The sequence below is a fragment of the Phocoena sinus genome, chromosome 12 (genome assembly GCF_008692025.1).
Source record: "Phocoena sinus isolate mPhoSin1 chromosome 12, mPhoSin1.pri, whole genome shotgun sequence".
NCBI classification, from domain to species: Eukaryota; Metazoa; Chordata; class Mammalia; order Artiodactyla; family Phocoenidae; genus Phocoena; species Phocoena sinus.
The window spans coordinates 26541212-26613300 of NC_045774.1; the positions used below are offsets into that span (position 1 = coordinate 26541212).

At 41.2% G+C, this 72089-nt stretch overlaps 1 protein-coding gene across 4 annotated transcripts; it reads left to right on the forward strand.

Annotated features, from left to right (window-relative positions):
- The first annotated feature begins 4420 nt into the window (after window positions 1–4420).
- On the forward strand, window positions 4421–39656 carry IL20RA (interleukin 20 receptor subunit alpha). 4 transcript variants are annotated; one of them, XM_032651839.1, is made up of 7 exons: window positions 4421–4694; window positions 23406–23541; window positions 29080–29261; window positions 30916–31091; window positions 31664–31808; window positions 35186–35325; window positions 38460–39656. In XM_032651839.1, the coding sequence occupies exons 1-7, from the start codon at window positions 4583–4585 to the stop codon at window positions 39249–39251; spliced, it is 1683 nt and encodes a 560-aa protein (XP_032507730.1). In that variant the 5' UTR covers window positions 4421–4582; the 3' UTR covers window positions 39252–39656. The 4 variants fall into 4 exon arrangements, with proteins under 4 accessions (XP_032507730.1, XP_032507732.1, XP_032507729.1 ...); XM_032651841.1 differs by having other exon boundaries at window positions 29083–29261; XM_032651837.1 differs by lacking the exon at window positions 4421–4694 and adding an exon at window positions 10276–10294.
- Window positions 39657–72089: the final 32433 nt, after the last annotated feature.

Below are 72089 nucleotides of genomic sequence, written 5' to 3' on the forward strand. Positions count from 1 at the left end.
GGAGACTGAGCCATGGCTGTCGCAAGCCATGTGGTACCCTGGATTGGATCCTGGAACAAAAATGGAAAAAGCAGAGAAATCCAAATAAAGTCTGGAGTTTACTCAAAGGTAACATGCCAATGTAGCTTTCTTAGTTTTGAAAATTTACCATGGTAATGTAATGGGATGAGGAGTATGCTGAAATTCTCTGTACTACCTTTGCAAATTTTCTGTACAGAAGTACATAAATAAAAACTAGGGCTTCCCTGGTGGCGCAGTGGTTGAGAGTCCACCTGCCGATGCAGGGGACACGGGTTCGTGCCCCGGTCCGGGAAGATCCCACGTGCCGTGGAGCGGCTGGGTCCGTGAGCCATGGCCGCTGAGCCTGTGCGTCCGGAGCCTGTGCTCCGCAACGGGAGAGGCCACAGCAGTGAGAGGCCCGCGTACCGCAAAAAAAAATAAATAAAATAAAAACTTTATCATGGAACATCCTAACAATAAAAAAGATTAAAACTACTAATACATGTTATAACATAAATGAGCCTCAAAGACATTATGTGGAACAAAAGAAGCCAGATGCAAAAGAATACATGCTATCTGGTTCCATTAGTAGGAAGGGCAAGAAGATTAAAAAGTAATCAAATGGTAATGGAAGTCACAATAGTGATTGCCTGTGTGGGAGGGATATTGATTGGAGCATGTGGAAATTTTGCAGAGTCCTGGAAATATTCTATATTTTGTTCTGTAGTTGGTAACATGGTTGTGTATACATGAAAGATTTAAGATTAGTGGACTTTATGCACCTTATTTTATGTATGACAATAAAAAGCATTTTTTTAAAAAGTCTCAGCCAAGTTGTTTTTTGGGAATTTGCAAGTGATTCTAAAATTTATATGGAAATGCAAAGGGAAAAAAATAGCCAAGATACTCGAATAAGAACAAAGTAGAAGGACTTGTTTGCCAGCAAAAAGATGATTAAAATAGTGTGGTATTAGCATAGGAATAGACAAATAGATCAACAGAACAGAGAATGGTTATAAACAGACCCCTTCATGAAAGACAGTTTATGAAGAGCTGTAAGGAAAGGATAACTTTTCAGTAAATAGTGCTGGGTCAGTTGGACTCACATAAAAAATAAAACTTTAACCCTTACTTTACATCATATATAAAATCAATTCCAGGTGGATCATAATTTGAAATGTGAAAAATAAAACAATAAAGCTTTCAGGAGATAACTTAGAAGAATATCTTCATGACCTTAGGCTAGGATAACATTTTTTAAACAGAACACAAAAAAGCAATGACCATAAAAGAAGTAATTGGTAAATTAGACTTGATTACATTTAAGAACTTCTTTTATTACTGTCTGAAGAGACTGGAAAGACAAGCCACAACAAGAAGGAAAATATTTGCAACATATATAACTGGGAAAGGCCTCATATTCAGAAGATGTAACAAATTCCTTCAAACCAATTAAAAATAAAATTAAAAGACACGATCGTATAGGAAAAAATAGGCAAGAACTTGAGCAGATCCATGATACAAGAACTAATTATGTGTTATCCAAAAGGCTGATACATTATCCATTATCCAAATGGCTAATAACTTACGAAAAAGTTCTTAACATCATTAATCATCAGAAAAATGCAAATGAAAACCACAATGAGATAATTCTACATATCTTCTAAAATGGCTACAATTATAAAGCCTGAAAATACCAAATATTAGCAAGAATGTGGAAAAAGAACTCTCATTACAGCTGATAGGGGTGTAGATTGTTACAAGTACTTCAGAAATCAGGCTTGGCATTATTTAAGTTACTGAGGTTGAAATTAGGTATGTCTTATGATCCAGCAATTACACTTCTGGGTGTGTATCTGGCAGGAATATGTGCACATAAGCAAGAGACACGTACGAGAATGTTCACAGCAGCACTTTTAATAGCTTCAAACCAGAAACAATTTAAATGTCATAAAAAACAGAATGAATAAATAAATTGTGGCATAGTCAGCCAATGAATAACTTCACAGCATGGTACAACAGCTACAGGCAACAACATGGATAACTCTCATAGCCTAATGTTGAGTGAGACAAGCCAAATACAGTAGAATACACCCTGAGTGATTTGGGGGAGAAGAGAAAGAGTAGGAGAGGTGACTCTGTCAGGTTAGAATTGTCCTATTTCTTGACTTGAGTGATGCTTACCAATGCTTTCACTCCGTGATAGCTCGTTGCGTTGTAACAACTACCTGTGTGCATTTTTCTGTATACATATTAGGCTTCACAATTACAAAATTTTTTTAAATGTATGAACCACTTTTCTCAAAACAAAAACTGAAGAGTTGGAGGAAGATTTGATGAGATAGGATGCCATAGGATTTTAGATATTGGATATAATTTGATTTAAGCAGACAGCATGACAAAAATTGCTAGTGGCCTCAAATAGCCACAGAGAATGGCAGAGTAGACGAAAAGGCTCATAGAAATCCTCTAAGTACCAGATGCTAATTATTTCCCCAGAACTCTCCTTTTCTCGAATTTGTCTCCACCCCCAATCCTTTTCAGAGAACTTTATCTTGTCAGCTCTCTCCCTCTAACTGCCACCTGTCCTCTAATCTTCAGGTTTACTTCTGGAGCAATCACCTTAGTACTTTCTGAGCCTGCCCTGTCCACAGCTGAGTATCCAAGAATGGACATCTCTTCTCCCTTACAGAGTAACTTACGCTAAGGAAATCACACCCATGCTGCATTTTCATAAATTAATAAGTATACATCTTAATATATGTGTTATTTTACAGTTCACCCCTCAAATGTATTGGCTTCATTTTCTTTTTTTTTTTTGCTGGGGGGAGGGAAACTGTCCTTTACCACATATGGTTTTATTTTATTTAACATCTTTATTGGAGTATAATTGTTTTACAATGGTGTGTTAGTTTCTGCTCTATAAAAAAGTGAATCAGCTATACATATACATATATCCCCATATCTCCTCCCTCTTGCGTCTGCCTCCCACCCTCCCTCCCTATCCCACCCTTTTAGGTGCACCGAGCTGCTCTCCCTGTGCTATGCGGCTGCTTCCCACTAGCTAACTGTTTTACATTTGGTAGTGTATATATGTCCATGTCTCTCTCCCACTTCGTCCCAACTTACCCTTCCCCCTCCCCGTGTCCTCAAGTCCACTCTCTACATCTGCGTCTTTATTCCTATCCTGCCCCTAGGTTCTTCAGAACATTTTTTTTTTTTAGATTCCATGTATATGTGTTAGCATACAGTACATGTTTTTCTCTTTCTGACTTACTTCAGTCTGTATGACAGACTCTAGGTCCATCCACCTAACTACAAATAACTCAATTTCATTTCTTTTTATGGCTGAGTAATATTCCATTGTATATATGTGCCACATCTTCTTTATCCATTCATCTGTTGATGGACATTTAGGTTGCTTCCATGTGCGGGCCTCTCACTGTTGTGGCCTCTCCCGTTGCGGAGCACAGGCTCCGGACGCTCAGGCTCAGCGGCCATGGCTCATGGGTCCAGCCGCTCCGCGGCATGTGGGATCCTCCCGGACCGGGGCACGAACCCGTCCCCAGCATCGGCAGGCGGACTCTCAACCACTACGCCACCAGGGAAGCCCTCAATACATTTTTTTTAAACTGAAGTCAGAGTTGATTTACATTGTTGTGTTAGTTTCTGGTGTACAACAAAGTGATTCAGATAGACAGATAGATATAGAGAGATATAATATAGGTTATTACAAGATATTGAATATAGTTCCCTGTGCTATACAGTAGGACCTTGTTGTTTATCTATTTTATATACAGTAGTTTGTATCTGCTAATCCCAAACTCCTAATTTATCCTTCCTCTACTCCCTTTCCCCTTTGCGAATCATAAATTTGTTTTCTATACCTGTGACTCTTCAGCACATTTCTTAATTTCAGCCCCGCCCTCCCATTATGAAGAGCATGGGACCTAGAATCAAGCCTGTGTGGAAATCCGGGCGTCACTGCTCACAGGCTTGTGGGACTTCAGGCCGACGCCCCAACTTTCTGAGTGTCCCTTTCCTCATCTGTAAAATGGGACAATGCCTAATTGCAGATGAAGAGGATTAAATGGAATCAATGGAATCAAATACAATGGATGGCAGAGTGACAGTGTGTGGAGAAATAAATATCCATTCTTCCTCTGGCACTGAACTCAAAAGTTTTCAAAACATTTCAAAAGTTTTACAGAGATGACCATCAGGCCCGAAGACCAGAATCACTCTTCAGTGTGCGTGGCTCACGCTCCCTTTACTGGAGGGAGGTTTTTCCTGCAGTAGTAATCTCCTTGGTCGCGGCGGTGGAGAGTCTCAGATTGTCAGAGCTGCGAGCCTGAGGAGCTAGGACTAGAAGTCGCGGTCCCTCCCCTCTCCCTGGCGTCCGGCCCGGGCTGCGGCGGGAGGCGACTCCGCCTCCCCGGCCGCCCCGCCGACCCGAGCGCGGCGCGCAGTGGGAGCTGGGGCCTGGGGCGCCGAGGGGAGGCCGCGCTCCCACCGCCCTCGGCCCGAGGGGGCGTCGGACACTACCGGCCGCCCGCGGAGATGTGACCCGGCCCCGCCGCCCATGTGCGCCCCCCGACCCCCAGCGAAGACGGCTTCCATAGGGGCCCCGGCACCCGGCCTCCCGGCCCTGCCGCTGCTGCTGCTGCTGGTGGCCGCGCCGACGGGACGGGCAGGTAGGAGGGTAGCGCCGGGGCCGCGACGACCGCCCAGTTCCGGCTGGTTTAGGCCCTCCAGCCCCCGGGTTTCGCTTTCAAGCGCGCAGAGCGGGAGGAGCGCGGGTCAGCGCCGGGAGCCCTGGAGTCCCAGGGAGAAACTCGCCGCTGCCTCGCGTGGGCCGGCTTCAGGGTCAAGTTCGCGCGCTCCGCGTTTCACACTTTTCGTTGCGGGCGAGGTAGAGGAAGGTTGACGGTGGTCGCTCCGAGCGGTCCCCACAGCTGGTAACTTACGGTCGGTGACAGTGACCCTTCGCATTGCACTCGCCGGCACGTCGCAGGTTCCCGCCACCCAAGCTGTGGCCGCACCGACATGTAGCCTTTCAACAGAGCACCCCAGGGAAGGAGGCGATGTCTGCGCTTTAAAAATCAAACTTCCTGAAAGAGTGGGCTTTGAGGGAACCGGAGCTAGAAAGTGCAGCGTTTTTAAAGTAAGATCTTTCTGGGCACGTCATTTTTTTTCCTTTGCAGTTTTGATCTTGTACATATATGTGCTCTTTGATTTTTTTGCAAGTAACAAAACTTTGAACTGATCCATGATATAGGTAACTCAAGGCTTTTTGGTTTTAAGTTTTAACTCTCTACCATCTGGAATCCAGTAAACCAGAATGATTCATTAACCTGATTTCTTTTTTTTTTTTTCCTTCTGCATTTCTGGTGTATGAGAGAAAGAAATTTTATAAAAGCAAGATATCTAGGACCCTCCTTTTTAAAAAAAAAAAAAAAAAAAGTTAAAGCAACACAACTTCCCAGAATACTGTGCTTTGTACAGATTTGATCCAGGCTTCCATGTTTTTAACCCAGAGCTGAACAATGACAGTGAATGCAGGAAGAAAGTTGTTCATGACACTGCGGTGTCCTTAGTAGTCAAAGAAAAAGTTACTAAAGTTCAATATAGTTACAAAGGTAAGAATTGTGTGCATATAGATCTTGGAGAGATTTTTGGACAATAGACATTATACACAAAAAGTTTCTGTTCTAAATCCTGAAGTTACCAGAAATTGGAGTTCTTTTGTCTTGTGATAAATATTCTTAGGTAAGCTGAATGGGAAGATCTGCTCCTGACCTATCCAGATACTGAACCTCAACTAACAGATATGAATTTAGTTGTTTCTATTTCTAATCAAAGAAATAAAGCTTGCTCCTTAATTGGGTTGGGAGGCTGACATTAGAAGGTAATAATATTCTTGGCTTCAAAGCAAAATTGGGGAAAAAACAAAACAGAAGAAACTCTTTTCGGACCCACGAGACTCAGGTACTTTCTTAGCTCTTCTTAAAGAGTTCCTGTCCTTTTCTGGGCCTCCAGGCACCCTGAGGACTGCTGGGAAAACCAGGTGAGAAGGCATATGTGGTTACATGGTATGTGGTTACATACCTGGCTCTTAAGAGAGAGCTATTCTATCTTGATGGATCCGCCACCATATCTGCTGAGCAGTATGAACCTTCTAATAGTTATATGACGTTACCATTCCCCAGTAGGCGAATTCTTTAATTTTTCGAACCTTCAGCACAAAAGTTCGAAGTCACACAACTCTGTGATTGGATCAGGCTGTACCATACCAAACATCCAAAGAGAAAGAGAAAAAATGCAATGGGGCATCAACATTTTAGGAAAGTTCTTTGTAGTTCATTTCAGGTAAACTTTTAAAGGAATCCAGAACGTCTGTGCCACTCCCTCAAGGCAGGAGGGATACACATCTGTACCTTCACTCTCTTATGTCTCCAGGGACAGAAGTTTCACTAGGAAGTTTATCACTGTGGTTTATCAAACTCTGCCCTGTTGGCCCAATCCCATGTCTTATTCCTCAGGGAAGATAAAGAACCATGGTCAGCATAATATAAACAAGCATTTAAAGCCAGTAAGAGAGTGGAAGGAGATGACTTTCCAAGGTCATGTATCTCCTCTCCTCAAGCCCTTCAGAGGCTTCCATCTGAATTCTCCTACGTGGTCTTATACGGCTCACTCCTGCCTGTGTCTCCAGCCTTACCTCACATCACTTAATTCCTGCTATCCTGGCCTTTTTCCAGTTCCTAGAGCAAACCAAACCATCTTCCCTCTCAGGACTTCATACTTGCAGATCCTTGTGCTGGAATGTTCCTGTCCACTCTGTCCCCGGCTAACTCCTGTTCAGACTTGGCATCTCACCTCCAATGTGCGTCCTTCAAGGAGAGCTTCCCAAAATCCCCAGAGAGGGAAAAAATATTGTTTATTATGCCTATGAACAAATGAGCCAAACTCTAGGTTTGGAGCTTTTGAATGCAGTCTATTACAGCATCTCCGCTTATTAGAACTAATATACTATAATTAACAGAATGAGGGTATTTGTTGAAGTGTGTCTTCTTTGATATGAACACAACAGCATCAGGTATTTTATTTCACTGAGAAATTATTTCAGGATATTTTTCAAACACACACAAATTATTCCAGTGAACTAATTAAATTTTCTTCATTATTTTATTCTTTTTAGCTTTTAATTTTGAACTATTCTGAGACTTACAGAAAAGCTATAGAAATAATAGAGCTCTCATAAACCCCTCACCCGGTTTCTCTTAATTTTAACATGTTACGTAACTGTGGTACAGTGTTCAGAATGAGGAAATTAACATTGGTATAGTATTGACACTATTCACTAAACTATAGGCTTTGTTCCAATTTCACCCTTTTCCCCACTAATTCCCCTTTTCTGTTCCAGGATCAATGCAGGATCCTTATTACACTTAGTTGCTGTGTCTCCTTCCTCTCTTCCAATCTATGACAGTTCCTCAGCCTCTCTGCTTTCATGTCTTTGACATTTTTGAAGAGTTCTTATCACCTCCTCCTCAGGCTGCCCCTCAATGTGGGTTCATTTGAAGTTTCCTCTTGATTAGAGTGAGGTTATTCCTTTTGGGCAATAATACCACAGAGATTATGTTGTCTTTCCCAGCGCATCATATCAAAGGGTTTATGATGTCAATGTGTCTTCTTCCTGGCGATGTTAACCTTGATCATTTGGTTTAGGTGGTGTCTGCAGGGTTTTTCACTGTATAGTTACTATTTTCACTTTCTGATTAATAAATACATTGTGGGAAGATACTTTGAGATCATGCAAATATCCTGTTTCTCCTCAAACTTACACCCTCTAATTTTAGTATTCATCAGTGGATACTGAATGTAACAACTATGATGCCTAATGGTGATTTTTTTTAATTTCATTTTTTCCTTCTCTATTTATTAAATTGGAATTCTAATGCAAAGAAGAGCATTTACCTCTCCCCCATTTATTTATTTATTCAATTGCTTAAATATATCAATATGGACTCATAAATACTTACTTTATTCTTTGAGTTATAATCCAATACTATTATTATTAATTTTGCTGCTCAAATTGTTCCAGCTTTGGCCATTAAAAGCTCTTTTAGCTTGGCTCCCATGTCCTTTCAACAAGCCCCATTCTTTTTAAGCATTTCATTGCTTTCTAGCAACATAAAATGTTTCAGGTTCATCTTGTATTTTCCCTTCCCCAGGGCTGAATCAGCTACTTCCCCAAGGAGCTCTAGCTCCTTCTACTGGAGAATAGGATCTAGAAACCAAAATCTAGTTGCCAGGCATACTCATTGCTACTGGAATGTTGTTTCTAGGCTCTCTCAGCGGACAGAGCTGGAAGTTATAAATATGTACACTAACCCAGGCATCCACACACATCTGTATTTCTGTATCTATATGTATGTGTCTATGTATACAAAAGACAGTAAGCTTACACTGATACCTCTGATTCCAAGAGCACAGAGTTCATTGTCTTTCTTTATTTGTAGCTTCTTTCTCCAACAGTGAGAAACCTGATATCATTATCTATAATAGATTTACTTATTTCTTCATTTCTAGTTTAGAGTTTCAGAAGTATTAACCCATGCTTCTATGAGAAGGACATTTACTAACTAGATTATAGCATCTATATACAGTTCTTTTGTCTTTAGCTTTATAATACCCAGTCAAGATACTGTTGACCAAAGTTACTTAGATTAGACCGGTTTTCTTTCACCTTCTTTACTTTATTGTCTATTTGTAATAAGGTTAGGTTCATTTGTTACTGTTTGTATTTCAGTTGGGGTTTCCCACATGCTAGGTGGTTTTGTTTCTTGATTTGGGAGTATTTGAAGGGTATGTGAGACATTACTGTAGTTTAAGAACCAGAGAGAGATGCACCAAATGGTACACTTGGAGAGGGGTTGCCCCCTCATCATCCTTACAATCTGGTTCCTATTCTCATTCCATATCACCCCCATAGGTAACCAGTCTCCTTAGTTACTGGTTTATCTTTCCTGTATTTCTTTTGCCCCAGTGAACAGATATGTGTGTATTTTCTCATATTCCCCTTCTTTCTCACATGAAACCTAGCATACTACAGGTTCTCTTTTCCACTTAGCATTTTTTCACTTAACAGTATATGCCTTTTCTGCTTCACAAATCTGTAATCCTCAAAGGTAGGCCCTGACTATACCGGCCAAATTCATATCAAGGCTAAATCATTTCCAAATCTTGCTTCAACTTCGCAGGAAAGCACCTGGTTTTAAACATATTGTATGCTAAAAGTCAAGAACTTGGTCTACATCTGGGTGCTCTATTGCAGCTAAAGCAGGATTTGTCTTCTCAAATGTTCTTTCCATCAAACAAGCTCGTCCTCTTTTCCAGCTTCTCTCCCATTCCCTTTGGAGCAGACATGAGGGATTTCTTGTACATTTGCATGTACATTTATCATTTATTGGCTATTATATAGCTCCTCATTGATCAGCTCGAAGCCCATCCTCAGCATGTCTGGAGAGCATCATATACCTGAGATCTAAGCGTGTGGCTATAGGTATCACCAGCCTCCCCTTTCAGAAGATGTGCTCCTACTGCCTGTAGCTATTTATCCAGCTTCCTATAGAACAAATCCAGGAAAGGCAGAATTGCTCCCAGAGAACAATAAAGGAGATCTGTTACCCACAGGAGGTGGCATGGTGTACGACCAAGGCGGTAGGGCTGAGGAGGAGCGTCAGTTCCCTGAGTGCACCATTCCATACAGCTCTGACTCAGAGCCATAGGTAGGATGCAGATTTTGCATTTAAGCCTAAACTTTAGACAAAGACAATAAGCAGTAACATATATTTTTAATTTTTAATATTAATGCTATAAAACTAATACTTTAGTATAAGCATCTCATAAAACATTAACTATTTTTAAGTGCTTGGCATAGTGCTTTTCACAAATGTCACTCAGTAAATTTGCCTTTTTGGTTAAAAGGCATCTTTCATTATATGCATGATTTATTTATTTATTTTTTTTTTTTTGCTGTACGCGGGCCTCTCACTGTTGTGGCCTCTCCCATTGCAGAGCACAGGCTCCGGACGCGCAGGCTCAGCGGCCATGGCTCACGGGCCCAGCCGCTCCGCAGCATGTGGGATCTTCCCGGACCGGGGCACAAACCCGTGTCCCCTGCATCGGCAGGCGGACTCCCAACCACTGCGCCACCAGGGAAGCCCTGCATGATACTTTTAAAATGACTCTCTACTTGCATCTTTTTCTTCATGTACAATTTTACCAGGTATCTTTGACATGTTTACTTCCATGATGATAAAAAAAAAGACTGACAAGTATTAACGGCAGCTTAAGGTAGTATATATTTTAAGAAGTGAAATCATTTTATTCATCTTATTTATAACATTACCTTTATGCTATGATTGTGATGTTCTGACAGCATTTTTACTTGCTCCACATTTATGATTATTTGACTCAAAAGGTGATACTAGAAAAATGAATTAAATCTCTATAATCTGTCTCAAGATGTGTCAATTCCATATAAAACTGGAGAACAAGAGAACTTTTTAAAAAAAGAATGCTGGCTGAAGACAATACAATTAAATACTTCCTCTGCTTTATTTTCAGAATTCCTTTTGATATAGAAAACTAGGCTTGAAAGGGCCTTAAAATCCCGTCCAACTGCTTCCCTTGTGAATGTTCCCTGCAACATAACTTCAGAGTCATTACCTATCTGCTGTTGGAGCACCTCTCATCACAAGAAACTTGATACCTGACACCCAAGACAGGATGTCCTGTCGTTGTAGACTTCCAGCTACTAGAATGTTCTTCCCATGAACGAGCTGAGGTCTTGATCTCTCATCTTGTCACATTGTTGGTCCTCACTCTAAGCTGATGCAGTCATGCAAAACAAGCTGCTCAGCTCATTGACTGCAACCATCACATTTCCTCTGTCTTCATTCGTCTCAGCTAAGCACCTCCCCAGTTGTGTCATGCCAGGCATCTCTCTCTCCTGGTCTTTTCTGTATGTGTGTGTTCCAGATTGTCTGTAAGTTCTCAGGCGTACTCACTGTAGATCATGATGACATGGCTGGTCTGCCGGATTTTAATCACTGCCCCTGGCATGTTGGTCCTTAAGTGATTCAGCATCAGTTTCCTGGCGAACAAAGGGTTCCTGATGCCTAAAAGTTACCCTCCCTTTTTACCTTTGCTGTCTTTTCCTATAAGACACAGACCTTGACCCCTCATTTAAACTCAGCATTTCATATTAATATAATTTCAGTTTGTGGAGGCAATTTTCTTTCTCTTTACTTCTCAGAATACAGAGAATGAAAGTATGGCATGATGTTTTATCTAGAGCACATGATGTCCGTCACGGTGGACTTTAACGCAATTAAGGAGACTCTTCTGGAAAGGAAATTTTTATTGATTACAAATATTATCTATTCAAAATCAGTTCTGTTTTTCAAGCGTGGTGGTCACCACAGTGCACGTTGAGACGCCAAAATGGCTTCCACTCAGCTTCTCCAATCACTTTATGCACCGCACCATCAAACACCAGCTCCACCTCCCGGCACAGAGAATGGGCAAACCTTGTCCTGTACAGATTTGTCAGGAAGTTTTCCTTATACTTCTTGAGTCTCAACATGTATGCCTTTAATCCAGCCCCCTGAAATTTTCCATCCCATACCGTTAACATTTGTATTTTGGTGATATGAGACATTTTGGCAAGTGTATCCTCTTACTTGAAGCTTTTGTTTACATTACTTCCGCCATTTGAATTTCCTCTTTTTCAACTTTGCAGACATTTTTCTTTCTCCTACTTCAATCCCTCCCTCCTTACTTCCAGGTTACTTGGCAGCCCTTAAACCATTCATTCTTCTGTTAAATAAACATTGTGTTCATTTTTGAGGAAAGATACAAGGAACAGACACCTACTATGTTACTTTCCTGAGGCTGCCATAACAAAGTACCACAAACTGGGTAGCTTAAAATAACATAAATGTATTATCTCACAGTTCTGGAAGCTAGAAGTCTGAAATCAAGATGTTGGCAGGGTTGCTTCCTTCTGAAGCCTGTAGGGGAGCATCTGTTCCACGCCTCTCTCCTGGCATCTGGTGGTTGCTGGCAATCCTTGGCATTCCTCGGCCTGTTGAGCATCATTCCAATCCTCTGCCTTCACACACTGTTCTCTGTCTCTTCACATAATCTTCCCTCTGTGCATGTCTCTCTTTGCGTCCAAATTTTGCGTTTGTATAAGGATACGAGTCATGTTGGATTGAAGCCCACCCTAATGACCTCTTTTTAACTTGATTACCTCTATAAAGACATTATATCTAATTAAGGTTACTTTATGAGGTACTGGAGACTAGGATTTCAGCATATTTCTTTGCGGGGCCACGGTTGAATTTATAACACCTACCACACCCTCAACGGCTTGTAGGGCAGTGAGCAGGACTTGAGCTTGGCTTCTAAAGTGGAGAAAAGCTCCCTTTTCTTTTTTTTTTTTTTTTCCGGTACGCGGGCCTCTCACCATTGTGGCCTCTCCCGTTGCGGAGCACAGGCTCCGGACGCACAGGGTCAGCGGCCATGGCTCAGGGGCCCAGCCGCTCTGAGGCATGTGGGATCTTCCCGGACCGGGGCACGAACCCGTGTCCCCTGCATCGGCAGGCGGACTCTCAACCACTGCGCCACCAGGGAAGCCCGAAAAGCTACCTTTTCAACCCCATGCAGTTTTCCTCCTCAACGTGTTTATTAGTCTTTGTCCACTGCCAAAAGGAAACCTTTGCAGAAGTCTCACGCCTGAAAGGCTCTCCTGAGAATGTAAAGGGCAGAGATGAGTCGTCTCCTGTACTTTCCATAACATGAACATAAAAGATAGCCACCATTTTGCAATACGTACAAACATGGAGTCATTATGTTGTACACCTTAAACTAATACGTTATATGTTCATTATACCTGTTTTTTAAAAAGGAGAGAAAAGTCAATGGGTATGTAATAAAGATGGTGGAGTTTAAATTTCTTCAGCAGAGGGGTTCACTCTCGTCAGACCTCCATCTCTGTTGCTCTACGTGGCACGTTCATTGCAAAATCTTCACCCCTGCTCCGGCATGGACCATTTTCATACTTAAGGCTAACTATCCATGTGACTCCAAGTCAGCCCTCCTCCGCCATTTTAGATGAAAGTATAAAAGAAGTAAAAGGTCCTCTGAATTATCCTACTGAATGCTTTACGTTGTTATTTTTTAAATTTGCTGACAGTTTTTAGGTGCAAAATAGAATATCACGTGTTCCTTAGGAGCAAATAACTTAGGGGAATGATGTATTTGAGGTGGTCAGATTTAATGAAAAAGAATTAACCTTCACACCCCACACATTCATTTTGAGTTTTCATAAGTTAAAATACAACTTGACACAATGTGATTTTTAAATAACCTTCTTTTGAGCACTTTCATTTATTCATTCTTTCTTTCATTTATTCAATGTCATTCATTCATACATATCAGGAACTGTTCTCGGTATTGAGGTGAACAAGAAAACAGGGCCTCTTTCTTCTTGGAGCTTTTAACTTCGGGTGACTACATCGAAGTATAAATGCCAGAACTGAGGAAACCAAGCTTCTTTAGAAGCACGGAGCAAGGCAACGGATCTAATCTAGGAGTCAGGCAGGGCTTCCTATGAAAAGGGAAAGTGAGACATGAGAATTGCCAATATACTTGTTATATTTTGCATTTAAAATGCTAGCAAGAAAATAAAGTTAAATCCTTCTCTAAGCATATTCTATCTATAAACTACCACGTAGTTAACATTCCTTTTTCCCACCTACATTTCTTTCTTGTAAAACTACAAATCAACCAACAAAACCCAACAACAAATAGCAGAATCCTATGAAACAGGTGATTTTTTTCTGACAATGGTATTTATTGCCAGGTGGGTGGGAGTAAGGAGCTTTGCAGCTGTAGGACAGCCTGACCTCAAGGTCACTGACAGCTTCAACAGGTCACTGTGGTCTGCGGCTCTGTGCAACACTGAATCCAACCACAAACAGGCATCAAAAGGCTCCCTTGTTACAGCTGTGGTTTTCTAGAGGGCTGGTGCCGGAGGCTCACTTTCTCACTTCCTGAATCAACACAGTCCTTTGAAGGCTCTGTTAGCTTTAACGGAAAGAGCAAAGGGAATGTCTTCATTGATCCATTCTCTGAGTTGATCCTGGAGAGGTTCCAGTGTTGTCAGAGCCTTTGGCTCTTCGTGGGTGGCCTCTTCACCGTTGCTCTGCTTTTATCCTGACCAGTGTGTTTTGATATCTTTGTGGTAGGATAACCACCTCAGAGAGCTGATCTTCAGCGAGCCCCCGCGCAGCACGTGGATCCCCCGTCCATTTTATGACATTTAGTTACACAACTTCATTGAGGCTTAATTCAACCCTGAAGAGGTGTGATCCGAGCCCCGGTCACCATCAAAAACATCAAAGCATTGACTTGTCACTATGGAGGAGAGTTAGCCTATTGAAAAATATTGCACCTTTCTGACAGTGTTTTTGATGGCTGCTGTACACTTCTGTCTTCATCTTGTTTGACTGGAAAGTCTGAGATCACACTCTCAACCTCGTTTGCCTCAAAATCCCAATCAACAGCCAAGAGAAGTAAATACTACTAATTACTTCCAAATCTCCACTAAGTAATTATTTTTGTCTCTCTTACTTTTTCTATTAATTTTTTTCTCACATTTTTATCTTGATTTTCTCTCTGAAAATGTCAAGTGATGGAGATGTTAGTGGAAGAATCACATTACTTATGTGAGGATAAAAAGAAGTACTATGATTTATGGAAATTATTTGAAAAATAAAGTGGATGATATATGTTGATACCTAGTAAACACCTATTGATGGAACTGGGAGTTCCCAACAGCTATTCTTTCCAGTACCTTAGTGGTTTCAAATGGTTTGTCTTTGACTCTGTTATTTCTTTTATCTTTTCCTTTCTGAGGCAAGTTATCAAGTTGTAGAGACTCCAACCCACATTTGAATCTGTTTTTCCACAGTTACTATGATATTTAATTTGGATAAACACTTTGGAGATCACAAAATGTGGAGAAAAATCAAGTCCCTGGCCTCAAAAAGCAAGTCTGAAAGGGAAAGGGAAGGGAAGACATACGTACAAGAGATGACATAAGGAAGTGGGACTGCTTTTCTAACAACGAGACCAACATTTTCAAATTAATAATGGCGTCTTCAAAATAGACATTTTAGGAGGCTGTGCGCAAAAATCTCACAATGTATTTCCTAAACTCCTTTTTTCAGAGTTCTCAATAGAACCTGTATGCATCGGTCAGATTAAGGTTTGCCATTAAGTGGCAAACCTTCATCGTGGAGGTGTGGTTTAATTTTCAAAAGCATTCAAAGCCACTTCCAGCCAACTTGGGTAATCAAGCTAAGAAATGCTATGTTGGGCAAAAACAACGTGTGACTATAAAAAAAAAAATGAGATGGAATTTTTTGCATGTATGCAAGCAACTGCTGAAGACAGTTGTAGCTGAAAGGAAGCATGCCCCAGATGCCACAGCTGAGCGGTACCAGGAAATAATTATAAACCCTCCCAAGGGAACTGCTAGGACAATGCACACTCTTTGATGGGTAAATGCCAGTGTATTTATTTTAAGAAGTAGTCTCAACCTTAAAGTCCTACTTGCTCTCAAGCACCAACAGCAATATTCCAAAACATGTTTAAGCACATAGATTTACTTATTGAGGTGTGGCTATAAAGAAATAACATGCTTTTTATGTATGACTTATATATCGCTCATCCATAGAAAAGTTCACATACCTGGCAGGGAAAGCATGTATTGATGGATTGTGTCCCAGATTCAGAAAATATCTGCTCTGTGAGAGCAGGACCTTCTGTCTGCCACTGCACCCTAGTAACGATCAGTTTCTGTTTCTAGTAGGTGCCCAGTAATGAGGTTGAATGAATGATATGACTAAGTACCTTTCCACCAGAAAAAACTTCAATGAAGGAGAAATACTAGGGTTTTCCTCCTTGAATTCCTTGTGTGTGTGTGTGTGTGTGTGTGTGTGTGTACATATTTTTATTCACACTGAGAAAAGATAGGGAAAATCAGCATATGAAGCGTTTGCATTTTTAAGAATTGAACCCCTCATTGAAATTCTTATATATCTCCTTAGAAGCAGTCATCTGTAACATGCACACTTTCCAGTGACCATGCAATCTTTTCTTCCCACAACACTGCTCCTCGAAGCGTTCCCTAAAGGCAGTAAGTGAGTGTCCTAGTAGAGAACCCCGTTGTCCTCAGAGCACTTGGGCTCAAACAGCTTCCAGATGGCTGAATAACCACAGGCAAATCAGTCCGCCTCTCTGGCCCTCTATCTAATCAGCTATAAAGGGAGAATAGTAACCATGGAGGATGATACTAACGATTATCGAGCTCTTTCTTTGTACCAGGCGCTATTTTGGGAACCTTATTTAATCATTCCAACAAGCCTATGAGGCAGATGATATGATTGTTTTATTTTACAAATGAGGAAATCGAGTACAGAGGCTAAATGACTTACTTCAGGGCACACAGCTTAGGTACGCTGTAGAACAGGGAGTAGGTCCCAGTGTGGCTCTAGAACTCTTGTTCTTAAAACTTCTGCCTGACCTACTCCCGTAAACAATTATTAGAAGCCAATGAGATAGGGCGGGTGGCAGTGCCCTATATAACGTTCAGTATACTATTAAGAGAAAACAGAGGCAGTATGCAAGTACGGCAGCAAGTGGGCAAAGAAATAATTAGAGAAATTGTAGCGGGATTGGTAGAGGAAGATAATCGAGTTCAGAGGAACTAACGTTAACATCAAACCGTACTGGCTTCTTTACAGAAGACAGTTAAGTATATTTTCTCAGGTAAATAGTTCCTGAATAACATTTCAAGTGTTGTTTAAATGACTCACTTTCTGAGGGCACTTGATATATGTAATATATGTCAAGGGGGAAAAGAGGAAAGAGGGGTTAATATTTTTCAGGAGAGACAATTGATAACTTAAGACAAGAGAAAATATGCCTTTCCTTTCAGCACGATGAAGTTACAGCAATATTTAATCTGTTTGAAGGTAGTGACACTGTTTGGCTCTCCTTTGGTGGAGGCTGGGATGAGATATATCCAACTTTTGCTTCCTGAAACCGATCAATTACCCTCTGGTGCTTCTTGTACATCGATTGTTTTTAACCCCATTTCCCACAACAGAAAACTCATTCAGGAGGTGATTTTTTTTTCTTTTTTTGGTCTTACAACATAGTAGGTATTTTCCTATTTTGAAAGGCACTTGTAAGATGTAGCAACCACTTGCCATGAGCTGCTCTTCCTTCATTAGGAAGCATCTGTTGAGTATCTTCTGACTGTGCTAATCCCCTGTGTATAGTGTAAGTTTCCCAGGGTGATTTCAAGCCATCAGGGTTTGGTGATTCAGACTGTGTCACCCTCATCCAGATGCTCATGTGAATCTGGGTCCTGCCCTTTCTCTACAATTTATGTGAGCCCAGTGGTCCCTGGTTAGTTCAGTTCAAAAGTATTTATTTGAGGGCTTCCCTGGTGGCGCAGTGGTTGAGAGTCCGCCTGCCAATGCAGGGGACACGGGTTCGTGCCCCGGTCCGGGAAGATCCCACATGCCGCGGAGCGGCTGGGCCCGTGAGCCACGGCCGCTGAGCCTGCGCGTCCGCAGCCTGTGCTCCGCAACGGGAGAGGCCACAGCAGTGAGAGACCCGCATACCGCAAAAAAAAAAAAAAAAAAAAAATGTATTTATTTGAGAGGCACCGGGGATACAAAGAATCTTATAAGACATGGTGCCCAGGGTCAAACAGCTCAGAGCCTAGTGATGCCTTCATTGCTTCAGCTTCAGAAAGACAGATGGGGCTGGAGGGCTGGAGCCTTTCTCCGGGCAAAGGTGGGCAGGGCTTCCTCAATGCTGAGGTTCCCTTATTAATCATGAGCTTGAGAGACTTGAATGGCCCCAAAGGGAAGTCCCCAAAAGTGGACACATTTGACGGTTCAGCCTCTTGTAGTCTGATGGTTTTCCACAGGAGTGAATGAGCATACTGTCCATAATGGGAAACTCAGAAAGCCTCAGCCCCAGAAGAGAGAGGTTTGGGTAACCACGAGCCTGATTACCCTTTGTGAGTTCACTCTGAAAACCTCACCACTTTTTACCAGTGTTCATCAGGCACTAATTTATGCATAGACTTTTCCCACAGTATAATGAAATGGAAATACCTTTTACTGTCAGGCATATAATTAAAACTGCAACATACTTAAGATGATGACCTTAGTATTATCTTTGAGGCCATTAAGAAAATGTCACATACCATTTCATTCCACCTACAGAAAGGTAACTATAAGGTAATTCTTGGAACTAATGTAGCAGCCACATTTCATAAAACTCCACTAATGAAGTTGTCAAAGATTTACCCATTTCAAATTCCATTTATTTATTCTCTTTCTACTAGAAGGACCCAAGAGGAGATAGAGGACTTTTTCTTTTTGGGGTTATAACATAGATGAAGCTGGGCTAGAAGACTTTCCCAAAGGCCAAGATATAATGAGAGGAAAATAAACACTGAAAGGGAGCACAGGTCTAAATGACATGACTTACAGGCTATAGCTAACCCATCATTACTTAGGAGTTCATTAAGTGGACCCCTTCTTGCTGACCCCGCACAGCTTTGTTAGGACAGAAGCCATCTTTTTGGTTGTTGTTCATTGGTTAATTATTTTCCTTTTTTAAATTGAAATAGAGTTGATATACAATATTACATAAGTTACAGGTGTACCATATAATGAGTCACAATTTTTGAAGGTTATACTCCATTTATAGTTATAAAGTATTGGTATTCCTTGTGTTGTACAATATATCCCTGTAGCTTATCTTATACATAATAGCCTGTGCCTCTTAATCCCCTACCCCTCTACTGCCCTTCCCCACCTTCCCACTGGGAACCACTAGTTTGCAGAAGCCATCTTAAATACCCATTATCCAAGCGGGCCCCCCTCAAGTCTCCCTCCACTAACCAATGTCCATACCCCGGTCAGGGAAGCTCAAAGGGAGCCTGGATTTCTTGTCCCTTTCTGAGGTCTTCTGTGTTTCATTTTCTCCTGATAGACCAGCCTCCCACCCAGTGACTATCGTCAGGAATACCCACTCCCTTTAGGGGAGACCATGCACACCCTCCACAACATCACGATGTAATCATGTCATTAAAATAGTGCAAGCCAATACTCTAAGTGGAGGCACACATGGAAAAATAAGGCGTCTTTTAGTTCCCAAAGATACTATAGGAAGAGGGTACCAAAACGGTAAAGGCATAAAAACCGCAGAGCTAGTTAGGGTTTTGTGGGTGATTTGGTGTGACTAACGAGCATATAGTGCATTTGGCAGAATTACAAAAGGAGAGGCCAGACCAGACCATGGAGAACTTTGTGTACCGAACCGAAGTTGTAATGGTATAGCACTCCCAGAAATAAAATTATGTGTGCTAATCCAACAGCTTCGTGATTTGGGATATTAAATGGACGGACTTTCAGAGGATCAGAGCTGTACTTCCAGGCCATCAATCTATGCGAACAAAAATGCTTTTGTTACCCACGAATTGGCACATGACTCCTGATACCAATGTGGGTGTGACGTATTTCCTCTTTGGTGTTGATTAAATTATCTTATCGATACTGGCAGGTTAGGAGAATGACTTATCTCAACTGGAACATTTATTCAGGAGTGTTTTCTTTATGTTTTCCAAACTGGAAACAAACAGTGCCTACAACTTTGTGAAGATGAAAATGCCACAAGGAAATACGAGTTATAAGTTGTTCTTTTTAAGATACTGTTTCTCCTCATCAAAAACAAGTGCTAATTCTATTTTTTATCACTCTCTTGCATCATCAAAAGGGCAAATATTTCTTGATAAATCCTCATCTGTTGACTTAGCTTTCACAACACAGCAACTCTCTTACTGATGTGACTCTCATAGCTCTGCTTCATCAGGGGGTACTCTTTCTACTTTGAAAAGAGAGCTCCCAGCTGCGCCCACCTCACCCTCCATATCCACAGCCAGCATCTCGGTGCAAGCTCAGCCTTCCTCACTGGGGCTGCTGCAACTGCAGTCGCACAGGTCTCTCCAGTGCTATTCTTGCCCCCATCTTTCTTCCTTCCTCTCATAAAAGGCTAAGCCTTTTATGCAGTGGAAGCCATGGGCCTATTTGTATTTCAAATGGATTACTTCACCGTCCGGAGCCAGTGCTCTGCAACGGGAGAGGCCACAACAGCGAGAGGCCCGCGTACCGCAAAAAAAAAAAAAAATGAAAATGAACAGTCCATTTACTTTATTCCAAGTTATTTCTTTAAAAATTTGGGGGTATGTTTTAGGCATTTTGAGAATTCTGTTATTTACTTATATTAAAAGTCACACAGAAACCAATGTAGAAGATAAACCTTTGTATAGATAAACATTGAGAAAATATGCCTGGATTATAATATCTAAGATAACTTGTGTTTTTTTATTCTCTGAAAACAAATTGCCATAAATCAGACTATTGTGGTTCCTTCTCAGTTAGTTCTGTGGAGCCATGTTTTGGTAATGTCTTCCATCACGATATTATAATACACAGTCTATTTTAATTTAGTTTTTACAAGATGCTAACCACTCTACATGTTAGTGTCATCTAAAAATATAGAACCACAGCATTTTAGATCTGGAAAGATCCTCGGAATTGTTTATGTTGACAGTGTTCCCCACTTTTTGTTTTGTTTTGTCTTGTTTTGTTTTGTTGCGGTACGCGGGCCTCTCACTGTTGTGGCCTCTCCCGTTGCGGAGCACAGGCTCTGGACACGCAGGCTTAGCAGCCATGGCTCACAGGCCCAGGCCCTCCGCGGCATGTGGGATCTTCCCGGACCAGGGCACGAAGCCGTGTCCCCTGCATCGGCAGGCGGACTCTCAACCACTGCACCACCAGGGAAGCCCTGTTCCCCACTTTTGAAGGGTTGGGGAATACTATACTTCATGGTGCTGCTTCCCCAAGTTCTCTGTTTTGTCTTAAAAATATGATTAAAAGAACCTAGTGATAGCACAGAGCAGTATTAAATCATTAATAATTATTCATTATATATAAGCTCCAGAAAAAGCCAATACCAGTTGATATGCAGTGCTTCCAAGGAGTTCGAAGAATAGAAATCAAAGACAGACACTTTGATGGCAGGTGGCATCCTTTAGAGATCCTTTCTACTGCTCCTACACACACACCCACACAGTGACCAGTTGACAGAGCTTCTCTTTGAGTGTTTAACTTCCCTCTCTGAAATAAAACTGAGGACTTCCCTGCTGGCACAGTGGTTAAGAAACCGCCTGCCAATGCAGGGGACATGGGTTTGATCCCTGGTCCGGGAAGATCCGACATGCCGCAGAGCAGCTAAGCCCATGTGCCCCAACTACTGAGCCTGCGCTCTAGAGCCCACGAGCCAGAACTACTGAGCCCGCATCCCACCACTACTGAAGCCCGTGTGCCTAGAGCCCGTGCTCCTCAACAAGAGAAGCTACTGCAATGAGAAGCCCGCGCACCGCAACGAAGAGTAGCCCCCGGTTGCCGCAACTAGAGAGAAAAGCCCGTGCGCAGCAACAAAGACCCAATGCAGCCAATAAATAAATTTATTAAATAAAATAAAATAAAACTGAGGTATTAAAAAAAATGAGCAAGGTTAAAAGTAGGAGTCATTACAAATGTAGCACATGCTTGCACACATGCCCGAACACAAACTCAGCCACTTATAGTTCGGTCACCCTGCCACATGTTAAAGAGCTTACTTTGGCTCAGAATCAGGGTCATGTTACATTATAAAGTTTAATTCCAAAGGAAAGAATTTTTCTTTCTTTTCATTTGACTTGTGGGATTACAATACATTGTATAGAGCTAATCTTAGCCAAGGATTACCACAATCATAAAGCTAATTCCTTTCTCTGACATTAGTCTCAGTTGATTTATACAAGAATTATTGAACGTTAGCCAAAATTGGACCAGCCTTCAGTGACTTAGCTCAGTTTTATTTCCTGTTTGATTTGAAATATCAAAATTTGATATTTTCCAAATTCATTGACTAGAATATGCATATTTATGATAAGTTCTTCATAATATCTGATTATTTATTACTCAGGACTTTGGGATCTCTCCAGTAGTTTAAATTAATATTTTGATTCTTTCATATCACCACAGAATTTTTTCATTTATTGTATTTAAAGGATCGTCTTTGTTTTCTTTTATAAGAAACTATTCTTCACTTTTCTTTTTTCCTTTTCTAATTTTTTGGTAGTTTCTCCATTTTTTATCATTCCTTTACAGAGGATTTCTATAAATTAATCCTCTAGGATACAGTCTTTCTTAGAACACAGTTAGGTGAACATATCAGTGTTTTTATTGTTTTGTTTTGTTTGTTTTTCTTTTTTGCAGTACGCGGGCCTCTCACTGTTGTGGCCTCTCCTGTTGCGGAGCACAAGCTCCAGATGTGCAGGCTCAGCGGCCATGGCTCACGGGCCTAGCCTCTCTGTGGCATGTGGGATCTTCCCAGACCGGGACACGAACCCGTGTCCCCTGCATCAGCAAGCAGACTCCCAACTGCTGCGCCACCAGGGAAGCCTGCATATCAGTGTTTAATTAAATAAATTGTCTTCTTTCATTAGTTCTTATTATAACTATTTCTTTATTATATACTTTAGTAAAGCTAACCCCAGCTCCAGTCTCCAGTCTCTGGCCTTTCAGTGACATCTATCCTAAATTTTATTTCTATATCTAATAAAGGGATTGTTTCAGTTATCTTCTGGTGCATAACAAACTGCCCCAACATTTAGTGGTTTAAAAGAATCATTTTATAATTTCTCATAATTCTGAGGATTTATCTAGGGCTCAGCTGGATGGTTCTTCAGCTGGTCTCTTTCAGAGCCTCTCGTGAAGCTTCAGTCTATGGCACATGGGGCTGGAATGTCCACAGTGGCTTCATTCTGGCCCCTTGGTTGGAAGACTGGGCTCAGCTGGGACACTGGGACAGCCGAACCTCTCCCTCTTCACATGGCCTCTTGACATGGTTTCTCCAGCATAGTAGCCCACTTTTTACATGGCAGCTCAGGGCTTTCAAAAGGACAAAAGTGGAAGCTCATAGGCCTTGTTAAGGCTCAGTCCCAGTATCAATTTTGTTGGTTAAAGAGGGCCATGAGGTCAGCCCATGTTCAATTTGGAAGGAAATACACAGAGCATGAGTACTGGAAGGTGTGGCTCATTGGGGACCGTATCTGGAGACCAGCTACCACATGTTAGGTCTTCCTTTCTCTCTATTAAGACCTCAATTCCTCTCTACTCCTTTTTCAGTTTCCTGTGTCTCTGGTGGTCTGCCTAAACCTACAAATATAACCTTCTTATCTATAAACATGAAGAATATCCTACAGTGGAACCCACCACAGGGCCTACAAGGAGTGGAAGTTACTTATTCTGTGCAGTATTTCATGTAAGTTGGTTCTTTTCGTTTTGGCTAATTTATAAGCACAAGACTCAGACTCCTATTAATTGTGCAAAGATAAACCATCTATTGTATTAAATGAGTGAGGAAAAAGAAAGGTTTTAGATATTTCATGTTAAATTATCTCATTGTGTTGTGTTAGATTAAATTAGACAACAGTTTCTTCATGGAAACAGAGTATTGAGTACTTAGGCAAGAAGAAGTTGTTTAAATGGAGAAAAGAAGTCTGTCAAAACGTTATTCTGTGGCTGAGCAAACAAGGAAATCCATCACCTCTGAAACATCGATACTTATTAGAACTATAGGACATTTTTAAGTGAAACTGAGTGCAGAATTCTGTACAACTCACAGTTTTTATTAAAGATGCTAGTGAATGGACATTTTCACTTTTCACCTCTCACTCAACGCACATTGCAATCAAGAAGGAATGCAAAATGGTAAGTCGGTGTGTGATAGATCCTCACTCCTATACCCACTCACCTAATATTTAATAAAGAGCTGGCTCCATTCAAAGAGTAATTGTCCCAGAGAATCCAGCACACCTATCCCTAATTACTGAAAGGGAGAAAGACAAAAAGAACACAAGTCAAACATTCCTGAAAGCTTTCTCATGGAAATTAAAGAAAAATTCAGACACATAATGGTTCATAGTTTGAATCCATAAACAACATGTTCTCTAATGGTAAACCTCAAAGAAGGGATAACAGTCAAAGAAGAGATTCCAAGACAAGAAGAATAACTTTTTTAAAAAGCACGGTGGCAGAACTTAGGAAGAAGATGGAAAATAAAAATGTTATATAGAGATGAAAAACCTATCATAGCTAACAGGTAGTAATAATTGAACAGGTAATAATGACTATCTGGAATGGCATACTGAAAAGCATGCTCTGTCTAGGAAAATTTAATAAAAATAACAGGAAGACATGTCTTGGTAAAGTTATTTAACTTTGAAGAAAATGAAATTATTTATGACCGTCACAGCAAAAGCAATGATTTCTATCTGGCAACACTCAGTTCATGACAGTGATGTATCTTCTGAGGGAAAAATAAGTGTGACCTAAGACTCTTACCAAGTTCAGCAAATATATTTTCTGTATTTTCAAGCAGGTTGAACTTGGGCTATCACTCCCCTGAGACCCTCTTGCAGGCTGTGGTTGGGAGGGAACACTAACTAAAGATGATATCCAGCTGACAGAGGGATAAAGATGAGCCTAAATGAGCTTAGAAATGACAAGACTTTGGCAAAAAGGGAGCAGGCATTGGAACTACCTAGATGTAGAACTAAGACTAGTGCTGGGAAATACGGTTACAGAAATTTCTTGTAAATGTTTGAACCTTATCAATAATAAAACAAATCAGAAGGTGGGGAAAAACTGTATATGTACTGACTTCCGTAGCATGAAGCCATTATATGTGATCCAAAATGAAAATATGTCATCATTTTAATAACTAAACTCTCAATATCTTTCATACACAATTTTCTTAATTTAAAAGATCTTTTTAAGAACTAATATCTCATGTGGTGATGAAACATTTGAACTACAGTGATTCATTTCATTTTAATTTCTTTTTCTTCGAAGTTTGAATCAAGTTAAATTTACTACTTTTATTAAAGTCATAAGTATGGCATAACCTAGCTTTTGTCTATGTATTCAGCTATTGAATCATTCCTCTGGGTACCTATAAGCATAATGAGATGTGCAGAATCATGTGTACCAAATGTTTCAGGGTAATGGGCTTCAGGGTAATTTATTTCTCTCTTGGTTATACTTTTCTGATTGCCTGAGTTTAAAAACTGTACCATATTTACAAAAAAGAATAACATCATTTTTGTCTTTGAAAAGAAAATTCTGAGGCGATATGGGGATATATGTATATGTATAGCTGATTCACTTTGTTATACTGCAGAAACTAACACACCATTGTAAAGCAATTATACTCCAATAAAGGTGTTAAAAAAAAAAGAAAAGAAAAGAAAATTCTGACCATTAAAGGCAGTGAAAGACTTTGGCTGCTACTCACAATGACTTCATTTATCTAGAACTTCATTCTCATTGCCGAAGAATTTCTCAGGAAGCAGTATTTTAGGGAAGAGGCGTCACTCTGCCAGGAGAAACAGCTCATGAGTGTGTCCTTGTCTCCTTTTTCATTAGGTGGAGCAAGGAGCTTGTTCTGTTCTTTATGTGTTTATGTGATTCAGAAAAGGATTTAAAAAGAGAGAGAGAGAGAGTAATCACTGCTCTGTGAGAGTAGATAATTTAGATTACATAAATTTCAAAATGAATATTTGAAAAGAAACTTGCCATGATGGAGTTCTTACATGCCTGTGAATGTGGACAGTGGGCAGGATTACAGGGCAGCTGTGTCACTGACGGCTCCAGGCTCAGTTCCAAAGACAAACTGTCCTGGGGTCATAGCCAGACTGTGAACCTAAATGGGTAGCCTTGGGCAGGTTACATATTATACTTTTTTACTTTTGAGTGAAGTTTGTTTCTAAGCAAAAAATGAAATTGTAACAAACGTTTAAATTATATCTACCCAAAGAATTTAATGTCGAAAATAGAGTGTAGCATTAAAAGCACAAGCTTTAGCATCAGGGAAAAGTGGTTCAAATCCCAGATATGCCTGTTATACTAGTCAGACTAGACTGCCTTGAGCAGCTCCCTTAATATCATTGAGCCTCAATTTCCTCATCTGTAAAATGGGATGAAAATAACAGTACCTACCTCCTAAGGTTATTATGATAATTAAATGAGATAAAGCTTTTAAATCCTAAGCAGCAGTCCAAGCGCATAATAGGCACTTGATAAATATTTCCTGCCATTACCAGAAATCAGAGACCACTGAGGGCCCCGCATGACTTTTTGACATGCATGAACATCATTACTGTAGTATTTATTGAATGTTTCATGTCTATCCGCTTGTCAGACTTACAAAGCATTTTGTCCAGAATTCAGTAAAGAGCGTTTCTCCTTCATTGACATCTGTCATGGGAAGCTGCCTTGCCCTCGGCAAAGTCAGGAAATTTGAGGAGAAACGGTCAAATAGGGGATGGCAATATTTTTCAAACCACAAGTCAAGATCTGTTGGTGGGCCATGAAGTCAATTTTGAGGGAGGGACATAAATAGCATCTTTTTTTTTTTTTTTTTTTGCGGTACACGGGCCTCTCACTGTTGTGGCCTCTCCTGTTGCGGAGCACAGGCTCCGGACGCACAGGCTCAGCGGCCATGGCTCACGGGCCCAGCTGCTCCGCGGCATGCCCACATATGCCCGGACCGGGGCACGAACCCGTGTCCCCTGCCTTGGCAGGTGGACTCCCAACCACTGCGCCACCAGGGAAGCCCTAGCATCTTTTTTTTAACGGGAAGGATTAGAATGGTGTGGAGTGGCTTAGAATGGAAAATAACTAAGTGCCTGGCATGTTGTAAAGTTTAGGTATTACCTTCCAAGACCTTTGTTTTAGTATGTTGGATGCATGTGTGAACTGGGTCACACTGTGAAATGTATTTCTTTCTATGGCTCACAGTCAATAAAAAGTTTGAAAGCCCCTCAGCGTGGTGATTACTTGAATGGAGAAATTGGTCAACAAGATCTAACTATATTTCTAATGTTTTCTGGTAGCTGTGGTACTTATGAAACAGGAGACATTTACTTTCAGGACTCTACTGCCATATTTGGAAAAGAGAAGATACCCTTAAGCTTCGGCAACACTTGATAAAGTTGACATTTCATCCTTCTCAAAACCCAGTCTTCCCTTGACTTTTGTGATGTCTGTTTTTCCTTCTCCCTCTTTAGCTGCCATTTCTAAGTGTACTTTGTATCTCACCTTTATTTTTTAAATAAATTTATTTATTTTATTTATTTATTATTTTTGGCTGCGTTGGGTCTTCGTTGCTGAACGCGGGCTCTTCTCTAGTTGCGGTGAGCGGGAGCTACTGTTCGTTGTGGTGCGCGGGCTTCTCATTGCGGTGGCTTCTCTTGTTGCGGAGCATGGGCTCTAGGCACGTGGGCTTCAGTAGTTGTGGCACACGGACACAGTAGTTGTGGCTTGCGGGCTCTAGAGCGCAGGCTCAGTAGTTGTGATGCATGGGCCTAATTGCTCCGCGGCATGTGGGATCTTCCCGGACCAGGGATTGAACCCATGTCCCCTGCATTGGCAGGCGGACTCTCAACCACTGCGCCACCAGGGCAGTCCCTGTATCTCACCTTTAAATCTTGCTGCCCCTGAAATTTTATCCTAGGCTTTGCTTTGTCTCCATGGGTAATTTCATTCATGCCTGTGCCTTCCATGAGCAGATTTATGCCATAGATTTCAAAATCCCTACCTCCCACTCACCCCTTTCTCCTGAGCTCCAGCGCCTTCTGAGCATCCGCATTCGGATACCTTTTACGTATCTTAAGCTCAACATGTCAAAAACTGAACTCATTATCTTTCCCTCCCCCCTCCTCTCCCCATTTCTCAAACCCACTCTTCTTCCGCATTCCTGATCTTGGTAAATGTTACCACCATTCCACCCAACTAGCCCGGACAGTAAGAGACATCATCCTTAACACCTTCTTTTCCCTCATCTCTCTCATGCACTCAATCACCAAGTCTTGTCTCCTAATATTTTTTACTTTTGTCCTGTCATTCATTCCACTGCCACCATCCTTGTGCAAGCCACCTACCTCTTCCACCTGGACCACTCTAGCATCCTCTCAACTGCTCCCCAGTCAGCCACCCTTGACCCATTACATTCTCTACGCTACCACAAGAGTTAGCTGTCTAAAAGCCTGACACACCTGCTTTAATCCTTTCAGTAGCCTCTCATGCAACCCTGTCTCTTTCACTTGGCTCTTCCCATGTCACTTAAACTCTCAATACCTCAGTCTCTTCCACCTGAGAAATGCTAAAATATTTCCCACCTCCTATTTTCTATGGGTGTTATGTTTTTAATAAAGGAGAGGAAAAACAGATGTGAACAACCTAGTTAATATCATCATCATCACTATGATCATTGAAAATGCTAATTTCGGAATGCACTCCAACCTAGTGAATTTTCCCCAGAACCCTTGAGGGCAAGTATATTTTTAAATTCTATGAGAATGTCAAGAAGAATTTCCAAGGAAAAAATGACTAATTTTTCTTAAAACAATCCATCCAAAAAAAAAAGACGCATCAAACTGACCTTGGTATGCATGTGGGCTAAAAATTTACATAGAAGAATTGATCACACAATCTGTAAAATGTTTACTGTAGGCCAAGCCTAATAATAAAATACATGCTTTCAAAATGTACTATCCACATTATAATTCACAGAAAAGAGAGGTGATTATAGAAACTCTGACTCATGTTCCTGACAGCTAATGAAAAAAATTGCCAGCAGCAAAAGTAGATTCTTTTTTATCTCAATGACAAGCACTTTTGTTGTTCTGAAGAGAAGGTCTTAAGTTCCATTCAGTTTTATGTAATGACTGTTTTTTTTTTTTTTCCTACTGTAAAGCACAGAGAGCACCTCATTGTTAATTCACAGTTTCCTTCTCAGCAGATATGGGCAAAAGGAATGGCTGAATAAATCCGAATGCAGAAATATCAGTAGGACCTACTGTGATCTCTCTGCTGAAACTTCTGACTACGAACGTCAATATTATGCCAAAGCTAAGGCCATTTGGGGAACGAATTGTTCTAAATGGGCAGAAACTGGACGATTCTATCCTTTTTTAGAAAGTAAGTAACACAGTTGTTTGTTAAACATGTATCAATATCAAGTTCATCTGACCCCCTAATGTAACAGTCTCTGCCTCATAGACTGCCTTGTCGAGGCCAGCGCTCTGCACTCTGTCGATCAGGTGAAGTGACCAGCCCAAGGTACTTCACCTTGCTGCATCTCAGTCTCATCTTTAGAATGAAAGTTTTGGCCAAGTGTCTCTAAGATTGCTCCCGGATCCAGAATTGACGCTAGATGCCAATAATTTTTTTTTTCTTTTTTTGCGGTACGCTGGACTCTCATTGTTGTGGCCTCTCCTGTGCAGAGCACAGGCTCCGGACGCGCAGGCTCAGCGGCCATGGCTCACGGGCCCAGCCGCTCCGCGACATGTGGGATCTTCCCGGACCGGGGCACAAACCCGTGTCCCCTGCATCGGCAGGCGGACTCTCAACCACTGCGCCACCAGGGAAGCCCTAGATGCCAATATTATCAAATTTTGAGTTTGTTTTATTGTTTAGTTGAGATTATATAATTTGAGGAACAACTGACAGATTTATTTTCATGTTGTGGGTTTATAAACTATTTGACATATGCCTGTAGGTTGATTGAAGATTGTTCTGATCACCAAACTAAGTCTCTTCTTGTTACAAACTTGGTAGAGTTATTACATAATTTCTAGATGTAACTCAGAATTAAGGCAACATCTTCCTGGTATTTCCTTTGAAAATTTTCCATCCCTGATCTGTGACTGATTCGGCCATAGAGGACCCACTCAGAGCTGCCATGATGAAATTTACAAGCACCCCCTAAGTTCTAGAGCTGGAGCCTTTCCTTTGCTGCCTTTCTGGGTCAGAAGTCAGCAAACTATGGCCTCGGACTAAATGCAGCACCCCCTCCCCTTTCTATTTTTGTACAAGACAAGAGCTAAGAATGGTTTTTACATTTATATAAATAATAGTTGCGACAGAGATCACATGGCCTGCAAAGCCTAAAATACTTACGTCAGTACCTTTATGGTAAAAGTTTGCTAATCTCTGTTCTAGATCATTCTCCAAAGTTTACTTCCCCAGAGGTCTTTAGCAGCGCTTCATTTCTCCATTTCTGATTTTTACAAACACATCAAATCCTCTTAATGTTATTTATCACCAACGTTTCAGGTCCCAGGAGTGTTGCACACACTTTTTTTTTTTTTTTTTTTTTTTTTGCGGTACATGGGCCTCTCACTGCTGTGGCCTCTCCCGTTGTAGAGCACAGGCTCCGGACGCGCAGGCTCAGCGGCCATGGCTCACGGGCCCAGCTGCTCCGCGGCATGTGGAATCTTCCCAGACCGGGGCACGAAACCATGTCCCCTGCATCGGCAGGCGGACTCTCAACCACTGCACCACCAGGGAAGCCCATGCAAATACTTTTAATTATATTTACCGTCATCTAGTACTGTTTATCCATGTGACTAGGAGCTACATGTGACTAAGTAAATTTGCTGCTTTAACGTTCTATCAGTGTGTGACATGATTGTTTCAAGATTCGGTATCACTTGGGCCCACCTAGAGCATTCTGAGGCATCTCAGATAAGAGGGTGGGCTTTAGAGCTTTGATCCCAGTAGGATTATATTGTCTCATCCGAGGTGATTTCTACATCTCAACGTGATCATTCCCTCTCCCCTCCCCTTTAAGCACAAATTGGCCCACCAGAGGTTGCTTTGACTACTGATGAGAAATCCATATCTATTGTTCTGATGGCTCCAAAGAAGTGGAAGAAAAACCCAGAAGAAAGCTCTATTTCCCTGGAACAAATATACTCTAATCTGAAGTATAATGTGTCCATACATAATACTAAATCAAATAGAACGGTAAGCCTGAAATGGAATGGGGACCTATCATTTGTGTCACTTTTTGCAGCTAATGCTGGAACACACAGCCCTGATGCTTAAATTCTCGGCATGTGAATCTGGGAAGGTGTGACATTCAAAAGTGTTGCCATACAAGATACAGTTGAAGCTGATGTGTAGAAATTTTAAAAACCGCCTTCAGATTTCCTTTACAGAAAGTCTCTGCTATGATGTTGCTGTTGGTGTGTAGAGCAATTGTCCACCTCACTTTGATGGAGAGTTTTTACTTGCTTAACATCTGTCAGTCACTCTCCAAGAAAGAAAAACATATCAGCAAGAACCCAGGACAAAGTGGAAGAAGAAATCCCTCCTTATGTCATTATTTAGAATTGTTCCCACAATTTGCCCAGTCCCTAACTGGGACTGCCAAGCTGAAGGAAAAGGATATTTTAAAGCTGTTGCTAAAAAAAAAAGCTCTTAGTGATAGTAAAGGACTTACTGGTACCTCAGTCTTCTGTTTCCTTCTAAAGTTACTTGTCTGGGGTGGTGCTGGAAATCTCTGGCTCTAACTGCTCTTCGCAACCCTATCCTAGTGGTCCCAGTGTGTGACAAACCGAACGCTGGTATTCGGCTGGCTGGAGCCGGACACTCTGTACTGCGTCCTCGTGGAGTCCTTCGTCCCAGGCCCTCCTCGCCTTGTTCAGCCGTCTGAGAAGCAGTGTGTCAGTACTTTGAAAGGTAGGCTTTGAGAATCTCAGCTGGTCTGAGGTAGGAAATCTGCTAAAACTAGAAGGAAGGATGGTGGTGTAGACAAGGTTTTGAAAATCCGTGTCTACCAGAAACAGGCTGAAGTGCAGGCAGAAACAACCACCAGCAGAAATGCACTGAGCAGCCTGGGACTCTACCATTGAACTTGGCTCACAGCAGGGAGTGTTTTCACCTCCCAGGGCACTCTTAGCACCAGTTCAACAAGACTCTACCTTGGGAAATAAGAATTATAGGAATTTTTACACACACGGTTTTTCTTCTTTAAAACTATAATCACTCTGATCAGTAGAAGTTCTGTGGTCTTTAAGAACATCACATGAGTTTATTCCTAGGAACAAAGCAGTATCCTAAAAACACTTTACGACAGAGTCTTTTGCTCCCCCTCGGGAATACAAATTATAGGCGCTGCAGGTTGTGTTCAGATATCACTCACTGTGCAAGGCTGTGCAAGGGCCTGGGATCAGCAAATCAGTTACTACTCCCTCACTCTTATAGTTGCTTCTCTCTCTTTCCTTTTGTCTCCTCGTGTTTTCTGAACTTGGCTGCCAAGGAAGTGTGGTTGAAGAGTCTCGTTCCTGTTAGGAGACTAGAGTTATAGGAGCCTGGCGTTTGTTTAATCGTTCTCCCCTGAGGGTGGTAAGACCCTGAACTCAAAACCTAAAAATTGAAAATAAATCCTAAAGTTTACCTTCATTGAATGGCTCTTCATCCATTCTTCTGTTTCTCTCTTCCAAATGTGCTGGCCTTCCAAACGTCACAATCATTTTCCCCAAGACTTGGTTCCGTCACCAGCTATGGGACAGGAATGGTGACAGAACCCCTGTTTTCCTCTCCCCTCAAGCCTCCCACATTTCGAGATGAAACTGTCCTAAGGATCAAAAAGGGAGTTTTGTGAATACATATCAGAAGTGAAAAGCTTTATTTTTGAATCTCCATCATTATCATACCTTTCCCTTTAAAATGAAGGGTTCTCTACCATATGTCAAATATCAATAAAATTAAAATGCAAGGCAAGCAAAAGGCAAAGCAAAGCAGATTGAGGAAATCATTTTTGTATTTGGAAAAGTGCTCTGTTTACTAACAGCTTGATCAGTGGGCAAATGGTAGGAATGAATTCCCAGTGGAAATCATTTAAGCCATTGGCAGAGCTAAAGCAACTAAAGTACAGATTAAATGAAGTACTTCCCAGTAAGCAGAAGGAGCCGACCTTCTCACTAGTCCTGGAACGGTAATAACAAGGTACCATTTCATGTTCTGACCTTTCTTGATATCCCAGCTGTTAGAGCATCCCAGATACCTTTCCAAGACACCATTATGAGGGTCTACTTTTTCAAAAACTCACCATTACCTCTTTGGGGACTATTCTTTGAAATATTTCTGCTCTCCACACTCCCCCAATTCCTAAAATACAGATACAGTTTATTAGTTGGTTGTTGCAAACATGTGCTGGTGTATGCTAAGTGCCTTCAGTCATTGTTGTCATGGCTCTGTTTATCAGGATGAGTTTGGTCCAGAGGCCAGGGATTGTATTAAGAGGACTGGATCGATTGGGATTGACATATACACACTACTATATGTAAAAGAGATAACTAATAAGGACCTACTGTATAGCACAGGGAACTCTACTCTGTACTCTATAATGACCTATATGTGAAAAGAATCTAAAAAAGAGTGGATATATGTATAAGTATAACTGATCACTTTGGTGTACACCTGAAACTAATGCAACATTGTAAATCAACTATACTCCAATAAAAATTTTAAAAAAAAAAGGACTGGACTGAGTTGTAGCCTGAAGTAGGGGCAGGTGATGCTCAGCCATCTGCATTATTGGCATCTTTCTATGTGGAACCTGTTGACAGATGTGCTCTTCGGGATGGAAGAGCCTGCAGTTGGACCCCCATACCTGGGCTTTTCCCACTGGCTATTGTTGACCAGAAGTCCATGATGCTTCTGTTTCCACTCTTTAACTAGACAGCTGACCAGACAGTAACTTAGCTGCTCTCTCCCAGGACTAGGCATCAAGAGTACCCAACGTCTACAATGGGTTAGAATACTCCCATGACACTCCTGCTGATTGTATTAGTATGTAAGGAATGCCCTAGAACTTTTGTCATTTGTGCTAAATGCTATAGTAGTCAGGGATCGCCATAGAACACAATATACATAATCTTTATATATATAAATGTACACACACACACACACACATCAAGATGGAGATAGAGACTTATTTTAAGGACCCGGCTCACATGATTTTGGAGGTTGGTAAGTTAAAAGTCTTCAAGGCTGGAGACCTAAGGAAGAATTTATGTTGCAGTTCTTATCTGAAGGTGATCAGCTGGCAGAATTCACTCTTCTGGGACATGATCAGTCTTTTTTCTATCAAAGCCTTCAACTGATTGGATGAGGCTCACCCTCATTATAGAGGGTAATCTGCTTTACTCATGTCTACTAATGTAAATGCTAATCTCATCTAAAAAATGCTTTCACAGAAACATCTAGAATAATGTTGGACCAAATAACTGGGTACTGTGGCCTAGCCAGATGGACACATAAATTTAACCTTCACAATTTACAAGTACTCCACAGGAGCTTAACAAATATAAATTAGTCACAATGAGTCCTATCTATCAAGCATATAGTCTGATCCATGGTGATCCAGGGCTACTTTTCTTAAAACCACTCACCAGATCTTTTCATTCCTCTATGGACTTTTAAACTCATCATGAACCTACGGCACAGCAGGACCAGGGAGGGAGTTACTGCCATTCTCAGCACACACCAGCTCAGCTGCCTCTCTACACATCCCCAAGCTCCAGACCTACCAGAAAGCCTGGCCAGCTGTGTAAGGATGATTCTGTTTGTCACACAGAAGATGACGCCGTACATTCGTGGCAAGGTCCTGAATATACGGAAAAGATTGAGTCAAATGAGGGGCATGGAAACGTGGGGCAGCTTAATGGGATCTTCACAAGAAGGTTTTGTTGTTTGGTTTGAAGCGCTGTGAGTTACTTGAGTATCAGGCACACTTTCCTGCAAATAGAAGAACCAGCATGAATCTCGTAGCCAGATATAAAATATTGGAATATCTGCTGACTTGGGTTGTTACGGCATCCTTGCTGTAAAGGTTGGAGACAAGTCCAGATGATTCCTTAAGCCCATCTGTTGTCAGAGAGAGTAAGAATTCTGAGATCCCTTCTAACATTTAGCTCAAGCTTCTCAATTTATAAATGAGAAAACTGAATTCCTAAAAGTAACTTATCTCTCCAAAGCTTCTTGACGTTACCAGTGTTTTCCCACCACACCAAATCACAACTGTCTACCCCACCCTACTTTTCTTTTTACAGATCAAACATCAACACTGAAGGTTAAAACCATCTTCTGCTATGTTTTGCCCATATCCGTTACTGTGTTTATTTTTTCTGTGATGTGCTACTCCATGTACAGATATACCTACGTCGGCAAAGAGAAACACCCAGCAAATCTGGTGAGTGCCTAGAGTGGTAGGAGGCTTTATAACACACCCAGGAAGATAGAAAAGGAGGTTCTAGAACAGATACCGTTCCTTTTATGGGCAGAGTGAGTTTCAAGTTAAAGAGTTGATGAATTAAAAACACTTTCTGTACTAGACTAACTCAGTACCATAACCAAAGAGAAAGATTCCTTAACTTTTGACAAAGATTTTATATTTATGGAACAGATCAGACTAGGTCTTGAGGTACACAGATAAATTGTCATGACCCATGCCCCTCCATAGGCTTAAGTCTAGTTGGGGACTAGAAGTTTTAAAGGATATGTGAAGACTAAGATGAAAGTGGGTTCTAGGGACTCTTGCGGATACAGGAAGGGCGCTGGCACCCTACGTGAAGGATCAGAAGTTTCATGCCTGGGCTTGGTCGTGAAAGTTCAGTAAGAGTTAGGGCACCTACCTCAAGTGGAAGAAACAGCAGGGGCAAAGGTAGGAGGATGTTTGGGAAAACATATAATATTGCAAAACCATGAGGTTCCTGATGAGAAGCTATGAAAGAAGAGACTGGAGGGTGAGGGGGTAAGGCCAGATAATGGGAGAATTGGGGAGCTATTCTAAGGACCTTGGACTTCATTGTGTTTGCAAAACTCTGTAGGGTTTTGAGCTGGGATCATTATGGTCAAGATTGAGTTTTAGATACAACTGGATAGTGTTAAAGACAACTTTAGTGGGAGGAAGACTAGAAACAAACAAACAAACAAACAAACCCAGCTAGGAGACTGTGGGAGTTGTCCAGGAGAGAGAAGATGAGAGTCTAAAAGAGGAGAGGGGGATGTAGGGCTGGAGACAGACACGGAATGGAAACACGTTTAGGGGGAAAGCGGCCAGGGCTTAATCATTCCCAGCAAGGAGAAGCAAGAAAGTAAAAGAAGGAACAAACCTTTTGCTTCTGGACCATGTACTGGAGGTTTCCCAAGGCTGAGCGTATTTTAACAATCACAAACTATTTCTTTCTTTGGGAATTATCAAAATACGTGTTCATGTGTACACGATACATACATGCATTCCTGTTAGTTCTGTTTTTAAATGTTTCTATTATTCTGCCTTCATTTGGGTTTCAGAGTTAGCTTTTTAATGACGTAGGGAGACCTTTCCTGGGAAGAAAAAGCACAGGAGAACTGACAGCCTGTGACTTTTTGAAACCCACATTTTTGTAAAAGTAAGATGCTGAAGTTCCTATTTTGTAGTTAAATGAAATCACATCATAGGGTGTATAATGAGAGTTGTAACATAACTCATCATTGACAATCTAAACAGGCACCTTCCATGTATTGCCAGCAAAACTTTAATCTTAAACAAGTTTTCCTGACATGATTTAGAGTTTCTCTCTCTGCTATAAATTGGCAGGTGAATTTCCGTTTTGGGCCCTATTATAGCATGATTAGTTTGGTGTATGGGGGAAGTAAGTAAAACCATCTCTATTCATGTGCTTATTTCTCTTTTTACACCTAGTTTTCATGCCCTTCCACATTTCCTGTCCAGAGTATATGCAAAAAAGAGCTGGTAGCCCAGAGGATGGCTTATTGATAAACACATAGTAAACTGTAATTAATAAAGCAATTTCAGAAACTCTCAGTCTTCACCACTCCTGACACAGCAGAAATTCTGATTTTACAGAATTAAAAAAAGGAGGCTCAAGAAATTTAAAAAGCCCCCTGAATTCCCTCAGCCAGTTAGAGGAAGAGGCGGTCACACCCGATCCTTGGACTGGATCACGACCACCCAGGGAACCACTCTTCACTGCCATATGCATTTCGTGCATCTTGGGTCTCTTGCCTCAAGGTGAGGGAGTTTTCCCGCGTATTCCAAACATTACTTTCACTTCCATGAGTTGGTAAGAATAGGCCTTTACAACTATCTGGGGACAGTATAAATTCTAACTAACAGCTGGTTTTTTTTGTTTGTTTGTTTTTTTAATATCTTTATTGGAGCATAATTGCCCTACAATGGTGTGTCGGTTTCTGCTTTATAACAAAGTGAATCAGCTATACATATACATATATCCCCATATCTCCTCCCTCTTGTATCTCCCTCCCACCCTCCTTATCCCACCCCTCTAGGTGGTCACAAAGCACCGAGCTGATCTCCCTGTGCTATGTGGCTGCTTCCCACTAGCTATCTATCTTACATTTGGTAGTGTATATATGTCCATGCCATTCTCTCACTGCGTCCTAGCTTACCCTTCCCCCTCCCGGTGTCCTCAAGTCCATTCTCTACATCTGCGTCTTTATTCCTGTCCTGCCCCTAGGTTCTTCAGAACCTTTTTTTTTTCCTTTAGATTCCGTATATGTGTGTTAGCATACGGTATTTGTTTTTCTCTTTCTGACTTACTTCACTCTGTATGACAGACTCTAGGTCCATCCGCCTCACTACAAATAACTCAATTTCGTTTCTTTTTATGGCTGAGTGATATTCCATTGTATATATGTGCCACATCTTCTTTATCCATTCAGCTGTCGACGGGCATTTAGGTTGCTTCCATGTCCTGGCTATTGTAAATAGAGCTGCAGTGAACATTGTGGTACATGACTCTTTTTTTTTTTTTTTTTTTTTGCGATACGCGGGCCTCTCACTGTCGCGGCCTCTCCCACTGCGGAGCACAGGCTCCGGACGCACAGGCCCAGCGGCCATGGCCCACGGGCCCAGCCGCTCCGCGGCATGTGGGACCCTCCCAGACCGGGGCACGAACCCGCGTGCCCCGCATCGGCAGGCGGACTCCCAACCACTGCACCACCAGGGAAGCCCATGACTCTTTTTGAATTATGGTTTTCTCTGGGTATATGCCCAGTAGTGGGATTGCTGGATCATATGGTAATTCTATTTTTAGTTTTTGAAGGAATCTCCATACTGTTCTCCATAGTGGCTGTATCAATTTACATTCCTACCAACAGTGCAAGAGGGTTCCCTTTTCTCCACACCCTCTCCAGCATTTATTGTTTGTAGATTTTTTGATGATGGCCATTCTGCCTGGTGTGAGGTGATACCTCATTGTAGTTTTGATTTGCATTTCTCTAATGATTAATGATCTAACAGCTGTTTTTAATGTCTCTCTAAAGTGAAAAGGTGAAAACCATTCTCTTCTCTCTTTATAGATTTTGATTTGTGGAAATGAATTTGACAAAAGAGTCTTTGTACCTGCTGAAAAAGTTGTGATTAACTTTATCACCTTCAATATTTTGGAGGATTCTAAAACTTCTCATAAGGATATAAGTGTAATGGGAAAAAGCAATGATGCATCAGACCTGAATGAGCCCAGCAAGGACCAGGAGCCCCATCAGGAGGAAGTGGAGGTGAAACACCTGGGATATGCTTCACATGTGGTGGACATTGTGTATGACCCTGAGAAAAGCACCAAAGGGACTTCCTTAAGCCAGCAAGAGCCACCCAGCAGGACAATGCCCACAGACAAAACTGTCATCGAATATGAATGTGATGTAAGAACTAGTGACGTTTCTGTGGGGCCTGGAGATCAGGAGTTCAATTTGCAGGAGGAAGTGTCCCTACAAGGAAAGTTATCTGAGCAACAGGCAACTTTAGCAGACTTGGGTCCACAAACACTACCATATTCATATACCCCTCAGCTCAGAGACTTGGACCATCTGCCGCAGGGGCATGTGGACACAGAGGAGGGGCCAGAGGCAGAGCCATCAACCACACTGGTCGACTGGGACCCTCGGACTGGCAGGCTGTGTATAGCTTCATTATCCAGCTTTGAACGTGACTCAGAGAGGTGTAAACATCCTGAGTCTGAGGGACTCGAGGACGAGGGCCTCTTGTCTAGACTCTACCGGGATCGGGCTCCAGACAAGATGCTGGAGGAACACGAAGCCTATCTCATGCAGTTTATGGAGGAATGGGGATTATATGTACAAATGGAAGACTAACACTCAAACGTCCCTTTGCCGACCTCTACTGTTAAAAACATGGGAGTGCAAACAGATAAGTGGCCGAACAATAAAGTACCGGACACAGAAGTTCACTCAGATTCTGTGTCAGTGAGAATTACTTATTCCTTCTATTTTCATAGCGCTTGTTTCATTCCGCCTCCTGTGGGTGGCTGGGTTGTGCATGTGGGCCTCCCGCACTGATGGTGGGTGCCCAGAGCGCAGTGGCTGACCCTCTTTGTACCCAGTAAGTATTCAAAAATGTTGGCCAACTTGGATGCAGAATTTATTCAGGTGGGTGTACTGTGGCCTCTTTATTTATGATTTTCTAACAAGAACTTGTACAATTATTTTCTGGGCCCTTACCAAGTGTATAGCACTGTAAAAAATACTTCATGAAGACCATTCATTGTATAAGTGCTACTTTTTTAGAATTTGGTTTATTGCCAGAATGATGAGATACTTAAAACATGCAAATACCACTAAGTGGGTGGGAAGTGGTCACATTTAAAGACCTAACCCACTGTTCAATCATAATAATCCATGTTCAGAGTGAATAAACCAGGCACAGATCTTGATGTCATATATGCTTTGGGCTACTTTAAGTGGCCATATTAATACTTTAGGAGAAGTTCTGGAGTGTAAACATAAATTGTTGTTATTAGTTTATAGTCAGAAAATGTCCTCTCGCCTTCCCTGGTGGCACAGTGGTTGGGAATCCGCCTGCCAATTCAGGGGACACAGGTTCGAGCCCTGGTCCGGGAAGATCCCACATGCCACAGAGCAACTAAGCCCGTGCACCACAACTACTGAGCCTGCACTCTAGAGCCCGTGAGCCACAACTACTGAGCCCACGAGCCACAACTACTGAAGCCTGTGTGCCTAGAGCCTGTGCTAGCACAAGAGAAGCCACCACAATGAGAGGCCTGCGCACCACAACCAAGAGTAGCCCCTGCTTGCTGCAGCTAGAGAAAGCCCAGACGCAGCAACAAAAACCCAAGGCAGCCAAAAATAAATAAATTTATTTTAAAATGTCCTCTCAATAACTAGCAGAGGCTTTTTAGTAGGGAATTAACCTGAAAAAAAAATGCCACATTTTATAATAGAACAGTACATTTATTTCTGGATATGTGTTTTTCAAAAGATATTTAGATAGTCTGTAAACTAGAACATGTTTAGTAGCTGAATCACTGTTGCTATTATAATATTAAATATTCTATTTGAATGAGCAGTGCCTTAGAGATTCCTTGGAATATGTGTGAATGAATATCTCATATCTACATAATCTTAAAATCAATAAATAAAGACATACAAAAGAAATAAGTTGAGTTTATATGTAAGGGAGAGTGTATTTGACATAATTTACTGTGGGAATGAAAGTATATCATAAAACACTATCACCCTAGTTAAATTACAGTAACCATTCCCATCTCCTTCATCATTTGCTTAGAAAATTAAATTCGATAGTCACATTGTATTAAAATATGACAGAATCTGTTAAGTTGAGCCATATAAAATTGTTGATGTTTTTGACCTGCAGAGACAGCAATTTCGTATGATTTACCTTAGCATATGTTTGCTTTAATCATGAGCTCATAACCCATTGATGCTCTTTCAGGAAAACAGATATCATCCGTATTTTCTTATTTATATTCTTGGCACAGACAGACAACCCTGGTAAGAGAGGTGGATTCTGAAGTCATGGTCTTTTCAGATTGTCCCCAAATCCAAACAGCTTAACTGATCTAGTGATTTAATTTAGAGTAGAGCATAATTCTATTAACCAGAGTGTTCTGTTCTTCTCAATCTTTGTAAAAATGATTCTGCTAATTTTGAAGAACAAATTTATTATTAAATAAATAGGTAAGAGAGAGTGTATTAAAATTTTGACATAATTTACTGTGGGAAAGAACGTATATCATAAAACAATACTACCCTAGCTAATTTCCACTAAGTATTCCCATCTCCTTCACCATTTGCTTCAAAACAGACAGTTTTGAAGAACAAATTTATTATTACTATAAAGGAAATTCAGGAGTGGGAAAGAATGAGTTGCTATTAAGAGCAAAAAGAAAGTAAAATGATTGATGATTGTTTGGCTTATTCATTTCATTCACAAAATACTTACTGAGCATCTACTGTGTCCTACAATGTCCTCGTTGTAGGGAGGATAACAACAACCTTAGGGTTACTTTGAGGATGAAAAAGCGTTAGAACGTAGAAGGCATTTAGAACGGTGCCTGGCACATAGCGAGTGTTAGGTGTTTGTTATCGTTGTGCTTAACACCAGGAAAAGAAGCCATTTAGACATATGACTATTTTGATTCAAAGGCAGAGTTTGCCTCTCTTTGTTTCTCTTACCGAAAAGTACAAGAGTAATTTGCTTCCTACTTTATGCCTTCAGATTGAAATCCATCTGTGGTTTTGCAAAAGGGAATCTAATTCTGAGTTGCTTTCACATCTCTTATCATTCTAAGCATATCAGAAGTATTGAGCCTTTGTAAAATTTCGTTTCTTTAGTACTTTGCAACATACATAATGCACGCAGGTATATATATGTATATATATATATATATATATATATATATATATTCAAATGTGAGTGTACAGTAGGTATGTCTTGTGGGGGAAAGTGACACAGTCTTCGATGCAGTCTACCTTTATGAGCAACAATCACCGTGCTTCCTGTCACCTCTGTGGCCAGAGCCTCAGCAGCTCCGAGAAGTCATCCTCTGGGGCCTCATTAGATTCCATCCCTAGGCCTGAGGTCCCAGTGGAGCTGGGAAGTTGAGGTTTCAGAATCTTTGACCAGCACCTTCATCCTTTCACTAGCTGTTCACCAGTTTTAGGATTTTACATACCTCTTCCACATTAGGTGATTTTTCCACATGAAAATGTCTGCTAGTGGCTCTATGTCCATACCCCATAAATCCTAAACAACTGGGTGAATAAAAATACCCCCTGCTACAAAGTGAATGAAACCTAGTGCCACATCCTGCACATGGGAAGGAAGTAGAAGAGGGACATTTGTCCCCTCAGTCTACAACATGGGGAAGATCGGGTGCCCCCAGGCTGAGTTCACCTCAAAGGAAATCAGTGCAGGGAAAAACTATTTGTACAGCCCAGAGTGCAAGTCAGCACAGCATGGTAAATCTAATGAGAACATCAAATAGAGGGCTGCACCAGTGTGGATCAGTGCACCTGGGTCATAAATCAAATTCTTTCTGGCCCACACACTGCCATCCCACATCTTGAGATGAATTTTTGCTAAATTACCTTGGAAAGAAGTTTTTCTATTTCCTTTGTGGTTCCCACATTATATCTTCCATAAATCTTCTATCCACGGTTTTTCAAAGACTTTGCTCGAGAACATGTGCCTATAATTTTTTAATAAATAACGCAATAAATTAGAAGTTTGGGGTTAACAGATACACACTACTATATATAAAATAGGTAATCAACAAGGACCTATATATAGCACAGGGAACTGTTAATAACCTGTATGGGGTAAGAATCTGAAAAAGAAATCATATGTCTATGTATAACTGAATCGCTTTGCTGTACACCTGAAGCTAACACAACATTCTAAATCAACTATACCCCAATATGAAATAAAAATTAAATTAAAACATAAATAAATAAACATTTTTTAAATTTAAAAAAGAAGAGTGTGACTACAGACAAATTACCAGCAAGATATATTACTTCTTAGTTTCAAGCAGCCTATTGGCTAGTTGCAGTTCAGCCAATAAACTTAGAATATTTTAAAATCTAATAAATAAATAAATAGTGCAATGGTTGTGGGTATTTTAAGACTAGATTTTTTTTTCTGTAGAAGATAAATGTACACATACTCATTACAAACTAACTAGAGATAAAGGGGGGAAAATTAAAATTACCTGTAATATTGCCACCCAGATTTAACCACTGTACACATCTTAGGGTAGAGAAATGATTCTCAGCTGGGGGTGACTTTGTCCCCGACGGGGCATCTGGCGATATCTGGAGACATTTTTGGTTGTCACAACTCTAGGGAGAGGGTGCTGCTGGCATCTAGTGGGGAGAGGCCAAGAATACTCTTCCACATCCTACGATGCACAAGGTAGCCCCCCACAGCAAAGAGTTATCTGGCCAAAAATGTCAATAGTGCCCACATTGATAAACCCTGGTGTAGAATTTTCCAGACACTTTCAATACATTTATGTATCTATTTTTCCTCAAAAGAGGGATGCTACTGAACTTTTATAACTTGCTCTTTTCCCTCACTCGAAAATATATAACTGTCTTAACTATACTTAGATTAACTTTATGAAGCACCAATCTTATTCAGACTAAAACAACTGAAATGACAGGTGATGAATTATTTTTTCTAAATGCTTTAAAACTTTTTTAGTCAAACAGCAACTAAAAGTTGGCATTATTAAGAGCAAAGTGATATGAATCCTTTAAAGAAAACTGAACCTCTCCAAAATGTTATTTCCTGGAAATCACTGCTTCTGCAGAGTGGCTGGATGACCCTTAGATGGTCGTTTATCTTCCCTTTGAGGGTGTTGGACTCCCCTGTGTTTGGTTTTGACCACCTTCCACCTTTCCGCTAAAGGTCTTCAGGATCTTCAGTGACAGATCCTTGAAGGTAATCTTGGCTTTCACTGTAAATCCTGGATAAACATTCACGTTTATCACTGATTTTCCTCCAGATTCCTTTGCCTATGGCAGCCACAAGATTTCTTTTGTACTTTACTAGTTTTAGACTGCAACAAATCTTCCAGGTGGTTTTCATTTCTGAATGCCAGTAAAGATGGCAGGTTAAGGCTCTGAAAACATTGCTTCATCCAAGGCTCCCTTCCGGGAGGGGTTACATTGTGTTGGTGCCGGTTGACGGAGTCTCCTTCTGTCCTCAGGCAAGGCTGCCTCTTCATGGGTTTCCCTAAAACCCTGTCTCTAGCACTTTGCTAAATTTGGAAACAGACGAGGTATTTTCTCCCTTACTTCCTCAACAGATTTCTTTTTGACATCTCAATCTGTCGTTCTCTGGATTAAGTGGTATTTGGTATTAAGTGGTATTAAGCCATATGTCCATCGTCTGGTGTTTGTGTTTTCACGCCCAGGCCACTGAGACAATGAACACTGCTGGGGATAGTAGCTACCATCTGCCATTTGCCTGTCCCTGGAACTGACTTTTATGGGACGTATGAATTAGCCACTGCTTTTAGAGGTCTCATAGAGTTAAGATAGTTTACATATTCTTCCTTCTCCTCAAGTGCATTCTTCTCCAATCTGAAATGCAGACGCTTCAGAACATTTGATGTGAGCGGGGAAAAAAAATCAGTGGGGATTTTAAGCCCAACCCCCCCCAAAAAAGGAGGCATGGGATATTGGATCTTCATTAAATTTGTCAACTTTGTGCTTTTAAAAGAATTTGGCAGCATTTGACTAACAAAGGGATATATGGAGTGTCTACTGAAAAAAATTGCACAACCTAAAAGGTGAGAATTATATGTTATTCGGCAGACCTTCTGAGGACTGAAGCCCAGGAGGCAGCCTCTCACATAACTCTGATAGACTGTTCCGAAGGGGTAAGAGAAGAGCCAGGCTATATAAGAGTTTTTGCAAATAAACATCAGTCATAGAATATTGAGCAGTTCCCTGTGCTATACAGTAATTCTTTATTGGTTATCTAGTTTAAATATAGCAATGTGTACATGTCAATCCCAAACTCCCTAACTATCCCAATCTATTGAACACTGCTCAATGTTCTGTAATAACCTAAATGGGAAAAGAATTTGAAGAAGAATAGATACGTGTATATGTGTAACTGAATCATTGCTGCACACCTGAAACTCACACAACATTGTTAATCAACTATGCTCCAATATAAAATAAAAATTAAAAAAAAACACCATCAATCAGAACATCAAAAGCCTACTGCTAATTAAAGAAAACCAGACATATCAAGTTAATGCATTTAGTGCTTTTCCATGTCTGGGAAGATCCAAGAGTCTGGGCTCATTGAAATCATTCCTTTGATATGCACCTTAACTGTCTATGGCCAATGTCCTGCTCTTCTCCATCCTGAAACACCTCAGCGTGCACCGTCAGGATATGGCAGGCGACATTTTTCATCCACATTACCTTAGGCAATTTATTTAACCTTTTGGGACCAACTTCCCTCATCTGTGAAATAAGGATAATAATTGTCCCTACCTCCTAGGGTTGTGGGAGGTTTAAAGGAATCAATATATTGAAAGTTCTTAGAAGAGTGCCTGACACTAAATGAGTGTATTTATCTATCAGCGGAAGAAAACCATGGACAGGAAGGAACTACACGTCCACATGGCAACGTGAATCTCACAGGCGTGGTGAGCAAAAATAGTGATTTCTAGAGAATATACAGAGGATAAATCCATTTACATAACATCTCAAGAAATACAGAATTAAACACTAGTCATATACACATGGTAAAACTATAAAGAAAGGCAAGGAAATGATTAACACAAAGTTTAAGATCATGGACTCCCCCCGTGGACTGAAGGGGATGGGAGTGCACAGAGCTCACGGGAACTTCAGCGGAACTAGCAACAGTCTCCTTAAACATGGTAGAAGCAGTGTATTCCTTTGATTATTCTTCTTTAAACTGCACATATGTATTAATATATCCTCTAATGTGTGTATATTTAATTAAGGAAAACAATAATGGTGCCCCTAAATTTTGTGTCATTCTCATAGGTTCCATAACCAGTGTCAGCTTTGTACCATTGGTAAAGCTATTTGGAATGATGATCGCTCTTAAACATTTTCCCTTGCAAGTCGGAAACACTTATTTTATGACGATATTCTGCTTACCGATCTTCTTAGTTTCCCAAGATTTGATTATGCCTAAACTTCTGAACAGAAAAGAACTATTGACCAATTGATTCATTGGGTTTCCGTGGTGAAGGGCGTGCCTTGGCTCGGCTGAGAACTGCCATTATTCAAAGAGTGAATAACTGAGCCCTGGCAGGAAGTGAGGAGGACACGTGATTCACACAAACTTCTGAAATGCAAGCACCTTCTCCTACTCACTGGTAATAATGAGTTAAAAAGATCTCAGGCGGGCTTTCCTGGTGGCGCGGTAGTTGAGAGTCCGCCTGCCGATGCAGGGACACGGGTTTGTGCCCCGGTCCTCGAAGATCCCACATGCCCGCGGAGCGGCTGGGCCCGTGAACCATGGCCGCTGAGCCTGCGCGTCCGGAGCCTGTGCTCCGCAACGGGAGAGGCCACAGCAGTGAGAGGCCCGCGTACCGCAAAAAAAAAAAATCTCGGGCAGGCAGGCAGGCAGTCCCACTGACAAAAATTACACAGTGTAAATAAATCCCTTCCTTATGAAGCAGCTAATAGCTGATCTCTGATGGTTTTAGGATGCAGAGAAGAAGGATTACGGACTTTCAAATGCGCTGCCTTTACACTCCAGCTAACCGTTCCTTTCTGTAATAAGCTTGCCTTGGTTACACATGCTTAGTGACCATTGGCAAATAGAACGTGTTTGCTTTTCCTAAGTCCCATATTTCAGCCAGCTTGTTGCCAGCAGCTTCCAAAATGAAAAAATTTGCAAAATTACAGATTTAAACAACACTTTCAAGTGGAAATGCCTTTAATCCAGGCATAACGATGAACTTTAACATTTAACTTTCCCCAAATGAAGTATAAACAGAAGTATAATTAAGGTGTGCTAATATTTCTTTTTAGCCACCCACATGATCTTAACCCCAGTTTCAAAAATCTAGAGTGTATGTTCGTTCTGAGCATCACATTTTAACAAAGACTTGAACAACCAGAAAGCATCTCAGAGAGAGTCCAGGAGCCAGGACATAAGGGGAAGTGTGGAGGGGAATCCAGGGTTTAGTGAAGTCCAAACAGCTGGCACATGCAAAGGACTTTTCTATGAGTGAGGACATTGGCCACGTGTTTATTGCTCCAGAGAATGAAATTAGGACACATATTTGGGAGTTGCTAGAAGGCAGAGTTCAGTTCCAAGGAAGGAAGGGCTTTCTATAATTAAGTGGCAGCTCTTAATTCATAACCATATGAGGAACTGAGTTCCCCGTCACAGGAAAGGTTCAAGCATGGGCTGGTTTCTGCTGACGCTTTTGCAGAGAGGATTCCTCCATGGGGCTGGGGGTTGACGTAGGTGGTCTTTAAGTTCTCTTCTGCCTCTAAATGTCTACTATGAAAAAACAATATTTGGGATCTTCTTTATTTCCCCCCTTTGTCTCCTTTTTCTTCCAGGCAGTTCACTAGCTAGTCACTCATCCTGTTTTTCGTAAATTGCCGTAGACCTGCCATTTGTGGACAGCTGAGGCGAGCCAAGCAGTGCCTTTCCCTGAATGTGATGTACAAGAGCTTAGAAATTCTTACCTGGGGGACTTCCCTGTCAGTCCAGTGATTAGGACTTTGCACTTTCACTGCCGTGGGGCTGGGTTTGATCCTTGGTTGGGGAACTAGGATACTGCAGGCTGCACTGTGCGGCCAAAAAAATATTTTTTTTTAATAAAAATAACAAAATAAGGGGCTTCCCTGGTGGCGAAGTGGTTGAGAGTCCACCTGCCGATGCAGCGGACACGGGTTCGTGCCCTGGTCCGGGAAAATCCCACATGCCGCGGAGCGGCTGGGCCCGTGAGCCATGGCTGCTGGGCCTGCGCGTCTGGATCCTGTGCTCTGCAACGGGAGAGGTCACAACAGTGAGAGGCCTGCGTACCGCAAAAATAATAATAATAAATAAATAAGGAGTGAAGTGTTATATTTTTTAAAAAAAGGAAAAGAAAAATTCCCACCTGAAGCATTTGGCACTAGACAGACTCTTCTGAGCTCTCTCGCTTACAAAAAAACAGTGCGAGTCTAAAAACCAGTGTCTTTTTAAAAATTATTTCTCCTTGTCATTGCCATCCTGCCTAAGCAAGTCTCTTTTATCATTTTTTTTTCCTTAATGAAGGTTTTGGGTTGTCAGAAAAGGAAACACTTCACACAAATAAGGCTCAGAACCCATCTTGTTTCCATAGATCTCTTTCTGACTCTGAGACCAGGACCAGACAGCTATGTATCAAAGAAGTACAAATAAATGACAGGTTAAGAGTGGTTTACAATTTTAAAACATTGCCTATATCACCCTTCAATCTGAATAAATATTATCTGTTCTCCTTCCAATTATACAGAAAAGCCCAAGGTAGTTAGCACTGAAGTAGAGGTTTCTTTGCTGGAAGCATCAGAGTAAGCTGGTAAATACAACTTAGCCAGTATCTCGTTTCTTAGTGTACTCAAGGTCTCAGGTATGCCTAGGTCTAAATATCATATTATCGTTCTTTTCCAACAGCTAGAGAAAGTGAGAATCGAATGAACAGAGATGGGAGGGAAGGGGGTTTTCATATTTTCTCCATTTTAGCTTATTACGGGATACTGAATACAGTTCCCTGTACTCCACAGTAGGACCTTGTTGGTTATCCATTCCGTATATGAGTTTGCACCTGCTAATCCCGAACTCCCACCCCATCCCTCCCCCACACCCCGTTCCCCTTGGCAGCTACAAGTCTGTTCTCTACGTCTGTGAGTCTGTTTTCGTTTTGCAGACAAGTTCATTTGTGCCATATTTTAGATTCCACATGTAAGTGATATCATATGAAGAGCATATGTGGCAGCTGTAAGACGTTTGGGTTACACTTTAATGACAATGAGAAGCCACCAGAAAGTTTTATGCAGGAGACTGATATGACGTGATGAAGTTGACAAACATCAGTTGACTGAATCTGGACGACTGTGTGCAGGTAGATAGTGGTCACCTTCACTTTAAAAAAGAGAGAAACGAAGACCCAACACAGCCAAAAATAAAAAGTAAAAAAAAAAAAAATCCCAAAGTGAGATACAGCAACTAAAATGAAGACTCGAGATCAGAAAAACTAATATGAAGAATCCAGTAGAGGCAAAAGCTTCTGTGTTGGGAGAATCAAGTCCCGCTGAAGGGGGAGGCCACTTGAGGCCATGAGCAAAGCTACTGTCAAAAAGAAACTGGGTTCAGGAAATTCATCTTGCAAAAATACTTGAGCAAATGCACAGGAATATAACTATGTTCATCACTGCATTGACCATAGCAAAGATTTTTAAATAAATTGAATCTCCAACAACAAAAGATTAATTCTGTTACATCCATACAAGGCAAAATTAGGCAACCATTAGAACCAAGGAACATGTTCATATTATATTAAGCAGGAAAATATTAAAAAGTGATGAAATGAATCACATTTTTACAAATATACATTTTTATAAATACTTTTTATAAATATGCATATAAGAATGCATTGTTTTTCTTTCTGCTTACATGTTTCCTCATTTTCATCATGGTCATGCATCACTTGTGACATTTAGCAAAGTGTGGAAATTCTATTAGGAGCACATTCATGCTATTACCCGCACCACCCTCAAGGACAGAGAGGCCTCTAGTTGTCGCATTTTTTTTTTTTTTTTTTTTCGTTACGCAGGCTTCTCACTGTTGTGGCCTCTCCCGTTGCGGAGCACAGGCTCCAGACGCGCAGGCTCAGTGGCCATGGCTCACGGGCCCAGCCGCTCCGCGGCATGTGGGATCTTCCCGGACCGGGGCACGAACCCATATTCCCTGCATCGGCAAGCGGACTCTCAACCACTGCACCACCAGGGAAGCCCTAGCTATCGCATTTTTAAAGACCAAAGACTCACAGAAAAAGTAATTAGGATGGAACAGTGAGAATTAAATGAACTACATCCTTCCAACAATGTTATAAGGACAGGCACAGTGTATAAACTCAGGACAGGAACATTCAAAAATGTATTTGAAATTAGGAAGTAAAACCGGATGCGCACGCTGACGGTGAATCTTCCCCTGAGACGTCTATCAGGCTGGAAATTAGCAAACAGCGCAGTCTACCACCCGAAGAATAATGATAGCTCTTCAACGCAGTCCCAGAAAAAGGAGCTCATACAACCTTGGGAACCTTTAATTTTAACTATTTAAAAGAACCAAAGTAAACTTTGTAGCTGTAAGTGGAATGAATTAGCTGAATATTTCAATACTGCTAGATATAATCAGATGCTCTCTTAGGAAGCCATGTTTGGTTTGTTTAGAATCTGAAATGCAAATATATTTGTAAGAGCAAGGGCCCTAACCCTCAATAAGTCTGCCTTTTAAACAGCATTCAAGGCTAGGTGGTAGGTATGATAGAAAAGAATTATTAAAAGACCCTACGTATCTGATAAGGCATTTAGTGAACATAAATATCTCTGAGTCATAGCTGTATTTTCCAGGGAAAGTACAGAAATCAGCGCCTAAGGATTAAATTTGGAGACCCCCGGCAAAATTTCAGACAAGCCCAGAATTCATCTACGAATGCATAAACTCGGCCTGTCTCTGACAGAGAAGGTTCCGCCTCTGGTTCCCTACATATGCCCTCAACTGCGGAGCCGCCCAAGCCGTCTTCACATCCCTGAGCATCTGCCGACTTGAGTTCCACGCTGCTGCCGGGGTCAGGACTCTGAGAAAGCCGGAGTGGGAAGCAGCTGCGAGCAGGTGCAGCCCCTGCCGCCTTTCCTTCCGCGGAGCGTTCCTGCGGCTCAGCTTCCGGGGAGGTGGCTGGCTCAGCGCGGGAAGGCAGCGCGCACCGACCGTCTTCCGTGAAGTGCAGCAGGCAAAGCCACTGACTTTTACAATCCCAAACTGGCTCCTTCGGGTCCAACGGTCGTTCCAGAGGAGAGTCGGCTTCATCACCCTCCCCTAAGGACGAGGAGCCGTTCGTGACAGGAGAGCCCATTCTCAGCGCGCCCCCTCCACTTGCATTCAGAAACGGCACAGGGTTAGTCCCTGCGCCCCGCGCTGCCCGCCCGTACCCTGCCGCCCCCAGGCGCCTCCTTTGCCTGCCTATCTACAGGCCCCACTGCTCCCAGGTGAACGTTGAGCATGACCAGCCCTCCCGCAATCCCACAGCCCCTGGTCGGGGACAGCAAGTCCAGGGAGAGGTGATGAGCCTCTCTCTGCCCCCAGGAGCTAGGCTGTGTGCCCCTTTCCTTGGTGGCCCCCTTCCCAGCTAAATGCTTCCAGAATGATTTCCCCACCCAGAGGTGGCTGAAGTGGGAAACGGTTCACCTCTACCTGGCAACTAGCCAGCCACACTTACTGACCAACTTTCAGGTTACAGAAAATCCCAGCTGCTTGCCGGGGACGGGGAGGGAGCGTTCAAAAGAAATAAAAGCATGGCTTCTCCAACCGAGAGACATAAAGAATAAGACATAAAGACCAAGAAGGCCCACTGCCCAGTGTTGTTTGAATTCACACACCCATGTCCTTGCAGTATAGTGTTTATCCAACTAGAGATTTTATAGTGACGAAATCTGCTATTTGATCTCACAAATTTAGCAATCTGATAGAGGAAGCTATATTTCATGGGCAAGGATGAACATTCTCAGGAGTGTTTTTGGAAGTTGGTTTTCCTTACGCAATGTGATTCTTATTTTCTCTTGTTTCTGTTCCTGCTTCAAAGCCAACTGAGATTTTATAACTCATTTTTTCATACGTATCAATCATGACTCATAGCTATCTGATAAAGGATAAAATGCTTCTGTTTCTCAGGCTTAACTTCCAAAATTAAACATTCAAATAAAAGAAAAATTACCTTGCTCCAGTAGATGTCAGTGATTAAAATCACGAAAACAGTTCTTTTCAGAGAAGCTCCATAACGCATCTAGACTGTGTTTTCCCTTCATCCAACCCTGACCCAATTCTGAGCTTTTCTTTTAAGTGCATCTTGACTTAATTAACTGTCTACAAGTTGCCACTTGGAGATAAGCTTCTTTTCTGAATAGATTCCCATGAGGAACCTTCTTGGTCAGGAAGGCTGAATGAGGCCTCCTTGCATTTAGGGAATGACAGGCTCCTACTGCACATGTATCCCTGGACCTGTGAGCACGCAGAGTGCCTGTGAGTACACAGGGCCACTCCCGCTGCCCTGAGGTGGCACTGCCTGTGTCCCTCCAGATCCTACAGCATCAGAGAGCGAATTGGTGTCTGCTACTTTTGTAAAAGCCACTGGAAATCTAAGGAGATGGAAAGGCTACTTGCCAGGGTCTTCAGAAGATCTGATCCAATATGACAACACAGACTTTTCAGTTGCCTTAAGAAAAATTCTGTTTGAAAGACTATGTCTGGAGCCAATAGCTATCTGCTCAAGCACGAAAGACATTTACAAATTTCCTCCGTTTTATCTTACTCCCTAAAGGGAGATGACTAGAAAAGGTCAGAGTGATTCTAATTGGTTTCTATAAGTCAAATAAATAAATTATTATTAAGCACCCACCAGATTTGGGCACTGGGGACACCAGGATAAATCATGTATGTCCTGCCCTCAAGGAACTTACAAGGACTTCTCTGTATACCGTTCATTTACAATGAGGTGTTTTATTCCCCAATACAGAAAATCACTACTAAATGGATTTCATACTTCCCTGACCTTATGTCATGATTCCCAAGTCTTCATTTAAAATGTCAGCTGTAATAAGGTGATGCCCTTATTGGAGAGATTGGAGCCTCTCACTGTTTCTTCATGCCAGCCAGAAATCTCAGAGCCATCCTTGACTTTTCCTCCTCCCTCACCTCTCCCAACTAATCAGTCATCCTGAAGTGGAAATTCTACCTCCTTGATCTTTCATATCTCACACATTTCTTCATTTCCACTGTCTTAATTAGGGCTTCTTCACGTCTCACCTGGAACACTTTAACCGTATTCTGGCTCATGGCCCTGGGCTCAGTCTTATCCAGCACTTAACCATTTGCCATACTATATGATAATGGCATTTTTATTTGTCAATCTTTATGCTGGATTATAAGCCCTTGTGGGTAGGCACTGAGTTTCCTGGACACCAAGCACAGTGATAGGCTAATAGGAGGCACTCGGCTTATGTTTATTAAATGTATGTGAGAATGCAAAATGGATGCATGTGTGCATTAAATGTCTCCAAACTACTGTGATTTTACAGTTCCTTCTTTCAGTTTCCTCTCCAATGTCAATAATCACTTTATATGTTTTAGCAGCATTTCTGCTTTCCATTCACTTATTTCCACTATCCTAATAAATTTTTGGTTTTAACCTGCTGTGGGCTGGCAAACCAGAAAATCAAAATTATTTAGAGAGAGTATAAAGTAAGGGTGAGCAGGCTGTGACTGGGTCCCTCATCTACAATTAACGCAAATGAGCTTCAGTGCACTGCTTCTGTGAGAGATGTCTCAGCACCTCAGGGAACTTTGTTCCCTTGCTGGGTTCCAGGTTGCAGGAGTTGTCAATAAGCCTGAATTCTAGGTAACTAAGGTGTGACTATATTAAACTTTTTGGTAATTGGTGATTATTTTATTGAAGCCGAGTGGATTTATAATGCTGTGTTAGTTTTTGGTGTATAGCAAAGTGATTCAGTTATATATATATATACATATATATGTATATATATATATTCTTTTTCATATTCTTTTCCATTATGGTTTATTATAGGATATTGAATATAGTTCCCTGTGCTATACAGTAGGACCCTGTTGTTTATCTATTTTATATACAGTAATTTGTATCTGCTAATTCCAAACTCCTAATCTATCCCTCCCTCATCTCCTTTCCCCTTTGGTAACCATAATTTTGTTTTCTTTGTCTGTGAGTCTGTTTCTGTTTTGTAAATAAGTTCATTTGTGTCATATTTTAGATTCCACATATAAGTGATAGCATATGGTAGTTGTCAGTAATCAATGATTTTAATTTGTACTTTTAATTCAACAGGACTCTTCCAAGTTTGCTTCTGGAAACGTATAGCAAGACTCCTGATTTTAGTACATTTTAAAAATTATAGGTATGAATCTAACCCAAAAATGTTATTAAAATTTATCTCAGGGGGGGGACCTTGAAGATGGCGGAAGAGTAAGACGCGGAGATCGCCTTCCTCCCCACGGATACACCAGAAATACATCCACACGTGGAACAACTCCTACAGAACTCCTACTGAAGGCTGGCAGAAGACCTCAGACCTCCCAAAAGGCAAGAAACTCCCCACGTAACTGGGTAGGGCAAAAGAAAAAACAGAGACAAAAGAATAAGGACGGCACCTGCACCAGTGGGAGGGAGCTGTGAAGGAGGAAAAGTTTCCACACACTAGGAAGCCCCTCCGCGGGCGGAGACTGCGGGAGGCAGAGGGGGTTGTTTCGGGACCGCGGAGTAGTGCACAGCGACGGGTGCGGAGGGCAAAGCGGGGAGATTCCTGCACAGACGATCGGTGCCGACCAGCACTCACCAACCCGAGAGGCTTGCTGCTCACCCACCGGGGCGGGCGGGGCTGCGAGCTGAGGCTCGGGTTTTGGTTTTGGACGGAGCTCAGGGAGAGGACTGGGGTTGGCGGCTTGAACATAGCCTGAAGGGGTTAGTGCACCACGACTAGCCGGGAGGGAGTTCGGGGAAAAGCCTGCACCGGCCGAAGAGGCAAGAGACTTTTTCTTCCCTCTTTGTCTCCTGGTGCGCGAGGAGAGGGGTTTAAGAGCGCTGCTTAAAGGAACTCCAGAGACGGGCGCGAGCCGCGGCTGAGGGCGCGAGCCCCCGAGACGGGCGCGAGCCGCGGCTGAAAGCGCAAACCCCAGAGACGGGCGCGAGCCGCGGCTGAAAGCGCAAACCCCAGAGACGGGCGCGAGCCGCGGCTAAAACCGCGGACCCCAGAGACGGGCGGGAGACGCTAAGGCTGCTGCTGCCGCCACCAAGGGGCCTGTGTGCGAGCACAGATCACTCTCCACACCCCTCTTCCGCGGAGCCTGTGCAGCCCGCCACTGCCAGGTTCCCGGGATCCAGGGACAACTTCCCCGGGAGTACGCACGGCGGGTCTCAGGCTGGTGCAACGTCACGCCGGCCTCTGCCGCAACGTCACGCTGCCTCTGCAGCTGCAGGCCCGCCCCGCACGTAGTGCCCCTCCTACCCCCATCCCCCAACCCCCGGCCTGAGTGAGCCGGAGGCCCCGAATCAGCGGCTCCTTTAACCCCGTCCTGGCTGAGCGAAAAAACAGACGCCCTCCAGCGACCTACACGCAGAGGCAGGGCCAAATCCAAAGCTGAGCTCCTGTGAGCTGTGAAAACAAAGAAGAGAAAGGGAAATCTCTCCCAGCAGCCACAGAAGCAGCGGATTAAAGCTCCACAATCAACTTGATATACCCTGCATCTGTGGAATACCTGAATAGACAAGGAATGATCCCAAATTGGAGAGTTGGAATTTAGGAGCGAAATCTATGATTTTTTTCCCTTTTCCTCTTTTTGTGAAGGTGTACGTGTATGCTCCTGTGTGACATCTAGTCTGTATACTCTAGCTTCCACCATTTGTCCTAGGGCTCTATCCGTCCATGACTTTTTTTTAAAAATTCTTTTTCTTAATAATTAAGTTTAATTGTAATAACTTTATTATACTTTACCTTCGTTCTTTCTTTCTTTCCTTCCTTCCCTCCCTCCTTTAGACAACGAATCACCCCAAATTGAGGAGGTGGTCTCAGGGAGCAGGATTTATGATTTTTCCCCCTTTACCTCTTTTTGTGAAGGTGTATGTGTATGCTTCTGTGTAAGATTTTCTCTGTATAGCTTTGCTTCCAACATTTGTCCTAAGGTTCTATCCGTCCCTTTTTTTTTTTCTAAATATTTTTTAATTCAATAACTATATTATACTTTATTTTATTTTTACTGTATCATCTTTCTTTCTGTCTTTTTTTCCTTCTTTCCCTCCTTCCTTCCTTCCTCCCTCCCTCCCTCCCTCCCTCCTTTCTTTCCTTCTTTGCTTCTTTCTTCCTTCCTTCCTTTCCTCCTTTCCTTCTTTCTTTCCTCATACTTCTACTAATTCTCTCTACTTTTTCTCCCTTTTATTCTGAGCCGTGTGGATGAAAGGCTCTTGGTGCTCCAGCCAGGAGTCAGGGCTCTGCCTCTGAGGTAGGAGAGCCAACTTCAGGTCACTGGTCAACAAGAGACCTCCCAGCTCCACATAATATTAAACGGCGGAAATCTCCCAGAGACCTCCATCTTAACACCAGCACCCAGCTTCACTCAACGACCAGCAAGCCACAGTGCTGGACAACCTATGCCAAACAACTAGCAAAACAGGAACACAACCCCACCCATTAGCAGAGAGGCTGCCTAAAATCATAATAAGGCCACAGACACCCCAAAACACACCACCAGACGTGAACCTGCCCACTAGAGAGACAAGATCCAGCCTCATCCAGCACAACACAGGCACTAGTCCCCTCCACCAGGAAGCCTACACAACCCACTGAAACAACCTTAGCCACTGGAGACAGACATCAAAAACAACGGGAACTACGAACCTGCAGCCTGCAAAAAGGAGACCCCAAACACAGTAAGATAAGCAAAATGAGAAGACAGAAAAACACACAGCAGATGAAGGAGCAAGATAAAAACCCACCAGACCTAACAAATGAAGAGGAAATAGGCAATCTACCTGAAAAAGAATTCAGAATAATGATAGTAAGGATGATCCGAAATCTTGGAAGTAGAATGGACAAAATGCAAGAAACAGTTAACAAGGACCTACAAGAACTAAAGATGAAACAAGCAACGATGAACAATGCAATAAATGAAATTAAAATCACTCTAGATAGGATCAATAGCAGAATAACTGAGGCAGAAGAACGGATAAGTGACCTGGAAGATAAAGTAGTGGAAATAACTACTGCAGAGCAGAATAAAGAAAAAAGAATGAAAAGAACTGAGGACAGTCTCAGAGACCTCTGGGACAACATGAAACGCACCAACATTCGAATTATAGGGGTTCCAGAAGAAGAAGAAAGAAAGAAAGGGACTGAGAAAATATTTGAAGAGATTATAGTTGAAAACTTCCCTAATATGGGAAAGGAAATAGTTAATCAAGTCCAGGAAGCACAGAGGGTCCCATACAGGATAAATACAAGGAGAAACACGCCAAGACACATATTAATCAAACTGTCAAAAATTAAATACAAAGAAAGCATATTAAAAGCAGCAAGGGAAAAACAACAAATAACACACAAGGGAATCCCCATAAGGTTAACAGCGGACCTCTCAGCAGAAACCCTACAAGCCAGAAGGGAGTGGCAGGACATACTGAAAGTGATGAAGGAGAATAGCCTGCAACCAAGACTACTCTACCCAGCAAGGATCTCATTCACATTTGATGGAGAAATTAAAACCTTTACAGACAAGCAAAAGCTGAGAGAGTTCAGCACCACCAAACCAGCTTTACAACAAATGCTAAAGGAACTTCTCTAGACACGAAACACAAGAGAAGGAAATGACCTATAGTAGCGAACCCAAAACAATATATAAAATGGAAATAGGAACATACATATCAATAATTACCTTAAATGTAAATGGACTAAATGCTCCCACCAAAAGACACAGATTGGCTGAATGGATACAAAAACAAGACCCTTATATATGCTGTCTACAAGAGACCCACTTCAGAACTAGAGACACATACAGACTGAAAGTAAGGGGATGGAAAAAGATATTCCATGCAAATGGAAACCAAAAGAAAGCTGGAGTAGCAATTCTCATATCAGACAAAATAGACTTTAAAATAAGGACTATTAAAAGGGACAAAGAAGGACACTACATAATGATCAAGGGATCGATCCAAGAAGAAGATATAACAATTGTAAATATTTATGCACCCAACATAGGAGCACCTCAATACATAAGGCAAATACTAACAACCATAAAAGGGGAGATCAACAGTAACACATTCATAGTAGGGGACTTTAACACCCCACTTTCACCCATGGACAGATCATCCAAAATGAAAATAAATAAGGAAACACAAGCTTTAAATGATACATTAAACAAGATGGACTTAATTGATATTTATAGGACACTCCATCCAAAAACAACAGAATACACATTTTTCTCAAGTGCTCATGGAACATTCTCCAGGATAGATCATATCTTGGGTCACAAATCAAGCCTTGGTAAATTTAAGAAAACTGAAATTGTATCAAGTATCTTTTCCGACCACAACGCCATGAGACTAGATATCAATTACAGGAAAAGATCTTTAAAAAATACAAACACATGGAGGCTAAACAATACACTACTTAATAATGAAGTGATCACTGAAGAAATCAAAGAGGAAATAAAAAAATACCTAGAAACAAATGACAATGGAGACACAACGACCCAAAACCTATGGGATGCAGCAAAAGCAGTTCTAAGGGGGAAGTTTATAGCAATACAAGCCCACCTTAAGAAGCAGGAAACATCTCGAATAAACAACCTAACCTTGCACCTCAAGCAATTAGAGAAAGAAGAACAAAAAAACCCCAAAGCTAGCAGAAGGAAAGAAATCATAAAAATCAGATCAGAAATAAATGAAAAAGAAATGAAGGAAACAATAGCAAAGATCAATAAAACTAAAAGCTGGTTCTTTGAGAAGATAAACAAAATAGATAAACCACTAGCCAGACTCATCAAGAAAAAAAGGGAGAAGACTCAAATCAATAGAATTAGAAATGAAAAAGGAGAAGTAACAACTGACACTGCAGAAATAAAAAAAATCATGAGAGATTACTACAAGCAACTCTATGCCAATAAAATGGACAATCTGGAAGAAATGGACAAATTCTTAGAAATGCACAACCTGCCAAGACTGAATCAGGAAGAAATAGAAAATATGAACAGACCAATCACAAGCACTGAAATTGAAACTGTGATTAAAAACCTTCCAACAAACAAAAGCCCAGGACCAGATGGCTTCACAGGTGAATTCTATCAAACGTTTAGAGAAGAGCTAACACCTATCCTTCTCAAACTCTTCCAAAATATAGCAGAGGGAGGAACACTCCCAAATTCCTTCTACGAAGCCACCATCACCTTGATACCAAAACCAGACAAGGATGTCACAAAGAAAGAAAACTACAGGCCAATATCACTGATGAACATAGATGCAAAAATCCTCAACAAAATACTAGCAAACAGAATCCAACAGCACATTAAAAGGGTCATACACCATGATCAAGTGGGGTTTATTCCAGGAATGCAAGGATTCTTCAATATACGCAAATCTATCAATGTGATAAACTATATTAACAAATTGAAGGAGAAAAACCATATGATCATCTCAATAGATGCAGAGAAAGCTTTCGACAAAATTCAACACCCATTTATGATAAAAACCCTCCAGAAAGTAGGCATAGAGGGAACTTTCCTAAACATAATAAAAGCCATATATGACAAGCCCACAGCAAACATCATCCTCAATGGTGAAAAACTGAAAGCATTTCCACTAAAATCAGGAACAAGACAAGGTTGCCCACTCTCACCACTCTTATTCAACATAGTTTTGGAAGTTTTAGCCACAGCAATCAGAGAAGAAAAGGAAATAAAAGGAATCCAAATTGGAAAAGAAGAAGTAAAGCTGTCACTGTTTGCAGATGACATGATACTATACATAGAGAATCCTAAAGATGCTACCAGAAAACTACTAGAGCTAATCAATGAATTTGGTAAAGTAGCAGGATACAAAATTAATGCACAGAAATCTCTGGCATTCCTATATACTAATGATGAAAAATCTGAAAGTGAAATCAAGAAAACACTCCCATTTACCATTGCAACAAAAAGAATAAAATATCTAGGAATAAACCTACCTAAGGATACGAAAGACCTGTATGCAGAAAATTATAAGACACTGATGAAAGAAATTAAAGATGATACAAATAGATGGAGAGATATACCATGTTCTTGGATGGGAAGAATCAACATTGTGAAAATGACTCTACTACCCAAAGCAATCTACAGATTCAATGCAATCCCTATCAAACTACCACTGGCATTTTTCACAGAACTAGAACAAAAAATTTCGCAATTTGTATGGAAACACAAAAGACCCCGAATAGCCAAAGCAATCTTGAGAACGAAAAAAGGAGCTGGAGGAATAAGGCTCCCTGACTTCAGACTATATTACAAAGCAACAGTAATCAAGACAGTATGGTACTGGCACAAAAACAGAAAGATAGATCAGTGGAACAGGATAGAAAGCCCAGAGATAAACCCACGCACATATGGACACCTTATCTTTGATAAAGGAGGCAGGAATGTACAGTGGAGAAAGGACAGCCTCTTCAATAAATGGTGCTGGGAAAACTGGACAGGTACATGTAAAAGTATGAGATTAGATCACTCCCTAACACCATACACAAAAATAAGCTCAAAATGGATTAAAGACCTAAATGTAAGGCCAGACACTATCAAACTCTTAGAAGAAAACATAGGAAGAACACTCTATGACATAAATCACAGCAAGATCCTTTCTGACCCACCTCCTAGAGTAATGGAAATAAAAACAAAAATAAACAAATGGGACCTAATGAAACTTCAAAGCTTTTGCACAGCAAAGGAAACCATAACCAAGACCAAAAGACAACCCTCAGAATGGGAGAAAACATTTGCAAATGAAGCAACTGACAAAGGATTAATCTCCAAAATTTACAAGCAGCTCATGCAGCTCAATAACAAAAATACAAACAACCCCATCCAAAAATGGGCAGAAGACCTAAATAGACATTTCTCCAAAGAAGATATACAGAATGCCAACAAACACATGAAAGAATGCTCAACATCATTAATCATTAGAGAAATGCAAATCAAAACTACAATGAGATATCATCTCACACCAGTCAGAATGGCCATCATCAAAAAATCAAGAAACAATAAATGCTGGAGAGGGTGTGGAGAAAAGGGGACACTCTTGCACTGCTGGTGGGAATGTGAATTGGTTCAGCCACTGTGGAGAACAGTATGGAGGTTCCTTAAAAAACTACAAATAGAATTACCATATGACCCAGCAATCCCACTACTTGGCATATACCCTGAGAAAACCAAAATTCAAAGAGAGTCATGTACCAAAATGTTCATTGCAGCTCTATTTACAATAGCCAGGACATGGAAACAACCTAAGCGCCCATCATCGGATGAATGGATAAAGAAGATGTGGCACATATACACAATGGAATATTACTCAGCCTTAAAAAGAAATGAAATTGAGCTATTTGTAATGAGATGGATAGACCTAGAATCTGTCATACAGAGTGAAGTAAGTCAGAAAGAAAAAGACAAATACCGTATGCTAACACATATATATGGAATTTAAGGGAAAAAAATGTCATGAAGAACCTAGGGGTAAGATAGGAATAAAGACGCAGACCTACTGGAGAACGGACTTAAGGATATGGGGAGGGGGAAGGGTGAGTTTTGACAGGGCGAGAGAGAGTCATGGACATATACACACTAACAAACATAGTAAGGTAGATAGCTGGGGGGAAGCAGCCACAAGGCACAGGGATATTAGCTCGGTGCTTTGTGACAGCCTGGAAGGGTGGGAAGGGGAGAGTGGGAGGGAGGGAGACGCAAGAGGGAAGACATATGGGAACATATGTATATGTATAGCTGATTCACTTTGTTGTGAATCAGAAACTAACACACCATTGTAAAGCAATTATACCCCAATAAAGATGTTTAAAAAAAAAAAAAAATTTATCTCATTGGAAAATATTTATGTTGCTCTTTTTGTTTATATCTTTGCTGTTTAACTTTTTCAAATACAGTTTAATGTTAAGTGAGACAGTATGTCAAAAATCCATGTTGGAATGAATTGAGGACCCTCAACTAAAAATTCACGGACATTGCATTATTCTGTTGAAAATTTCCACCTAATCCTATTCTTAATGGGTTCTTTGTAGATGGAGAACTGAGCAACACAGCCCTGAAATACTTGTTAGCACAGAGCAGTGGTTTCTGCTTTTCCTTTTTAAACTGAGGTTGGTTACATTTAGGAGTGAAGATAGCGCACACCCTTAGAAAAGAAGTTGAGCTTGGAATTGAAGCCAGTTATCCTCCCCATATGCATTTTATTGTTTCTTTTTAATTATTTATTTACTTATTTATTTTGCCTGCACCAGGTCTTAGTTGTGGCATGCATGCGGGATCTAGTTCCTCGACCAGGGATTGAACCCGGGCCCCCTGCATTGGGAGCACAGAGTCTTACCCACTGGACCACCAAGGAAGTCCCCACGTATGCATTTTAATTGCCTCACTTAAGAGCACAAGCCCAGTCCTCAGCCTTTGGAATCGCCTTCCATCTCAGCTCCTGCAGCTGGAGGCCTGGACATCCAGGAACACATGTGTGACCCCAGCCAGTTGGAAGAGGTGGATACCTGACACTGGACCAACAAATCCATAGGCCGGGCCAAGCCAGTTAGATTCTTTCTCTTGGAAATATAGAGCCAGGGCTCTGAGATGAAACTAATGGGTTGATGTTGAGCACTTGACCTAAAAGGTCATGTAGAGTTGGGATGGAAGTGGCCTGTTGGGTTATATGCAACCATGAAAAGCTGATTAGAGAGAAAGGAAGCAGGGAGAAGAGACCCTAGGAGAGACACAGAGTGTGACCTCAATTCAGAGAATGACCAGCTATATAATTGGCAGGGTTCAGCACACAATGGAAATGTGGACCCCCTTATTCAAAAGCAAGGGGGAAAATGCCACTAAAGGTACTAAAATATAAAGATCTTTCCTTTAAAATTATTCATAAAATGTACAGGCGTATATTAGTCAGCTAAGGCTGCCTTAACAAGGTATCACATATTGTGTGGCTTACAGAACAGAAATTTACTTTCTCACAGTTCTGGAGACTAGAAGTCCAAGATCAAGGTGCTGCTAGGGTTTCTGGTAAGACCTCTCTTCCTGGCTTGCAGATGGCTGCCTTCTTGGTGTATCTCATACAACCCTTACTCTGTGCACACAGAAAGAGAGACATGTCGAGTGTCTCTTCCTCTTCTTATAAGGACACTTGTCCTATGAGATTAGAGCCCAAGCCTTATGACCTTATTTAACTTTAATTACTTCTTTAATGGCCTTGTCTCCAACTACAGTCACATAGAAGGTTATTAGGATTTCAACATATGAATTGGGGACAGGGGACAGAATTCAGTCCATAACAAGGGAATAATAGTGACACATAGGATTCATTTACAAATCGAACTTACAAAATGAACAAAATAATATTCTTTTGTGTCACGATCTTATCTAACACAATAAATAATAGTGTATTAGTGTGATGGCTTGATTGATCATTAGACTTTTCTGGCTCACTACTGAAAACATAATTATTAGGCCATCAAAATGTATACTTTTAGCAACTTCATTTTCAATTGATATTGAAAGCAATGTGAGGTGCTCTTGGAAAATTCAAGATTGAATTTTTTTTTTTTTTTGCGGTACGCAGGCCTCTCACTGTTGCAGCCTCTCCCGTTGCGGAGCACAGGCTCCAGACACGCAGGTTCAGCGGCCATGGCTCACGGGCCCAGCCGCTCCGCGACATGTGGGATATTCCCGGACCGGGGCACGAACCCGTGTCCCCTGCATCGGCAGGCGGACTCCCAGCCACTGCGCCACCAGGGAGGCCCATATCTATCTTCTGATAACTCCAGTTACTGGAGCTGTTAAGAGTATTTTATAGGCTGTGAAAACTTTGGGGAAATTTTCTGATTATTTATTTTGAAATACAAATATCAGTACATCTAGAGCTGATGATTCTTGCAGAACAATTTTTCTTAAAAAATGTGATCCTTCATACAAATCCCTTTCATGTAAGTCTGGATCTAATTTTAAATGCAAATTTGAACAATGGCATGTTAACATTTCCTCTTATATTTCCTGTAACTTGTGGGGGTTATACAGAAATCTGACTTCATGATTTATATACAATTCAAACACCTGTTTATGTATTCTATCACTGTATCTTCCATTACAAGAGAAAATTAATTTTAAAATGATTTCCTTCATTAATAATTGGTTCACCTGATGCTTCATATGACAATAGTGTTCTTTTCCATCAGATGCGATGATCTTTCAATTTAATTTCTATTTCTAGGCTTGTGGATATGTATTTGGCAACGTTGCAACAGTTTTCAAAACCAGAGATTTTAAATTATGAAGAATTGTAGCAACTCACTGATAGGCTTTATTACAAGGCCCATGTGTCTTTTCCTATTTAGTAATAATTTGTTGACAAAGTTTTACCAGCTGAGCTCCAGCAGTTCCTGGCCAAAGATTTAAGATTTGTGTCAGTGCCCCAGAGATAGGCTCCATGACCAGAGCAGCAGACAGGCACCCACCATGGATCCTAGCATCGTCTTCACACGTGGACCCTCCTCTCTCCAGGGCTATGGCTACTGCTGCCACTATTGCTGCTTCTGCTGCCGCTGTCGCCATCATCACCACCAATCCGGACCCAGGTCCCAGCCTTGGTGTGTGCAGCCAGGCTAACTGCTTAGCACGAACATTGGCCACTGCTCACAGTGCCACAGGACTAAGCCAGCGTGCATGAGGGCGTGTGTGTGTGCGTGCGTGTGTGTGTGTGTGTGCTGTGTGCTGCCACTTCACATATCTCCTCTTTGCACAGGCATGTTCCATTATCTATTCAGACTTAACTTACAAAACACAACCTCCTCATTGGCCAGTTCTGGCACCATCCCTCAGGAATCCAAGCTGTGCTTGTGTCTTGTCCTTGGATGCCCATAAGATGGCCCACTGTAGTTTTGCAAAAAATCCCCTATTGGATGCCCAGTCATTGTCCTTTCTCTCTTCTTTACTAAAAGAAAAGTTAGTCTTTTCAGGGGAGCCATATGCCACTTCCCAGAATTCCTTACATCTAAAGGTAATTATGCAACTCAGAGCCAATAAAAAATAATCAGAAGGCTGTTCTAGATTTCTGGTGTTTGTTTTCCTGTTCCTCTTCTTCTTCCTACAGGAATGCACACATGAGGCTGGAGGTAGAAGAGCCGTCTTGCAAGCATGAAGCCAAAAGCAAGAAGGTTGAGCTGGAACACTGTTCACTGATACCATCAGGAAGCAGCTACACCAATCCCAGACTGCCAACTTCTGAACTTATTTTATTAGAAGCATAAACTCTTTTGGTTGGGTGCTGAATCCAGTTTTTATTATATGCAGCCAAGTGAAATGTTAACTGAGATACCCCTTTGCTTACGTTACCTTGGGTGGGTTTTTGTTTCTTGCAACTTGCTATTTTTGCACCATCCATACCCTATGGGATCCTTTTCCTGCACAAGGGCCTTCACTCAAGGTGCTTTCACTCCTACCAACCAGTACCTGCAGCTCTTTGTTAGAGGACTGCTCTCAGGCTGCCCAGCCTGTTGGTCTTAAGAGCTGTAACTACCGGGGAATTTACATCCCCTGGGAGCTATTTGTAACCCTTGCCTTACTCTGGATGGTTTTACTTACTGCAGGATTGAGTAAGAGTTATGCCCTGTGAGATATTGATCTGACACTCTTTCACAATCCCACTCCCCTACCAGTTTCTCCTAGGGACGTTTCCTAATAAACTACTTTCCCATGAATCCTTATCTCAGGGTCCACTTCTGGGAAAGTCAACCTAAGATGCAATCCAAAGATCCCTGAATAGAATACATATTCTCAAGTGCTATGGACTGAACGTTTGTGTCCTCTCAAAACTCTTTTGTTGAAACACTTTGTCCCCAATTTGATGGTATTTGGTGGTGGTAAATAGGAAATTAGGCCTTAAGGGTGGAGCCCCCATGATTATAAGTGCCCTTATAAAAAGAGGAAGAGACATGAGATCTCTCTCCCTCTTTTTTTTTTGTGCACATGCCAAGGAAAGGCCATGTGAGGACATAACCACATGGACCCTCACTAAGAGCATGCTGGCACCCCGATCTTGGACTTCTAGCCTCCAGAAACATGAGAAATAAACATTTATTGTTTAAGTCATCTAGTCTATTGTCATCTGCTATAGCAAACTGACTAAGATACTAAGGGACTTAAAGGTAATTTAAAAGCCAATCAGTTTTGATGTTTGTTGTACATTCAAGTCTTTAATGGAAATAAAGGTATCCTTCTTTGCATCAAGCATAAGCTCCATCCCTCTTCATATATCCTGTCTGACAGCAGCCCAGGAATTGCTGTCACCCTCAACCTCCTCATTACCTCCCAACACTGTGCTTTCTTAATCCTAAAGTCCTAATTATCTCGCTGCTCTTTTTTGGCCATTGAAGGCAGGCATTTCAGACTTTTGTTTTGTGCGTAAAAGAAAATTAAATGGCTTTATTCACAGCCTGATTCTCTTTTATCTTGATGCTATGAGTCGTCTCCTTGATGTCAGCAAGGCCGGGAATTATTTTTAAAGGCCTAAATCAATACTTTCATTGAGAAAACTGGACCATGCGGGCTTGCAAGCTGCAGATGAAAAGCTGAAACCCTTTCCAATAGCTCAGTTCTGAGGGCTGAGATCAAGGCAGATGGCTCAGTGTCCCTCGATATGATTTGATTACCTGTCACTGCCAGATGCCCAGTCTGAGGTACGTGAAGAGAAGCACAGACAAACAGCTGAAATTACACTGTTTAGGAAGCAGAGGTACTCGTTCAATTCAGTGACTGAGAAGCAAAATGCTCCTTCAGGTTTTAAGGAAACACAATTTTTCGAAAATTGGAAATGTCTTCCTGTCTTAAGAGGTCTGTCTTAACACATCGCCATCTGGCTCCTGGTTTTCACTGAATCTTTGTTATTCCAGAGTTCTACCAAGCTGGGTTTAGAAACTGTCCCAATAAAGGGGACCATTAATTCCATAGACTTATAGAATTGTGGGGCTTAAGGGAAACTTCCAGATCAGATAGTGCTGAGTTCGTCCCCTTCGTATTTTTTTTATTATTTTTGGCTGTGTTGGGTCTTTGTTTCTGTGCGAGAGCTTTCTCTAGTTGCAGCGAGCGGGGGCCACTCTTCATCGCGGTGCGCGGGCCTCTCACTATCGCGGCCTCTCTTGTTGCCGAGCACAGGCTCCAGACGCGCAGGCTCAGTAGTTGTGGCTCACGGGCTCAGTTGCTCCGCAGCATGTGGGATCTTCCCAGACCACGGCTCGAACCCGTGTCCCCTGCACTGGCAGGTGGATTCTCAACCACTGTGCCACCACGGAAGGCCCCTTTCCCATTTTTGAAGGAGGCCAGTGACATCCTGAGTGTCAACTGAAGGCTTTTTGGTTGCGTAAGTCAGAAATCTACAACTACCTTAAGAGAGAGGAAAGTATATGATTGAAAGAACCCTGGAGGGGCTCAGAATCCAGGGGCAGACGGTGCCTTTGAGACTCATTGGAAACTTGAGAAACTCAAGAGCCCTCAAAAACCCACCCTGCACCTCCCACCTCTCAGGAACCACAGGGTTTCTTGCGTATCTGCTTGTTTATCTTGTATGTGGCCCAACACACCTGCAGCTCAGGTGCTCACCGCTGAATCACTCAAAGTTACACATTCCTAAGAGTCATGCCAGCCTGGTCTCTGGTGAGTCTACTGAGGGAACCCTCTGGTCAGGTGTCCAATTCTAGAGCAGTCACCTGATATTTGGAGTTGGGAAGGCAGTGCCACAGCTCAGCTGTGGAAGAATCCCCAAGGCAGGAAATAATTGGCATCTCTAATAACACGAAATGATTTGTTCTCCTGAAAAGTATCATCAGATTCAAACAAAATTATGGCATGTCTAAAAGAGTTTATGGAATACAAGGATAGTCCAACATATGGTTTATTTTTCTTCCTGCAATGTATCACATGTATAGATTTAAAAATAAGAAAAACTATTAATAAGTATCAATAAGATACTTGGTAAAATTCAATAACCATTCATAATTTTTAAATTCAAAAAAAATTGTGAAAATGCCATTAAAAAGGCAGATAACAGGCTAATTATAATATGTAATCGACAAGGGATTAATATATTTAGTATAGAAAGTTCTTAGAGTAAGGTTTTTTTCTTTTATTAGCTCCTCGATTAAAAATAATAATGAGCCAAGGATGGGAAAAGGCAATTCCTACACACAAAAATACTCAGCCTCATCAGAGTTTAACATAAAAAAGAAACAACACTAAAGTATTACTTTACTCATCAAGGAGGCAAAGATTGAAACAATGATTATACCTAAGATTATTTAGCACGTGGTAAAACACATAGACTCACGCAACGTTTTTAAAAGCATATACTGGTAAAACTTTCTGAATAACCATCTGGTATAATTCATCAAAAGCTTTAAAATTGATTATGCAATTTTACTAGGAACTTACCAGAAGTATTCTAATATATAGGTAAGTAAATGTTTATTATGGCATCCCTTAAAATATAGGAAAATTATAAACATTAAACATGTATAACAATTGGGAGTTTTAATAATTTATGATAATATAAAATTGAGAGAAATGAGAAGCTAGAAGGAATAGACACAACATAGTTTATAGGTTTATTTCTAAGTGGAGTTTTTTATATTAACTTATTTTTATTTTCTTCTCTGTGCTTTTTTAAATATTTTCCAAAATTTTTATGATGTATGGTAATTTTGCTATCTGAAAAGAATAAAGCATTCACAAAAATACAAAGGGAAAATAAAATTTAAAAATAGGAAAAAGTGGGGAAATATTGGAACCATTCTCTTTAAAGTCAGTACCAATAAAAAATGTCAAATGTAAAACTATTATTTAATATTTTTATATCTATATAAGATATATATTGTTATATCTTATCCAAGAAATAAAAAAGAATAAAACAGAGGTTAATCCATGGAAAAGAGTTTAGAAAAACTAACCAGACATGGTAAGATAGCATATCTTCATGAACATAACAATCACAGGCCAGAAAATGTAGATAGGAAATAAGGAGAACATACAAACTTGAGATTCACAGCAGATAATCATATCTAACTTACCTTCCTAAAACTTGTTGTGAGGATTAAGTAAAATGATATATATGAAAGTCCTTTCATATTTAAAAAAATGGTGTAATGGTAGTAATAATGATTGTATGAGTGTGTTGGGTTTTTTTGTTTTATTTATTTAACATCTTTATTGGGGTATAATTGCTTTACAATGGTGTGTCAGTTTCTGGAGTGTGTTGTTTTAATCAAAAAAACATATATATAAAATTATGTGGTCCCTTCCAAGCAATAGTCACTATTCTCCCATTCGCCAAAAAGTACATTTTATAATATTAAAGTATACTCATTGTTGATATTCAGGAGCACAGAGATATAAAAGCAATGGCTTATAGAAGAAAAATGGTTTCTATCCTCTGACTCTCACCATGATATACCCTTCTGGTCTTGATACTTACAGAAGCCAAGATATGAGAAGAGGGCATTAGGGATCGGAGTTCTAGAGAGAGGGCATAAAAACTACACAGAAAGCCTAGGGCATATGTACTGATTGTCTTGCAGATGTCACACATACTATCCAAGGTCATTTTCAGCCCACCCCATCCAGAATGGATAAGTGAGTGGCATTCTTCCCTGGAGGCAGCAGAGGTCAGAAGGGGCTAGAAGACCCAACAAGGAGGAGACAGAGAGTCCAAGGAGAGATGAGTATCTAAATAGAAAGGGATGTCCAACAGGGTAGGATGGGGCACTGGCCCTAAGGGCTGAGACTGAAGGACCATCCCTCATTTAGGAGCTAGGAGTGGAGTTTGGCAGGGTACAAAAGCCACCCCTAACCACCACCTCCCATCCCCGCCCCAACTTCCTCTTTGGGTTCTGAACTGGTTAGAAGACAAAACTCAAACTTGAAGTCAAGAACTGTTTTGTGCCTAGACGAGCTCACATACCAAATGAGAAACAAAAATATTAATTCAAAAGGATACATTCACCCCAATGTTCATAGCAGCATTACTTACAATTACCAAGGTATGGAAGCAATGTAAGTGTCCTTCAGCAGATGAATGGATAAAGAAGATGTGGTGTATATACACAATGGAATACTACTCAGCCATAAAAAAGAATGAAGGCTTGCCATTTACAGCCTCATGGATAGACTTGGGGGCCATTAAAATAAGTCAGACAGAGAAAGATAAATGCTGTATGATATCACTTATATATGGAGTCTAAGAACTACAACAAACTAGTAAATAAAACTAAAAAGAAGCAGACTCACAGATATAGAGAACAAACTAGTGGTTACCCATGGGGAGAGGGAAGGGAGGAGGGGCAATATAGGGGCAGAGCATTTAAAAAAGAGTTATTATGAGATTATATGAAATCATGTGTGTGAAATTTTTGAAAATTGTAAAGCACTATAGAATTTAAAGAGTCTTTCATTCACTACAAACAATAAATGCTGGAGAGGGTGTGAAGAAAAGGGAACCCTCTTGCACTGTTGGTGGGAACATAAATTGATACAGCCACTATGGAGAACAGTATGGAGGTTCCTTCAAAAACTAAAAGTAGAACTACCATATGACCCAGCAATCCCACTACTGGGCCTATACCCTGAGAAAACCATAATTCAAAAAGTGTCATGTACCACAATGTTCATTGCAGCTCTATTTACAATAGCCAGGACATGGAAGCAACCTAAGTGTCCATCGACAGATGAATGGATGAAGAAGATGTGGCACATATATACAATGGAGTATCACTCAGCCATAAAAAGAAACGAAATTGAGTTATTTGTAGTGAGGTGGATGGACCTAGAGTCTGTCATACAGAGTGAAGTAAGTCAGAAAGAGAAAAATAAATATCGTATGCTAACGCATATATATGGAATCTAAAAAAAAAAAATGGTTCTGAAGAACCTAGGGGCAGGACAACAATAAAGACGCAGACGTAGAGAATGGACTTGAGGACACAGTGAGGGGGAAGGGTAAGCTGGGACAAAGCGAGAGAGTGGCATGGACATATGTACACTACCAAATGTAAAATCGATAGCTAGTGGGAAGCAGCCGCATAGCACAGGGAGATCAGCTCGGTGCTTTGTGTCCACCTAGAGGGGTGGGATAGGGAGGGTGGGAGGGAGACATGAGAGGAAGGAGACATGGGGATATATGTTTACGTATAGCTGATTCACTTTGTTATACAGTAGAAACTAACACACAATTGTAAACCAATTATATCCAAAAAAGATGTTTAAAAAAAATCTTTCATTCAATAAAAAAGAATAAACTAAAAATAAATAAAAGGGAATGCAAAAATGCTCAATATACAAATGAATGATGACAATAAACAAATAATTTTATAGCAGTGAAAAAAAGCAATTCTAAAATAGAGAATATTTAATAAATTAATAAAGCAGTTTTTGAGTACCTATTCCCAAATATATTTTACTTATCTAATACTCTCTCCTGCTTCTCTGTTCATACCTTGTTCAAAACTTAATGTCAAAAAGAAATTTAAAAAAAATTAATGTCCTTCATGCCTCCCTAGATGTAAGTGTATATCATAGCAAAAACCAAACTCCTAGGTCCAAATCCCAGTTTCACCATTTACTAGCTGTGTGATTTCGGACAAATTGCTTAATAACAGGGAATAAAACGTTTATTTTTTAGGCTTGCCAGAAAGGTTAGCTAGTAAGAGAAGGCAAGGAAATCACTTGGAGAGGGATCAATACATAAGGATTGCATCATAAATATTGCTTATCTTTTAAATAAGGCAATGTTTTGTCTTTAATATTATACCTTTCAGGTTCCATAACATCACTGTTATAAATGGAATGAGACAGAGAAAATTTACTCACTGGAATTCCTCTGAGGAAGTGCTCTATGTTTATCTGGAAAAAATATTTTGATAAACTGATTGGGACTGAGGGTAAGACAAGACCTCAAGATCAGGCTTCAAGTGAGAAAAATGCTAAATTGAGATTCAAGAGGCAAGTTGAGGAATGTGTTTTGCTTTGAGAAAGAAGGAAGAGAAGAGAAGTGAAGCAAAATGGGAGGGAGAGAGAATGAAAGGAGAGGGATGCCCCAG

Excerpts from the sequence above, each read along its gene's own strand:
- IL20RA (XM_032651839.1), top strand. The coding sequence starts at position 4,583 with ATGTGCGCCCCCCGACCCCCAGCGAAGACGGCTTCCATAGGGGCCCCG. Across the intron at positions 4,695-23,405 it reads CGCGCCGACGGGACGGGCAG|TTTCCTGTGTCTCTGGTGGT; the intron begins GTAGGAGGGTAG and ends CTCCTTTTTCAG. Across the intron at positions 23,542-29,079 it reads TATTCTGTGCAGTATTTCAT|CAGATATGGGCAAAAGGAAT; the intron begins GTAAGTTGGTTC and ends TTTCCTTCTCAG.